The 72,089-nt window shown below is 32.4% G+C and overlaps 1 protein-coding gene across 1 annotated transcript; it reads right to left on the minus strand.

Moving 5' to 3' along the window:
- Positions 1 to 14,754: 14,754 nt before the first annotated feature.
- On the minus strand, positions 14,755 to 30,492 carry LOC127734115 (uncharacterized). The gene is made up of 4 exons (XM_052243772.1): positions 30,396 to 30,492; positions 23,538 to 23,800; positions 19,592 to 19,810; positions 14,755 to 16,879 (listed from the first exon to the last, which is right to left on the minus strand). The coding sequence occupies exons 2-4, from the start codon at positions 23,794 to 23,796 to the stop codon at positions 16,116 to 16,118; spliced, it is 1,242 nt and encodes a 413-aa protein (XP_052099732.1). The 5' UTR covers positions 23,797 to 23,800; positions 30,396 to 30,492; the 3' UTR covers positions 14,755 to 16,115.
- Positions 30,493 to 72,089: the final 41,597 nt, after the last annotated feature.

A 72,089-nucleotide genomic window follows, 5' to 3' on the forward strand; every position in this document is an offset into this window, starting at 1 on the left:
AATTAAAACGAAAATGCAGTATTCATCACAAACACAGGAAGATTTTGGTAATGTGACCTTCACAAACTTCATTTGATATCTATGGAGGTAATGCCTTTGTATTTATTTAAATTGTGTACATTTCCGTTGTTAGAGCGCATATAAATCCTACCTGGTTTGAACATGGATGATCGAACTGTTAACTTCCTCTTCTTATCATTGATTTGATTTGAATTGATTTTTGGTGTTTTAACGCCACTTTTAAGCACCGCTTTTGGGCTATTTCGTGGCGGCCAGTTTTTATTGGTGGAGTCTTATCATTGATGTATGATACCTAATTATAACAATTTTTATCAATACATATTTGCTGATACCTCCTTTTAAGGTGAAATGTATTTTTGGAAAGATATAAACAGATAATAAAAATTAATAAACTCATCATAAATACCACGATTAAAATGTTGTACGCAAGACGCGCGTTTCGTTTACAAAAGACTCATCAGTGACGCCCGAATCAAAACAGTTAAAAAGGCCAAATGAATTACGAACTTGAAGAGAATTGAGGATCCAAAATTCAGAAATGTTTTGCCAAATTTATTCCCTTCGGGTATAGATCAAATTGAAATTCGAATGTTTAAATTTTATGACTATTTTTTCGACCCAGAAGAAGATTGCAATGCCTGTATTAGTATAAGGTAGTGTGCAACATTCAGTAAGTAGAAGTATCATTAGCCCAAAATTTTGAATGAAAAATCGGCTTTGACTTAGTGTTTGAGAGGTCAGAAGTATTGAGTGTATATAACATAAAGATAACATCCCAACCTTGAAATAACTCTTCTATATTTCGTAATTGCATGAACACAAACACTAAAAATCTATACAAGACTAAAAGGACAATATTTGTAACCGACTTTACTGATTTTTAAACGACTATTCTGATATTTTCTGATTTTACTTGATATTACTCGACTATTGTGAAAAGGTGAACAATTGGATAATATCTTATTTGGGGACATTTTCTTAAAGAATTTTGCACAATATTTTTTTGGTATTTGCAATGTTTCGCTAGTATGCTTATATCTATATAATTCGATAAAAACGCCTGTATGTTTTATTGTTGATAATTATTTGTTTGTGTGCTAAATGTTTCATAATCTGATAATTGAATTTATCTTTCATTTAGAGAAATATTTGTCGTCTAATCAGGCTTTTTTCTTTTGTTATATAACTGTTTTATAATTTCGATATATGAGGAACTTATCAATCTATTTAACGTAGTAACCAATTTAAAAGTAGTCTTCTGTTGTATGAGTTTGTGTAAAGAGTCATAGACGTCAGATACATATCATTGTTTATTGTTCTGTCTATTTGTGGATACAGGCAACATAGGACCTTATTTTAGCAGTGAAAATAGAACTATAATTAGCGGTCTAGACTTGAACTTGACCTTTACTAAACCACTTGATCTCCATTTTTGAACCATTACCGACGTAAGTATGAACCATACCGTACTCAAGTCAAACATATTCGACCAAGTCTGAATCGTACTCGACAATAAACTGACATTCGCTGTAATGTTATCGTTTTTTACAAACATTTATATAAATCTATGTGGGATAATATTTTTTTTTTCGAATCAATTCCATTCATATACAATATCTGTCAATTCCTTCTGATACATTTATCTGTTGGTCCAAAATGTTCATAAGAAACTGTGTTATTCTATGCATTATGCGAATTACAATAGAGGATGATTTAAAAAAAAAAAAACACTTTCTAATATTTATGTAAGTAATTAACTTGTTTAATCTGTGCTGAAATGTTTCTTTTTGTCATCCTTTAAATTTTAGAAGTCAAGTTACCAATACAAATATATTATTTACAATAACCAATTTATTGTGTTTTTTCAATAATTCAAATCCACTTCACCTTTTTTTTAAAATCTTATCTTAAATTTGGAAAAGATTTAAAAACTGTCACTTAGGTGACCTTAAAATTTGCTGTCACATATTGTCATAGATATGGTCTTAATTATACCCCCGCTTTAAAAAAGTGGGGGTATAGTTTTACCTCTGTCTGTCCATCCGTCAGACTATCCATCCGTCCTTTCGTCCCATGAATATTTTTCGTCGCATCTTTCTCAGGAACTACAATACAGGGATTTTTGAAATTTGGTTTCAGGGTTTATATAAGTCAGCTATACCGTGTGATGCGTTTTCAGATTCATCACTCAACAACTTCCTGTTTACCGAACACTTGTATCATTTTACACATGATAGCTATGTTGAAAATTTTCGTCACATTTTCCCCAGGAACTAAAATACAAGGATTTCTGAAATTTGGTTTCAGGGTTTATATAAGTCAGCTATAACGTGTGATGCGTTTTCAGATTCATCGCTCATCAACTTCCTGTTTACCGAAATATTTGGGCGGGGTATCACCAGTGAGCAGTAGCTCGCAGTTTCAACTCTTCAACTGTTTCGGTGCTTATACATCCCTCGGATTCCAAATATTTGGCTTTGAGTGTTCCTGATGAAGGTAAATCCAGAAAAGCGCTTCGGACGCATGAAATTATCAAACGTGTTGTTTTCAATTTTTTTCACTTGTTATAAATTAGCTGATGACAAAACTTTGAATTTCTCGAAATGCTAAGGATTTTCTACCGAAGAAACAAATTACCATAGCTACATTTGGCAAATCCTTTCTGAATTATGAATCCTCATTGCTATTAAACTACGTACTTGTTTGGCCTTTTATACCTTTTTTTTTATTTGAGCGTCACTGATGGGTCTTTTATAGACAAAAAGCGCGTCTTGAGTACAAAATTTAAATCCTGGTATCTCTGGGGAGTTTATGAATATTGATGCTTTAAGTGTTTCTACTAACTTTAAGAACATCTTTGTTACATAAGTGACCTTTGAATAGGAGAAAATCAATAATATAGGATAATTTTGCATAAGAAAAAATATAAAGAAGAGGACACCTTGGAAATCTTATTTTTTTTTTCACCAACAACATTGTGTCATTAAACTTTATATATATGTATTTATTAAGGTTGATTGGATGCATTACAGAGCTTAAGATAGAAAATAACGTCATACATTTACAGAGCCCGGAAATTAATACACGATCCGGGTAAACTTATCAATCCTTTAAATAAACTTATTCTAAAAGATTACCAATTCAACACTGTAATTGGATCTTTGAATATTGTTTTTATTGGTATAAATATTGATTTTGTTATCAGTAAATTAAAATCTTGCTAATAGTTTTGTTATACAAATATGCACTTTAACGGTACTACAATCTGTCGATCGTTTGGCATTTTGGCATTGTACAAGGTCATGTTTTTATCTGACTGTTAATGACGTCTTTACACTAAATCCATTGAATGTTGGATGTGTACTGATTGATGTTTTAGTGTGAGATACATGATTTGTTTTATTAGTTGTTATTGGCTTTGAACTAGCTGTCAGTAACTGCGAGTGCTCTCAGATCTATTAGTGGCCTGTTTGTTGTTTGGGATGAGGGATGGATAAATACCCTCCCACGTCCAGTCTGTGTTTATTTTTGATGTTTTTCTGCTTTGTATCGATCTAATGAGTCTTTTTCAACTGATTTTTATGGTTTGTTCTTATCTTGTGCTGTTACACTACTGTCCCAGATTAGGGGGAATGTTAAGCGCTCACAAACTTGATTAACCCCGCCACATTCTGTATGTGCCTGTCCCAGTGGTTGTCGTTGGTTCATGTCTGTCATATTTGTTTTTCGTTAATCGTTTTGTTATAAATTAGGCCGTTAGTTTTCTCAATTGAATTGTTTCATATTTTTCATGTCGGGGCCTTTTATAGCCGACTAAACGGTATGGGTTTTTCTCATTGTTGAAAGCCGTACGGTTGCCTTTAATTGCCTATATCCACTTTATTTGAACTTTGGTGGATAGTTGTCTCATTGGCAATCATACATCATCTCCTTGTTTTTATATTTAAGGAAAGTAAAGGAAGAATTTTTATTCGAAAAAAAAAATTAGAAAAAAGAGAGGCGAAAGATACCAAAGGGACATTTAAATTCATAAGTCGAAAATAAAATGACAACGCCATGGAAAAAAAAAGAAAAGGTCCAAAAGACAGAGAACAGTATACAAAACATGGAAAACTAGAAAATGAGCAACACGATATACACAATAACCTGTTGTGATTTAAGGTGCTCTGAAAGGATAAGCAGATCCGGTTCCACATGTGGCTCCCGTCATGTTGCTCATGTTAACACAAATCCGATACGTCTAATTCGATAGGTCACATTCGTGGAAAGGAGGACGAGATCGTAGTTACGACAATCTGAACATATCCGTCGTCATCTGTGAAACAGTTATTCCATAACGGTCAATCAACTTGTGATGGCGTCCATAACATGTTTGAAGGGATGATTTCAATTTCACCAATTGGAACTCTTGGTTTAAACGCTTCCTTGTGAGCATCAACCCTATATTAAGGACATCATAATAGGAAATGCAAGCCCTGGCATATCGTATCAATTGGGCGATATATACATCACTGCCTAATAAGTATATTTTGTGAATTGGAAAAAAAATATACATATAGCTGCTTGTCAACTAAATTTTATAATTACATTTGAGCATTGACAAAGATAGACAATTGCTGCTTTTAATGGTTATTAAGGATTATGAAAATTAAAATATAATTACCTTTTAAAATTATTTTAGATTTTAACTGAAACATCCTATTTTAATATTATTTGATAAGTAGCTGATAATTTTATTTTGACCGATACGATGAGTCGGTGTCTCCTCTGGGTCGATGTAACTGCTGGTGGAGTTTTCCTCCTCCAGTAGTCAGCACTTCTATGTGTACATGAATTATTATTGATATGATCATAATTATAAATTAATTGTTTAAAAAACTTAAATTTTCGTAATACTAAGAATTTTCGACCCCATGAATTGATTACCTAATCTGTATTTGACTATAAAGGCAATCGTAGTATACCGCTGTTCAATACTATACCTTTCGAAGATTTGGGTCCTAAATGCTCTTCGACCTCTTACTTTATTTGGCCTTTTTAACTTTTTTGAATCGATTCAGTCCCCTTTTTCTCGAATGTGACACACCAAGATTGTAATTACACGAGCGACACAAGGGGTGTTACTTGTGTGGTTTTTCGTTTTTTGCCATGGCATTGTAAGTTGGTCATCGACCTTTGTAATTGATTTCAATTCTTTCTTACAATTCATCATACGGATTCAAAAATATCTATTATTCAAAGCTTTACATATGTGGCCTTATGTTTTGCTTTTGAAATGGGCAGAAAAATTTAAAAGGGGTCGAAAATTCTTAGCGTATTTTGTCGTGTTCTGTCGTAAATTATTTTAGGTGTTATTCTGTGGTTTATATGTTGAAATGGACTATTATATTATTTATTTATGTATTTCGCTGTCCTGAATGTTCTTGCATTTATTTGTACTTTATTCCTGTCACGTAATGTTGTCATTTTAGCGGTATTTTTAACATTGCTATATAAGCGGAAGGTTTGGCTAGCCATAAAACCAGGTTCAACCCACCATTTTTTCTTAAGTCAGGAATATGGCAATTGTTATCACATAGATATAAGAAGATGTGGTAAGGGTAATGAGACAACTCTCCATCCAAGTCACAATTAAATCATTATAGGTCAAAGTACGGCCTTCAACAAACGACAACCACTGAACATCAGGTTCCTGACTTAGGACAGGTGCAAACAAATGCAAACAAACATAGTCCGTTTTTATGTATGTTGGCGTTTGTTTTTGTAGCAGTTCAGTGTTTCTGTTCCGTTTTGTTTCCTCTTATAGTTGATGTGTTTCCCTCAGTTTTGGTTTGTGACCCGGATTTGTTTCAGTTAAATCGATTTATGACTATTGAACAGCGGTATACTACTATTGCCTTTATTTATTCCTAAACTGACAATATAATTCGTAATGCATACTGTGATACTAAAATCCTATTGAGAAAAGGTAGCTCTGATTAGATACTACAAAAACAGGTAATTTAAAATTCTCTCAATTAAAAGAAAAAATAGTTATTGGGATAAATTTTTTAAAACAAATATTTCATCCTCAAATTTTGTGCTTTATTTGATCAACTCTTATTTAACAATGAAAAACCAATTACGATTAAATGTTATTTCAATTTGGTGTTTTGACTTGCCTTTTCCAACTTTGATTTGAAGTCTGTTTTTTTTGGAATTCTTTGTTTTTTATATGTTTTGGTGCATTAGGTTTTATATATTTGGTTTATGAGCGCACTTGTTCGAGACATTATTGGTACTGAAAGTTCTTTCAAAATGACATTTCTAGACTTTGACCTGTAATTTCAAGACAAATGCTTTACTTTTATGACACATGCATCTTTTGCCAATAACTTGATTACTACTACAGGTTTTGATACTTGAATGATGAAACAACAACAAGACAGTGTACTGCGTGCAGTTATATTTATACAATGACTTTTGCCTATGAACTAAAAGTTTATATATTTCCATAGTACAAGTCCGTATCCTGGTTATTTTTTAATGTAAACTGCACTTGATAAGGAGACAAACGTACCCTGTACAGTATCTCCTTTTTTTTATTTATTCAACAACAATATTGCAAACGCTGTAACAATAACTCCTCTGAGACAGCTATCTCAGTGAGGGCCCCGTTTCATTTGTACCAGCAGTTCATGGATTCTGCAGGTTGATAAACTGCATACGGTTATCCGTTCACAAAAAAATCAATATGACATCAATAAATAAATAATGTCATTATTTTAATGTCTTTATATGATTTGGCGTTATTATCGGAATTTCATAGCTCATCCGATATTGGGATGGTTTATTACCTATTATCAATTGTCCATTGTGTTTCCGGTTAACGGTTGTTTTTAATCAACTTCGGAATATATTGTGCATTATCATTATCTACATTATTATTCAGGTAAGTCAGTTATAATTTGAAAGATTGATAGTCATACATTGTACTCTTGTGTTGTGTTTTTGTACAGAACATACATCGTGCCAGATTATATAAATATTGCAATGTACATGTGAATGTAAGTTAAATAAATGCACAAAATTAAATAATCAACTAATTAATACACAAAGTTGACATTACTAACAAATCATATAATTCAAATACACCTAAATATCTTTTCTAATATACTTTTCTTTCAGTGTTAAATTATTTGTTTTGTAGACTTAGCCGATTTCTAAACTCTGCTTTAACTACAGAAAATATAATAATTATCTTTGTTCTAAATTCAGACAGATAATGCATTTTTTGGCAATGGAAATATAATCACAGCTGTGAGTAAATAATTATTATTGTAGTATTGTCAATCATTTATTTTGTAACCCCAAATAAAATTCTTCAAAGTTAAAATGTGTTTTCCAAGTTTAATGTTTTCTAACAGATTAAATATTGCTTCCCAAAACTTGTCAAGAATGGCATGTAATAAAAAAAATGTTCATAATCTCCTGTAAAACAGTGATTACAGTCTTAGTTCGGACAAAATTGCCATTGTTTCAATAAAACTTTGATTTGGAAGAATAAAATGTAGGATTTTGCTTCTGAATATTTTCAATTTATTTTCTTTTAAATAGTTATGAACAAATTTTAATATATTTTGAGCTTTGTTCTCTATGTTTCGAAATTTAATATTCTCTTCCATTTGTTGGAGCCAATTAGTGTTTCTTTGCCTTGTTCTATTAATATTTTGTAAAGTTTACTTGTTTCTAATTTATTAATATTTAGTTTGAAGTTATAATTGTCATAAATATACAAAACATTTTCTGTTAGAAAATTAGTTGTTCTTGCACAGTTTTCAGCTAATATATCAACCCACTCTTTTGGTATAGCTTTTTTTAATATGAAGAAATCAGCAATCAAATTTGTCTTTTTATTTAGCTTTTGTCTAATAAAACTTTCTGTAGTATTTCCATTTTCATCAATGTTATCGTTTATGTAAATTATATTGCTATCTTTCCAGATACGGATAATATTGTTTTTTTTCTGAAATTGTATCAACTGATTCCCCCAAATTACTTGTTGACAGATTAGTCTGTAGTTATTTAGGTGTTTATTTTTTGAATCATTATTCTAATTTGTATTCCAAACTTTGATATTACAAGATAAAACGTTGGTAATTATTTTATATCTGGTAAAGAAATTACACTAAATACTCTTTATCTATGGTCGAGACAGATGCTAAAAATATTATATTAGGAATGATTAATGATTTGATAACTGTTGTCCTCCCTGTCATGGTTAAGTTTCTTTTCTTCCAATTAGGAATAATTTTTGCAGACGTTTCTCAAGGTTTTTCAGCATTTAATTTTTGACACTCTTTTTTAGTTGAACCAAAATATATACCTATGCTTTTAACAGGTATATTTGTCCATTTGATATTTACATATTTATTTTTTCAGTGTTTGTGTTCCCAAATCAAACACCCTCATTTTTAGATATGTTTGATTTTAACCCTGACAATGTTCCGAATGTTTCAATCATACTAAGAGCCTTCGAAATATCTTCTTTTGTTTTAAGAAAAAGATTGGTATCATCTGCTAATAGACTATTTTTAATGTGTGAGTTTTTCCATCAAGTTTAATTTCAAAGCCTTTGAGGCCATGGTCTTGTCTGATTCTACACGCTAAGATTTTAACGGCAATTACAAAAATTATTGCACTGTATGGACACCCTTGCCTAATCCCGCGAAAATGTTTTAAGGTTTTAAAATCCAAACATTGTTAAATACTGAGCTTTCATTATCAGTACATGTATATAGAACTTTTTTATCCATTTCAACATTGAATTTTTGAACCCAATATCCTGTTAAGCTAAAAACTTAAAGTCCCACTCCAAAGAATCAAAAGCTTTTGAAAAATCTAAGTATAGTTAAGCTTTCTCTATTTTAACTTTTTCTGCAAAATCAATGATATCATGAATTAGTCTAATATTATATCCTATATATCTATTTTTAACATACCCGATTTGAACCCCATGAATAATGTGTGGTAGTATTTTATTAATTCTTTGTACAAGTGACTGAGCAACTATCTTTGTATCTACATTTAATAATGTAATTGGCCTATAGTTATCTAGAGAGAGAGAGGGTCATTCTCTTACGTAGAAGGAAAATAACCAATGTTTTGTTAAATAGTTAAATCCCCTTTTTCAAATGAGAAATTGAATGTAATAGCAGCAAACTCTTTCAGATCTTCCCAGAACATCTGTACAGTATCTTATAAAAAAAAAGAAGATGTAGTATGATTGCCAATGAGACAATTCTCCACAAGAGACCAAATGACACAGAAATTAACAACTATAGGTCATCGTACGGCCTTCAACAATGAGCATAACCCATACCGCATAGTCAGCTATAAAAGGCCCCGAAATGACAAATGTCAAACAATTCAAACGAGAAAACTAACGGCCTAATTTATGTTCAAAATAATGAACGAAAAACAAATATTATACACAGCAACAAACGACAACCACTGAATTACAGGCTCCTGAGCCTGTTGCACACGTGTTCTATGGTGTGTTTTGTATATTGTCTTTTGGTCTTTTCTCGGTTTTTGCCGTGGCGTTGTCAGTTTGTTTCCGACTTTGAATGTCCCTTTGTTATCTTTCGTCATTCTTTTAATGTATTTTCATATAATTATAATCAGTCAAAAATAAGGAACCTAAGTGAAATGTATAGTAAACTTATTGTTTATTCAATGTCAGTTCTGACATACCTTAATTCAAACACGAAACAGAAGACAACCAGACTCATACATCGCTCTATTCCAATTTGATAAATGTACAGACAAAAAATGAAGGAAAATCACACTTCAATGATAGCTGTCTGAAAACAACAATAATACCCATACTTCTGGTGTCAACCCTAAAATGAAAAGTCCTAGCATAATTTCTTCCTCATTTTTTTCAAAATATATATCTTGTTCATTCCCCTACGTATCTACCTTCAATAAAACACAAGAGAGTTTACTAGTAATGTGTTTAGATGAGATTTTATTCTGTTCGCTAAATATGTGGAACAGATTTACATATCAACATTTAGTAAGGTGATACAGTAGCTGTTGTCGTGGTTTTCAAGCACACACGTCTGTACAAAATCTGCACTTTGTTGAATATCTAAATTCATGGGTAATCTTTACCCCATACAAACTCAGCAAACATTCGTATCCCACGAATAATAATGAATCCACAGTAATTGAAGATTTTATCAACCTTTCATTTATCTTGATCAGCAAACTAGTTCAAGATATTTTCCACATTTCGAATCACTTTTGTCAGTGAACGTTTTTGAAGATTTACTTAACCGTGTGAATCAATTTCCCCAGACTAATCAGGTAAGTATTTCAACACTTCCAGTCATCTTTATTAGTAGACTACTTTATGATTAATCAACCATTCAATTAATTTTGTTCAATTGATAAGCTTATGATTTACACAACCATTCGAATCATCTGATCCGTAGGACAAGTTCAGGATGTACATAACCCTAAAAGTTATTATATCTTAATCACTGAACTAATTCAGGATATACATGGAACGCACCTAAATGTTCAAATCATCTTGATAAGCGGATTGTTTTGAGACGTACTCAACCTCTTCAATCATTTTGATAAGTTAAGTTAAATATAACAGAAATCTTTCCAATCATCTTGATCTGTGGAATAATTCAATAAATAATCAACCCTTGCAATCATCTTGATTATAGGACTAGTTCACTAGTTCAGGAGTACTCAACATTCCAAGATTCAAGATTTTTTTCTCTACCCTTCGTAATATCTTTATTATCAAACAAGTTCGGGATTTATTCAATCATTCATGTCATGTTTACCAATGATCAAAGGATTTACTTGACCCTTCCAGTCATTTCTAGTGGCGCCCTTCCAATTATGTAAATCAGTGGACTATCAAGTTATTGGGATTTAACCCGCTTTTCAATTATATTGATAAGTGAACAAGTTTAGGTTGTACTGAACGATGTTAATTTTGTTTTTAGTGTGCTATTTCCCTCGTCAATGATGTTCACAACCTTTCTATCATGTCGACCAAGTTCATGCATGATGTACTTTTCATTCCACAATCTAAATCTAAATCTGATAACTAGTTCAGGATGCACTGAACCTTCTGAATTATTTTTCACTAGTACAGGATGCACTGAACCTTCTGAACTATCTTTCACTAGTTCATGATGCACTGAACCTTTTCTATCATCGTGCTAAGTAGATTATAACAGGACGACCTCAAACCTTCCAATCATCTTGATCAGTTGATAAGTTTCAGAATTAACTCAATAACAATAACACGCTATAAAGTTTCAACTTGAAAAGTTAGAAACACATCTATTATAATTAATATTAGTACCGAAGCACTGACCACTGAGCTGTTGATACCTCCGGGGAATGATATAGAAAAAGGATGATGTGGTATGATTTCAAATGAGACAACTCTTCACCAGAGACCAAGCGATAGTCCACCAGCCGTGGTATCGATCCAGAAATTGATAATAGTTTATTAATTTCGTGCGTTAAAAGAGCTTTTCTAGATTTACCTTTCTAAGGAACACTCAGACTCAAACGTTTGAAAGCCATGAATGATTAAATATGTAGAAACGTTTGCAGCTATATATGACGAACAGGGCAAATAAAAAAAATATCTAATTTAGCCAAGATTATATTTTCTTAGAGAGTTGGAATCTTAGTTTCTTAGTAATTTCTTACTTTATCAACTGGGAAATTTTGAAAAAAAACATGTATGCTATAAATCATGTCTGTAACGCAGCACTTACTACTTAGCTTATGATAACCTTGGGTACTAATAGTCTACCAGCAGTGATATCAACCCAGTGCTCTAAAAAAAGATAACACTTAATAAATTTTATGCATCCGAAGAGCTATTCTGGATTTTAACTCAGCAGGAAAGCACATATCCAAACATTCTGAAAGCCAGGGTTGCATCCATAAGTAGAAAGGTAACGAGTTATATGACCAAAGTGGACCTTAAATGAATAACCAAATTCGATTGAGGTCAAATTATCTGAAGGAGTTGGGACCTTAATTTCTTTGCATTTTATTAATCATCAACGGTTAGTTTTAGAATAATATCGTAGAAATTATTGCATTACTGAAGCATTGATAACTGGGTTGATGATGCCCTTGGGGGACTTACAGTCCACCACCAGTGGTATCTCTCCAGAAATAGTAAATGAAAATAACACCTCATGAACTCTGTCCGTCCAAAGCACTTTTCATGATGAACTGTCACGAACGCTCAAACCCAATCCAGACATATATCAGTACATATAAACGTAAGGAGCTATATGAAGCAAGAAGGAGAAAAAAGAATAACCAAATTGAAACTTAAAATCACCGTAATATGTAAGCTAGTTCATGACGTAATCTTCCTTCTAATTATTGCGAGCATTGGGTTAGCTGAGGATATTTTAAACCCTTCGAAATATCTTGATCAGTGTATTAATAAAGGCTGCATACAACCCTTCCAATCATTTTTATAAGTGGAAAACTCTACTATTCAACTCGCGCATCGTGATCATTGGACTAGTTGACTAGTTTAAGGTGTAATCAAACTTTCCAATCACCTTTATCAGTAAGCTAGTTCTTTAGTTCAGGATATACAGGTTTGTTTTCATCAATTTTATCAATAGATTAATTCAGTCAGTGGCTTAATGCAAGATGAACTGAACCCTCAATTTCATCTTGATCAATTAAGAAGTTCAGGGTGTACTAAATATTTGTAATCATCAGCATCAGTGTTCTCGGCCTGGGTGATCTCAACTGTTTCAAATTTATTAATAAGTAAACATGGTTAGTATGTTATCAATCCTCGTCATTTTGATCAGTAAACTTGCTCAGCATGTATCATCAACTGATCTAATCTTCTTTGTCATTGGACAGGTCAATGATATACTTCGCACTTCTAATCATCTTGAACTAGTATAGGATGTCTACAACACCTAATTTATGAAGTAGGGAATAATTTAACAATGTATTCAACTGTTTCTCACGTCTTGATACGTGGACAAATTCAAATAAGTTCTCATAACTACTCAATTTTCAAACAGTTACAGGTATTGCATAGAGATGTTTTCAACCCGAAATAGGTTTCCAGTTGTATTGATATTTTTTTGCATAAGGTTGATTTCTATCCGACGCAGCTCATATGATAAATCTTAAACATTAGACATTTGTTAATATAATATGATATTCTCCGATCGTTTACGAACTATAGGTTCTGAATAACGTAAATGAAACCCACCAAAGATCTTCTAACACCATCTAATTCCTTAAACAACAATAATAATTAAGATATGACAAAAGACAATCAAGAAATATGTTCTGTTATAAGAAATATAGTTTGAATGAAAACAAGACTATACAGCATGCGTTTAAATTTGACAAATGATTCGAATATATTAGTTAAATAAGATTAAAAAGTCTATGACATGTATGATAAGAGTGCAAATAATCGAAATATCTTATTAACAGTTAAAACATTGGTAGTTTAAATAGAATATAATAAAAAAATATCATGAGGGTTATTAACAGGGGCTATTAAATAGATATGGAATGTGAAATAACTGCATTTAGTATATTTCAGGTCAGTGGTTTGCAAAATAGATCTTTGATTATAAGCCGATCAGTATCAACTCAAGATGCATTTTTTCACAATTTTTAGCAAGCAAAATATTATTAGTAAAACAATAGATTAAAACCAGAAATTGATAATGTAAATTTTCCATTACCTAATATTCTCAAAAAAGTCTTGTTCTCAAGAAAAGAATATTATCTTCCCGCAAATGAAAAGAACAATTTTGAAATTTTGAATGTACATAATTAATACTGTCACATATCACTGAGGTAAACTAAGTACATTTCGACAATTCGCTTACAGATCATAAACTGTTAAGCCTATGTTTATACCGAGCAGTAGTTGCGTTTTAACTGTTCATAACAATTACACACTAAATTGTCTAAAAAGATACTGAGCAGCACTCTATTGACTGCCTGGAACTACTGTAAACAGAAAAAAATTCGCTACAGTTTTGTTTTCGATATGTTCACGGTAAGAGTAGAAACGCAAAAATAAAACTTCCGCGAACATTTCGAGAATTGATTCAAAGAATGAAGACCATCTATCAACGTATACCAAGAGGATTATGTATACAGGGCCAATTTATAACAATAGTTTTTCAGACGATAAATCTATATCACTAATTAAAAAGGAGGCGAAAGATACCAAAGGGACATTCAAACTCATAATTTGAAAAAACAAATGACAACGCCATGACTGAAAAAGATAAATAACAAACAAACCTGCCAAAAAATTCTTCAAATAATTTAACAGAGAATGTCTTTAAAAAAATGAGTTATCTCCCTTTGTACAGAAATATGGTTTAACATAGTAATCTTACATTAGATATGGTCCAGAGTTATGGTCCATAACTCTGGACTAAATCATCAAACCGGAACAAAATTCGAACTTGATCTATAACTTGTCATGATAAAACTATATACCAAATATCAAATCAATATCTTCAAGAACGAAGAAAAAAAGTGTGGAAAGCTGATTTACCGGACTGACAGATGGACAGACGGATAGACGGACAGACGGACGGAGTGCAAACCTAAAGTCCCCTTCGACTTCGTCGGTAGGGGACTAAAAAAGACAAACAGACAAACAACAGTACACAAAACACAACATAGAACACAAATTAAAATTTTATTTCTAAATGAAAGGCAGTGTTAGAAACCACAACCTTTAGCTCGTGACAGTCAAATTAATATGAAACCTATTTTAAGGAACTGGAAATTATTGATATCGTTATATAAACATCACTCGTGACAATTAGATAAATGACATCTTCAATCATTTTTTAAAATGATTATCACATTAGATCTGCAATAATTAATAAAATCAAAATATTTGATTAATAAGCCGTGATCGTCGCAGCTTCTAATTTGATCTTACTAGTTTGAAAGCATTCTTTTATGTTAATAGTGTATGTGTTTTTACATAAACATAAATTAAGCGGTTTACTTTTACTTAATATAAGTCAATTCACAAAAAACTTGAAATATACATGTACATCAATGAACGACGAAAAATGTTCACTTTGTTTAGATAAAAAGGTTTTTTGATTGATTTCCAGCACTTGCTTTACGATACATGTACAACGGTGCCGTTTTAAAATCATTTTCTTAAATTGTGTACAGGCCTCCTACAAACCGCGAATTCATAACGGTGCGAATTAAGATTCCGTTGGTAAATAGCGAAATAAAGACTGCGCGAAAATTTCCAGATTTACAGTATCTGAAAAGTATCTTTAACTATTAAAAAGACAACGGTTTAGGTTCAGACTTTTCAAATTGGTAAAATCAAAATGGCTGTTGAACACTCACATCAATCTACTGATGATCATTGGGTTTCATTTTTTTTCTACTTGGAGCGTTGCTAGTGAATGTGTTTCGAATGCACTTCATGTACATTTTTTTTTAATAATCATTTTCAAAATTTGAATTGAACAATGTTGAAATTAAATTTTAAAAGTCAGAACTGTTTAAAACGTTTTATATTTAGCCTGCTAATGATAAATTGTTTTCAAGTCTCAATGCAACTGATAACGACTCTACAGATTATACAAATTTTAGACACTTTTTATCTGGTTCATATGAAAGAATACACAAATTTAGATTGCTGTATCCTAAATGGAAAGGGAAAATAGTCACCAACAGAACAGATGCTATGTTAGTATGGTAACATAGGCTACCGTAGGAGTCTTTTATACATGTATGGCTCGCGTTTTCGCATATATGTATCGTTTTATATGTAAACACATAGCATATGCTTTGATTTAGTATAATAAAGACTTAGTCATAGACAGGCAGTATTATATATAATAAAGAACTCCAATTAAAAAGCGTTAAAACGCTTAACATGTGTACACGAAGAGCTCGTAAACTTCCGTTTACTTTTACATAATCTTTTGATAATGATACAATATCGATCAAGTCATTAAAAAGAAGAATAATAAAAGAAATAAAGACCCAAAAAATCATATGATCTACTCTAGATACATTTCAGAGGCATTACAAGCATCTGCCAAATATATCAAAAGGGTCATTGTGAAAAATAATTCATCTTTAAAATACATATAAACAATTTCGAAACTAGAAAAATAATCCTTTTCGAATTGTAAATGCCAATTTGAAATTGTATTGTTATCATCAGAGATGAACAGATGTGGATCCAAACTGGTTCTGTTGAAACTAATGCTGTCTTTTGAATGAATTGCAAATGACATATTTATTAAATGTGAATTGTATATTCCAAATACTGGCCACAATTGCAAACCATGTGACACATTAAGTTTACTTCCTACGTATATATTCTGATTTTCTGACATGAGCATGAGCCGTGAGCTTTGAAGTCCCATGGTGATTTGTCCTTGGGTCCATTCTGATGTTTGTTTTAAAATACTGACATCAATCTTTGACGAAATTTCATCAGAGACCTCTAGACAAATTCCAAATTTATCTTTACATCTAAAAGCTTTCACTGTTAACATTTGATAATCATAAACGTGTTTTACCATATATTCTACAGAGGTTGAAAGTCCAAATTCAAACAATAGCGTGCCATTGTCAGATATATTTGGATGGAATAGACTTAGTTTGAAAATAACATCAATGTAATCTGTATGTCCAGTTAAACATCGGTTCCCATAGGCCAATCTGTAATGACTTGACGAAAGAGTGGGAAAATGAATATTTCTCCGCTGTTGTAGCGTGTGTGTATCTGTACCTGTTTCGATTGTGTCTGTGGTATCTACAATAATGAAAATGGAACGATTCAAAGGTCAAACATATATAGACAATGCATTGCTGACACAAACGACGTAAGACATGGAAATGCGCAAACCCACACACAGGTAAACGTTTTAAAAATATCAAGCAAAACCATTTATAACAACAGTTGCGACATTTCCTGTCCACCATTTACATGATTTAAAATATGCTATTTGACTTACTGCCATTTTCGGGCTTTTTTGTTTTACATGTATATAGTGAGAAAATCATTTTTCAAACGTCTTTTGTGATTCATTGTTTGATGCTTCAGTTTTTGATATATTTTCAAATTTTTGATATGCTTTAATGTTTTGGTTTTAAAGTTAAAAAATTTCAAAACTTGATTGAACTGAACAAAATTCACTAAACAGAAAATAAAACAAGAAAACAATATTTGACTTGCAAATCTTAGCGCCGAGAATGAGCGGAATAATTACAATACTACATGTATTATAATTTTCAAACATATTATAAATATAGTCTAAACAAAGTATAATATGCTTTATTTTGATTTATTAAATTTACATTTTAATATAAAAATAAATGACATTACAACAAATGTAGTAGTTATACATATGTATATAACATACAAAAAACAATCTTACAGAAAAGATTTTTTTTTAAATGTTGTGAATAGGTGGAATGCCTTATATCTTGACTATCTATAAATTAACAATGACGGTTGGTTGAGAACAACCTTTACGACAAATGGGATGATGTCAGCTTCCTTATTTTAAACTTTTCATTTTTATATAGCAACATACCAGCAGAACCTGCATATGCAGTTTATATCTCCCAGTTAATACGATATTCTAGAGCTTATAAAAATAAAAAGATGATGTATAATTGCCAATGAGACGACTCTCCACCAGATACTAAATGACATAGAAGTAAACAACTATAGCTCACCGTATGACCTTCAAAAATGAGCAAAACCCATACCGCATAGTCAGCTATGAAGGCCCCGAGATAACAAATGTAAAACAATTCAAACGGGAAAACCAACGGTCTAATATATGTAGAAAACAATGAACGACATACAAATATGATATACAGCAACAAACGACAACCATTGAATTACAGGTTGCTGACTTGGGACAGGCACATACAGAACGTTTTAGCGGGCGCCCAAAACTCCCTAAAACCTGGGATAGTGGTGTAACAGTACAAAATATGAACAAACTATAAAAAAGCATGACATTGCGCAAGGTCAAAATACAGGTATCGACAGATTGTAGAACCGTGAATTACATATGTATATATTAGCTCCGTGTTGAGGTCTCACTGTGACTTTGAGAAGAAGAACAGCAATAAAAGCGCTGTTCCTTTGCTTTTTGTATGTTTTTTTGTTGTGCATTTACTGATTTTGTGTCATGGATGAATACCCCATATCCTTTGTTTTTTTATTATATAACACAAATATTATATTGTTTTAATTAACGGATAACTAAATCAATATTTATACCAATAAAAACAATATTTAATGATCTAATTACAGTTTTGAATTGGTTACATTTTAGAATAAGTTTATTTAAAGTATCCATTGGTTTACCCGTATTGTATCTAATTTCCGGGCTCGGTTAACAACACCTCCGTTAAAATTAGGATGTGCTATCCAGTTTGAAATAAGTTTTCTACAGGTACAGCTAAACTTACAAACCAAATATTTGTATCTATGGAAGAATTTAGTAAAGGTTTTAAGTATTTTGTGGTAACGAAATCTCTATCTTAATAATTTACCAGAAATACATAGATTACGTTCATTGAAATTCAAAACATCACTACAGACACGAGCATTGCGAACAAGTTGTGATATATAAACATCGTAAGATGCCAAAGGAACATTGCAATCCAAAAAAGGAATATTAACAATAGGCAAAGAAAAATCGTCCCTTTTGTCGTGAATTTTAGTGTAGAGTTTCCCGTGTAAAACTGAAATATTTAAATCTAGGAACAGAGAGTTATTACCGTTTATATTTGATTTATCTAAAGTAAGTTCCTTTGGGTAAATTTCGGCAGTATATTTAAAAAAATTCTTGATTATTTAACGAAAAAATGTCTTCAAGATAATGATACGTATTGTTGAATTTATCAATTAAATGCAATTTAGACGGGTCTTTACTGAGTCTAGTAATAAACTGGGATTCATAACAGTACAAAACCAGTCTGCAGTCAAAGGGGCGCAATTGGTGCCGTTAGGGATACTTACAACCTGTTAATACACTTTATTGCCGAAACGTTTATAAATGTTATCAAGGAAAAAATTAACCACTTCAATCATCTTGCATTTCCTAAAGTGATTTCTTCTTAGAGGATTACTGCTTACTAGAAAGATATAAAATTAAGAATTTTTACTTGTGAAGTTGAAGTGTTCTCTTCGAATATTTTACGAACGTCATCATTTGTTGTTTGATTGTTATAAAAATCTCTGCTTCACAACAGATATATTTGTGTTGTTGTAACGACGGGTGCCACGTGTGGAGCAGCATCTGCTTATTCCTCCGGAGTAGTTGCAATCACCCCTATTTTGGTGGGATTCGTGTTGCTGACCCCTTAATAATCTGTATATTGGTGTTTGTCTTTTGGTCGTGTTTTGATTATTAACATGGCGTTGTCAGTTTGTAATCGACATATGAGTTTGAGTATCCCTTTGATATCTCCCGCATCTCTTTAATCCCTGATAGTAGTTTACCTTTCAGGCAATTTAATTGCTGAGCCTCTCCCTTAAGTCTTTCAAATTCACCATGTAGTTGATCACATATATGTTTTGGTGTCTTCCTTTGTTGCTTTATGTTTTTCCCATATGAATAAACTGAAACTCGCTCATGCACCAATAACACGGAAATGTTTTCCAATTGTCTTGAAAGTCTAGAAATGTCTCCATGAAACGGTGAAGAGCAACGTGGAATTTCTAAAAAAAAAAATTCTATCTTCAGAATTAGATTACCAGAATGTCGATAATAATCCAAAAAAGTAATTTAAGACATATAGCAAATACTTGCGCCCTAAACGGTACTGGAGTCGTCTTGAACGTGGATTATGGCGTCAACTTTTGCTCTTTGTTGAAAACCTTTTATCTGAGTCTACTTTATCACTAAATCGCGGTTCATGTGCTTTGGTTTGCTAAATGCGTGTTGGATTTTGTTTCATGAATTGATGCACATTATTCCTTCATTCTCACATTTCACCATTAAGCTAAAACTTCAACATTTTAAATACATCGATAACCATTTTGATTAAAAGAAGGCTTGGGATACACAGATACAAAGTGACTATCAAAATTATAAATTCGAATAAAACGGGAAAAAAACAATTGCCAAAACAGTCCTCAAACAATTTAAAAAAAGCTAAAGATCTGCACATGAACCCAATAAAATACCGGAGTTGAACTCATGTGCTTTGAGAATCTGCTGTATTAACAAAGTGCAACCTTAAACATTTATACAGCATAAACAATATTCATCTATTTTTTCTGTTCTATACTCGGTTCAATCTATATTTTATCTAAAGCAGTTATTATAACTTGATTTTAATTTAAGAAAAGTTGATCCCAACTACTGTTATCATAACCGTCTCCCGTGTCTTTAAGATTAAATTGATAACGTTCTATGTAGTTCAGTCTTTGTGGCGAAATTATCAACTTCTAGTCTCATTAATTTACTTAAATTTGATAAACAGATCAAACTAACTGTTACACAATAAAAAAAAACAATGCCAAAAAATCAAGAAAGGATATATAAACTTCATATTTCGATGAAAGAACAACACACTACTAGAGGAAAAGAAGACGAATTTTCGGTTTAGAGACACATTTTTAAAAGGTTTTGTACATACAAATTTTTTCGTTGAGTTATCAAAATATTTAACGCTTGGTTTTGAAAGAAATGTTGTTGAGGATTAGGAAAACCTTGGAAAATATTGTTATATCACAATCTGTAATACTATCACAGAAGGAAATGATTTTGATTGTATGTACCCTTATAATTTGATGTTTTTAATCCACATGTTATTCATAAATCCATTACATTAAGTAGATTCACAATTATTCTAATTGGCTCTTTTGATTTCGTATTGGAAAAAAGCCCATCATTTCAATATGTTTTTGAAGCAATCAGATTAACGCAGGAATACAAAGTTCTTAGTAAGTACAATAAGGGGAACAGACCTCTTTTCAAATAGTTGATATCTATTTAAACACCAATCAAAACTGGGCTTCAGAGTTACTAATAAATACATACTAAGGTGTAGACGCTAACAAACTGAAAACATCTGTTTGAGTGCTTATAATCAAAGCCCCTCCCCTCCTACAATAGTATAAAACATTTAACTTCTCTACTCTTTACACTAACTTTTATCATTCTAAATTCAGAGACAGATCACAAGAATGATGAAAACTTTGAGTGAAGAAAACAGAACAGCCTGTACGGTTACACATATATCTTGTTTTAGGAAGGGACAAATCTTACTTTTTAAAAAACCACTTTGAATCGAGACATTGTTCACTGAAACTGACAACATTACAACACTGGATGTTTGATAGTCAATATATTTGTAACATTTGTTTAAACAGATGATCAACATTAGAAAAATTAAGGTGACCAACAAAAACTGACGGAATTACAGGAACTCCAAAGTAGCGGGACCGGGAGCGTCGACTGGGCAAGCGTCTTCCTCGATTCATTCATCACCCGTCATGCGGATTTACACTCATTCAAAGTTTCTTAATCGAGCATATGACACTATCGGATAAATTACAGATCAGACGACTATATTTTTATCTAAAGACCGCGAAAACATGTCGCTAGTGAGTTGAGAAACCGACACATCCTATATATCAACCAAATTCGTGATGGTGACCGTAGAACGTATGTAGTGTATTTTATTTGTTCTTTTCCATAACGATTTTGGACCAGTTTTCGTGTAAGGAGCAAACACCCCTATAATAAATAAAGGCCGCAAAGAGTGTACATGCACCGATCTAAAGAGTTAAACCCCTATTTTTATATTTTGTTCTTATGCTGTTCTGTAACACCACTGTCCTGGGTTAGGTGGAGGTTTTGGCGCCAACAAACATGCAAAACCCCGCCACATTCTGTTGTGCCTGTTTTGAGTCAGGAGTCTGTAATTCAGTGGTGTCGTTTGTTTCTGTATATAATATTTGTTTTTCGTTAATTGTTTTGTACATAAATCAGGCCGTTTTTTTACATTTTTCATTTCGGGGCCTTTCTCAGCTTATTATGCGGTAAAGATTGTAAGATCGATGACCTATAGCTCTTAAATTCTATGTCATTTGGTATCCTTTGGACAGTTGTCTCATTGGCAATTGTACCACACCTTCCTCTTTTTATATCAATCGTAATGTATGCAGAGAGATGTAAACGCTATACGATGGAGTAGAGAGTATGTTACTGCGGGGAAATTAGAGGTTTACAATTGGAAAATTGAAATCATCACGTTTGTCATAGATTCTAGTTAAAAGTAGTCAATCTGTGTCAATATTGAGGAAAAAAAAACGATATAACGCAGACCTTCTTCTTTCGGTAGTATCCTTAATTTCATGTTCACTGTGATATATGATATGTAAGCATTCGAGAAAATGTTATAAAATCAATATCCTCAGCATGTCTGAAAGAGAAATTTGAGAATTTTTGCATGATGTTACTTGTTGTCTTTGAAAAGGTTCTGTATCAATTCTAATTCAAATGGGTAGAAAACAAAAGTCGACCAGTTGTGGTCACAATTAGTATCCATACAAATACCGACTTTTTGCTAAAATATCAATCCACAAAACTCAACAATATATTGTCGATCAAAAGGTCCAACATTAGAATGACGGCATTCCGGAGTATTTTTTTATATAAATCAGTTTGGGTCTTCACAAAGTAAGATTTATTATTAGTTAAAAAAAAAAAGAAAACATTTCCAATTTTTTGTAGCTTTGTTTGCTGGATTAACATAATATTTGTCGCCAAGATATGATAAATCAAGCACAACATCGCGCTTCTCGAAAGGTTCAGACATCCATGTGCTCATTGTAATCGTATATTTGAATGCGCTTATGAAAACAAGACCGAACGGCTTCGTATGTTACTTACAATAATCACGTTAACCAATTATGTCTGTTAGGGTTGCTCATCCAATCTTGCCAATGTAACGAAACAGTTAACAACTATCATACAAGTGGGAGGTTTATTATTGAACCAGGTTTATCTCACCATTTTCTTAGGTAAATTCTTTACCAAAGCATGAATATGACAGTTGTTCTTATTCGTTCCGTCCGTTGGTAAAGCCTAACGTTGATTTTGTAAGGTTTCCCCCTTTATGAATTTACCTTGTAGTTCAGTATTTTTGTAAATGCTTTTTTTTTGGTATCTTTTTTTGATAAAGTGTCGAGTTTTTGTTCCTCTGGCTTTAACCATTTTCTGACATTGACCTCAACTGCAACCATTAGAAACTTAAAGTTTTTCTTCCGGTTAAAGACTGGGGAATTCGATATTTTGGTTCTTTGTCTTAATTTATCAATTGTTTACGATGCCAATGTCTCCAGTTATAAAATTACCAGCGGGACTATATTTTTATTGGACGATGCATAAGAGCGATCGGGAAGTTGAGATTTTCACATCATGTTTTCCATTTACCTGAATCTCCTGTCGAAATTCCATCGAAGTCGTCATTTGTAACAAATGTCATCGTAGTTATTGAAATAATGAGCATAATGAAAAGCGCTAATACAATAGCCAGTTTAAATCTGTTTTGATAAACCTCTTCATCCATCAGGACGGGCATACATTCCTGGTTTTCAATATGTATTATGTCATCAGAACTTTTATAAATATCATCGTCGCTTAAATCGACTGCTTCATTCTCGTCCATTAATGTATCTGTTAGATTGTCCATTATTCTATAATATATATAAAGGTGAGAACAAATAACCTTTACTGTAAAACGAATTTTGAAATCAATTTCAAAGATAAGTAGCTACAGATGGGTGCGGTCCTAACCTGTACAAAAGTTAACTTTGAGCAGACTTGTTGACTGCTTTTCAAGTTAACTTGGGAAATTTTAACCAGACAAGCAAGTTAACTTTGTCGTTGGTAGACCAAACCTACGGTCTGCTTTTTTATGACTGCTGCAGACCTATTGACAGGTCTGCTCCAGACCAGACCTGTAGACAAGTCTGCTTTTGACCAGTTCTGAGGACAGGTCTGCCCCAGACCAGACCTGAGGACAGGTCTGCCCCAGACCAGACCTGTGGACAGGTCTGCTCCAGACCAGACCTGTGGACAGGTCTGCTCCTGACCAGACCTGTGGACAAGTCTACTATTGACCAGACCTGGGAACAGGTCTGCTTGTGACAGATTACCGTGTTTAAGACTTTTGATTTTAATATGTAAACAATAATTGCATTGTTCTTTTTTCCCAGTATAGCAAATTTATTTACTCGTTAGACTCTATCGATATTATACACATTAAAAAAAAATCTTTTTTTCATTTCATATTCTTATATACATTAAACAATGGCGATAAAATTACACACTTGTGATCACATACAGCTATCATTACAGAAAAGAAAGTTTTTATTTAATTAGAAGTCGGATAGAAAGGTTATCCAACGCATCGGAACAATATTTTTATGTCATGGGATATCGACATCATTGTCGACGTTGCTTCGTTCTCCGTTTTTACAGTCTCTTCCTTAATTAAACTTTATGCATTACATGGATATTTCATCGTAATTCACCTTGTTTGCCTTGGATTTACGATTCTGTTTTCGACAAAATATTCTAACGAAAATTGTACAGTGTCCGGACACATAAGGTGTTGAATAATTATGAACGATCTAGTCAATTTCGTCAGATTTGTCTTTACCGATTTAAAATGATGATATGGGACTTCCAAAAAAAAAAAATACTCGTGCACATGAATGAAATAGTTGCACTTGAGGTTTAGCTACAAACAAAATCAATCAACCGACTTAATGTACTAACAGTATACTATTCCCAGAAGAGAACTTCTTATACTTTTCATCATAAAGTAAAAATGAAATCAGACAGGTCAGTGTTGGATGATGCTGTCAAATAGTTTTGTTATACACACCATCCTGAACTACTAACTTAAGTGATGGTCTAATATTATGAATACAGAGATGAAATGCTGACAATCTAAATTGATGCGGAAAAGATATTGCATTCATTGTTTTCAAATATTGCTTTCATTTGTATGATAATACAATACATCCGGACATAAAAAACTTCTGATTAAATATAATGCAGCCAAATAGATTTACATACTAAAGTGCAAATATGGTCAGTTTTAGTTGATACGGTCAAAAAATTTTGCTATACCAGTCAGCCTGAGGTATCAAAAGTACTGAAATTGTGTTACATATCAATATATTGAACAACTGGAGGACATGCTGGCACTCTAAATTTATGCAGACCAAATTTTGTATTCATTGTTTTCCAATATTGCTGTCATTTGTATTAAACATTAAATCCTGACATAAAAATATTACTGAATTATTATACGGCTATAAAGATTTACATGATAAAGTGCAAATATGGTCAGTTTTGATTGATACGGTCTAATAATTTTGCTATACAAGTCAGCCTGGGGTATCAAAACTACTGAAATTTAGTTACGTATCAATATATCATGTATATTGAACAAAAGGAGGACATGCTGGCACTCTAAATTTATGCGGACAAAAATTTGTAGTTGTTGTGTTCCAATATTGCTGTCATTTGTATTACTAGTATACATTAAATCCTGACATAAAAATAGTTGCTGATTTACAATGTGGCTATATAGATTTACAAAATAAAGTGCAAATATGGTCAGTTTTTGGTTGATGCGATCATATAATTTTGTTATAGGAGTCAGCCTGAGGTATCAAAACTACTGAAATTTTGTTGCGAGACAATATTTTGATTAAAAAGAGGACATGCTGGCAATCTAGATTTATACGGACAAAATTTTGCATTCATATTATGTTCCAATATTGCTGTCACTTGTATTATACAATACATCCTGACATAAATTATTACTGAATTATTATGCGGCTATATAGATTTACATGATAAAGTGCAAATATGGTAAGTTTTGGTTGATACGGTCAAATAATTTTGCTATACGAGTCAGCCTGGGGTATCAAAACTACTGAAATTTTGTTACGTATCAATATATTGAACAAAAGGAGGACATGCTGGCACTCTAAATTTATGGGGACAAAAATTTGTAGTTGTTGTGTTCCAATATTGCTGTCATTTGTATTATACATTAAATCCTGACATAAAAATAGTTGCTGATTTACAATGCGGCTATATCATGCTATAAAGATTTACAAAATAAAGTACAAATGTGGTCAGTTTTTGATTGATACGGTCAAATAATTTTGTTATAGGAGTCAGCCTGAGGTATCAAAACTACTGAAATTTTGTTGCGAGACAATATTTTGATTACAAAGAGGACATGCTGGCAATCTAGATTGATACTGACAAAATTTTGTATTCACATTATGTTCCAATATTGCTGTCATTTGTATAAAACATTCATTCTTGACATAAAATTATTACTGAATTATTATGCGGCTATATAGATTTACATAATAATGTGCTAATATGGTCAGTTTAAGTTAATGCGGTCAAATAATTTTGCTATACGAGTCAACCTGGGGTATCATAACTACTGAAATTTTGTTACGTATCAATATATTGAACAAAAGGAGGACATGCTGGCACTCTTAATTTATGCGGAGAAAAATTTGTAGTTGTTGTGTTCCAATATTGCTGTCATTTGTATTATACATTGAATCCTGACATAAAAATCGTTGCTGATCTACTATGCGGCAATATAGATTTACAAAATAAAGTGCAAATATGGTCAGTTATGGTTGATGCGGTCAAATAATTTTGTTATAGGAGTCAGCCTGAGGTATCAAAACTACTGAAATTTTGTTGCGAGACAATATTTTCATTAAAAAGAGGACATACTGGCAATCTAGTTTTATATAGACAATATTTTGTATTCATATTATGTTCCAATATTGCTGTCATTTGTATAAATGTATAAAACATTTATTCTTGACATAAAATTATTACTGAATTATTATGCGGCTATATAGATTTACATAATTATGTGCTAATATTGTCAGTTTAATTTGATGCGGTCAAATAATTTGGCTATACGAGTCAGACTGAGGTATCAAAACTACTGAAATTTTGTTGCGAGACAATATTTTGATGAAAAAGAGGACATGCTGGCAATCTAGATTTATACAGACAAAATTTTGTATTCACATTATGTTCCAATATTGCTGTCATTTGTATTATACAATACATCCTGACATAAAATATTACTGAACTATTATGCAGCTATATAGGTTTACATGATAAATTGCAAATATGGTAAGTTTTGGTTGAAACAGTCAAATAATTTTGCTATACCAGTCAGCCTGGGGTATCAAAACTACTGAAATTTTGTTACGTATCAATATATTGAACAAAAGGAGGACATGCTGGCACTCTAAATTTATGCGGTAAAAATTTTGTATTCATTGTTTTCCAATATTACTGTCATTTGTATTAAACATTAAATCCTGACATAAAAATATTACTGAATTATTATGCGGCTATAAAGATTTACATGATAAAGTGCAAATATGGTCAGTATAAGTTAATGCGGTCAAATAATTTTACTATACGAGTCAACCTGGGGTATCATAACTACTGAAATTTTGTTACGTATCAAGATATTGAACAAAAGGAGGACATGCTGGCACTCTAAATTTATGCGGAGAAAAATTTGTAGTTGTTGTGTTCCAATATTGCTGTCATTTGTATTATACATTGAATCCTGACATAAAAATCGTTGCTGATCTACTATGCGGCAATATAGATTTACAAAATAAAGTGCAAATATGGTCAGTTTTGGTTGATGCGGTCAAATAATTTTGTTATAGGAGTCAGCCTGAGGTATCAAAACTACTGAAATTTTGTTGCGAGACAATATTTTCATTAAAAAGAGGACATACTGGCAATCTAGATTTATATAGACAAAATTTTGTATTCACATTATGTTCCAATATTGCTGTCATTTGTATAAATGTATAAAACATTCATTCTTGACATAAAATTATTACTGAATTATTATGCGGCTATATAGATTTACATAATTATGTGCTAAAATTGTCAGTTTAAGTTGATGCGGTCAAATAATTTTGCTATACGAGTCAGACTGAAGTATCAAAACTACTGAAATTTTGTTACGTATCAATATATTGAACAAAAGGAGGACATGCTGGCACTCTAAATTTATTGTTAAAGTTAGATTGTGGTCCTAGGACTGGTCAGAGCAGTCCTAAATCCTGTCACAGGTTAACTTTGACCAGTCCAAATGACTGGTTATCTAGTTAACTTGCTGTACAGGTTAGGGCTGCTCCCATCTGTATAAAATTCGGTAGGCAACACATCAGCAATTTATATTTACTTGTAGTTATTTTATCGACAACTAAATTTTCATGAGGTTTTGATTTTCAAATATTTTGGCCTCGAGCATCACTGAAGAGACATAAATTATCGAAATGCGCATCTGGTGCAGTAAAATTGGTACCGTTTATGTTATTAATACCACAGTACTTCGGAACTGGCATGAAAATACGAATATTGTTTTGATTGAAATTTGCTGTTATTATATTTTGAAAATCATTTTTTCCTTAAGGAATATATATCTTCCTCATGCAAAGCTCTGATTCCTTGTCTGGATTTAGCTATACGTTATGCCCTGAGTTGTTGTGGATTTCTTTGTTTTTTGAGAACCTGACATTCAACGCAAATATGAGAGAAGTCATTACTCCAAAAATACACAGAACACATGAATGAGCAGAGTCTGAATCGCATGAATTCGTTAATTAGATATTGAAGAAATAAAATATTGATACGATCAGAGAATAGGCTATAGGGTTTAAAATAATAAGTTTGTTCGTACTACTCAACAATAAACTCATCATAGATACCAGGATTGAAATTTTATATTTACGCCAGACGTGCGTTTCGTCTACAAAAGACTCATCAGTGACGCTCGAATCAAAAAATGTTAAAAAGGTAAAATAAAGTACGAAGTTGAAGAGCATTGAGGACCAAAAATTCCTAAAAGTTTTGCCAAATACAGATAAGGTATTCTATTCCTGAGGTAGAAGAGCCTAAGTATTTCATAAATTCAAAGTTTTGTTAACAGTTAATTTATAATTATGAACATATCAATGATAACTCAAGTCAACACAGAAGTACTGACTACTGGGCTAGTGATACCCTCGGGGAATTAAAATTCCACCAGCAGTGGCATCGACCCAGTGGTTGTAAATAAACTCATCATAGAGACCAGGATTGAAATTTTATATTTACGCCAGACGAAAACATTGTTTCAACTTCAGATTCGTCGTTTACAGTTAACCACTACGTTTCTTTAATTGTTTGTGTATGTATATATGGTTTGTATGTTTTTAGCATTTGATAAAGTTTGTCTTCATGTTTTTACATGTCTTAACTACATTTCCCAACTCTTGTTACCATAGTTGAAGCATTAAGAGGTGACATCATCTATAAAGCGAATAGAATAGTTTAATAAATTAGCTTTACCTCTTTAATTTTTACTTCAAAGAACACTACTGGATTAAATCCGTCTCAGATGATAAAAAATAAAGTCGGCGAAATGAGGAGTAGAACTGTTTCTCATAGGAATGTCGATTGCTCTTTAACCATATCTACCAAATGTAGCAATTACTGTAAATTTAACAATCAAAATACTGATGATGTATTTGTTTAACGATCCAGCAATATGTAATTAATGTGGTATGGTTATTATTGATATCTCTGTTTCACTCTCTGTCCGTCTATATTGTATTCAGAAATATACTTTTTTATGTTAAATCTTTGATTTGTTTCTGTCATGATGATAAAAAGAATGAATCATTGTACCTTAAAAAATTACAACAACACTTTATAAATATCATGCATCCTTTTTCTGGATTAATCTCATTAGGAACGCTCAAAGCCGAATACTTGAAAGCCAATGATGTATGAGAACCGAAATAGTTGATGAGCTATATGATCAGAAAGGACCTTAACATAAATAGCCAAATCCATTTAATGTCAATTTTACCAGAGTAATTTCTTAATAATTTATAAATTTATAAACCGACAATTTAAAAAGGTTTGTTATAAATCATCATGCCAGTACCGAAATATTTATTATATAACTTACGAACAAGGAGCTGCTATTCTTCAAATAAATTATGTTATCGTACACAATCAATTCTATTTTTAAAACGTTTCGTTAGGTGATAAAATATCAAATGTGTGTATGTATTACATGTTGTGTAAACAATAAGAATATTTGGAGATAAACAAGGTTTAATCTATTAGAAGTATATAATTTAAACGAAATATTTCTGAAAATATAAAACTGGCTAAACTATATAAATTTCAGCGAAACCAAACCTGATAATTGATAAATCACAATGTTTAAGTAAACCACAGTAATTCTTTTTTGGAAGGAGGAAACTATACCTGTGACAATTTTCAGTATTAGGTAAACACTGCGGGATTCCTTTGAAGGTTACAATTGCGCAATTATTTGTTTACATTTCACCGGGAAGTTTTTGTTACTTTACTTTTTTTAGTGCATAGCAATTGCTATTTAAGGCTATTTCCGCCGCATAAGCATGTTGTGTTTTTTTCTCACTGAAATACATTCTTATAATGTCTAATTTATATACCTTTTTTTATTAGGATTCAAACAGACAGGGTACCCTTTGGTACCCTATGGAAAAAGCATTGTAAATAATTGCGCAATTGTTACCTATAGAATTTCTTTACTTTCACTTTCGATACTTGATTTTCAGAAAATCTTACTCTGAATCAAATATTCAATTAATTTTGATTGATTTTTAATCAATTTGGATGACTTCTGGAGAGAGTTGCAATACAAAAACAAAACACAGGGAAGTGGCAATGGGATGGGTTGTATTGAGTGTATGTGCACAAAAAACATTTGGTAATGGCATACAGGTTGTGTAATGGTCACAGGGGGGAAGGGAGGCTGCACATAGAGTGGCATATATGATAAGGCATTTAAAATTGACCAGATATGATATGTCAAGAGTGGATGAGAAAAATAATGCAATAGATTGTAGCCATATTTGTCACAATGTATTGTGTGTAAATGTAAACCACCTTGTGTTAGAACATCATGCTATTAACTTGGACCGACTGCACTGCAAAAACCAGAGACTATGTTCAAAAAGTCACAAACCATATTGTTCAATTTAAAAGTATTGATTTTATTTCTTTGCGAATATAAATTTTCTTCTGCTTTTCGTTCCTCCCATACGGATGGTCTTCGTGTTTTGCTTTGTATGTTTTCATGCCGCGGTGAGCTTTCATTAGCATATTCTTCTCATATTGAATTACTTTGGTCAGTTTCTCATACAATTTATATAACTTGCAACTTTTTCACTTCGAAATACTTTATAATTTACACTTTGTTTGTGTTTTTCTATTTTTAGAGCCTTGTATGCACCACTGCCTATTGGGATATCACAGTGTAAAGCAAAACAGAGTTCAAGTATAGACTCTCCCAGACCGTAATTGGCGCTGTGAGCTGCTGCAAGTGCTCGACCAGACATGTTTTTCTTGAAGGTAACATTTGATGGTAATGATCGTCATAAACTCCTATTAAATCTCTCGACGGAATTAGTGTTCTTGTTCAACCGTGTCTAGTCTCTTATTAATTGTTTTTCGTAGAAAGTCCAAGTTCTCATTTCAGCTAGTTATTTTGAAGGTATTTTGGTAAGAAAGGACGTCCTTTCAACCATGATCCCTGAAATCCGTTACAGGCAAAGGAATTCTTGTTGCACCCAGCACGAGTTCCCATGTAGCAGTTAGCTATTGCATCTGCTGTGAAATTTTGTATTTTACTTTAGAAAAATCTCCAGCATAAAATTCGCAGGCTAGTAGCAATTCCTTATTACATCTTTCAGTTAGATCAACTGCAAAATTATTTAAAAGCTTTTGTCTCTATAGTTTTGTTGTAGCTGGCATCAGTTTTAAAAGAGTTTTATCTGACTTTTCTCATTTGTGTACATGGGCGGAAAGATGTCTTGTATCTAAAAAAATGTTATAATGTACAATGTTTTCCTTTCTAGTTTCACAGTCATTGATAGTAAATAATGCCAATGTAAACACCCCGGTGTTCTTTCAACATAATGTAGACAAAATAGACCGTCTGACTTATGAATTGAACTACGGTGATAAATGAATCAAAGCCTTTCAAATTACCTTGTTTATATCTTTAATAAAAAATAAATTATTATATTTAAATATTAAACGAATCATAAATTTAAATTGTACAATATAATATTATATAAAGATGGTACAAATAAATAGATTGATTACAACATCACATTAACAAGGGGGGTTACTACTTTTAAAAACTACCCCGGTCGTTAAAGTATACATGCACAGTCACTATGGTTATGAGATCTTTAATCGAAGATAATGTCGACGGATGCAAAAGGCTTTATCAATCTGAACAATAAGGGTGCGTGATCTTTACTTTTAAATTTAGAAAGGTTGATCTCAGATGATTAGAATTCAAGGTCCATTATACGAACATTCAGGACGATAATGTGTTTTGCTTGATCAGTTGATTGAAAAACAAATTTCCGCAATTTCACAATTCAAACCGGGATTAGCATTTAATCATTTTGCCATTCGGAGCCTACTCGGTATTAGTTTTGCTTATTTTTGAAAGCTATATGGTGACCTTAACTAGAGCCTGGGTGTGGATGGGGGTTTACGGAATAGAGAATTGTGGGCAAAAAGTATAAATAATAGAGACAATGGACCAAGAAATAAAAAAAAATAGAATAATGAGGTGTTAAAATATAAAAAGAGTAGAATAATTTGCAAAAAGTATAAAGAAATAAACATGATAAAGAATAGAGAAAAATGGCATGAAACACTGATGAAAGAATAGAGAAAAATGGAATAGAATATCAAAGAATACAGAAATGAAGAAATACGCATCCAGACCATCATACTAGTTGCCTAAACCAACGTTATTTTGTCTCCGGTAGAATGTTATTGGTTTTCATACGTTTTCTTTTTATTTCTATGCCTATCAATTAAGACATGAGCTTTCATAATTTGCCAGCTTATTACATTATAAAAAAAGACTAAGCCGAACATCACTCTGGATTTTTCTCAAGTAGACCTCAGCTACCCACCCTACCACACCATTACCGAAAAGTTAATAAAAAAAATCTACGGCAATACTGTTGTCCGCACTAGGTGCAAAGGGAAATTGGGTACCTGAGGTCTTCTGGAGAAAAAATCCAGGGTGTAGGATAAAGCAAAACATTGTAATCCACATATCCAAGTGTGTGGCTGTTGTTTTCAGGGTATGAATGGTTCTTTTCCTCGTTGAAGACCCTCCAGCTACTTTCAAGATGAAAAACAGGAATAAAAGCCCTGTTCATTGATAATTTGTATTTTTTCTATGTATTGTGTGCGATTTTGTCCCATGCCCATCTCTTTATTTTCTATTTTAGGGCCTAAACACGGCTCAATGCAAGTTTAGCCCTTCAATATTAAAGGTCATATGTTACATTATTGTTTCGGATAAGAGTGAATTTGGTACCTATTAAAACGATTAAAAACCCGCTGCATTTGTTTGCACCTGTTCTAAGTCAGGAACCTGATGTTCAGTAGTTGTCGTTTGTTGATGTGGTTCATAAGTGTTCTCGTTTCTTGTTCATTATATAGATTATACCGTTGCATAGTTTTCCCGTTTGAATGGTTTTGCACTGGTCATTTTGGGGCCCTTTGTAGCTTGCTGTTCCGTGTTGAAGATCGTACTTTGACCTACAATGGTTTTTCTTTTACAAATTGTGACTTGGATGGAGAAATGTCTCATTGGCACTCATACCACATCTTCTTATATCTATATATGGTCTTTTTAAGTGAATTGGGTGATTGGGATTTCTAGCTTTAATCTCACCCATGTCGGCTTTTTATTTGTATTTACAGAAAAGAGAGCTAGTTTTGTATTCTTTAATATACTGTAACAGTTTTTTCTATGTCCGGTAGCATCGTATCATATATAGACATCGGCTGTTGTCTGCTCTTTGGTCGGGTTGTTGTCTCTTTGACATATTCCCCATTTCCATTGTCAATTTTATTATCGGTAGGCATGTAAAGTTGCCAAACCATACACGACCGGTCATTAGTCATCGTAGATCTATTCCAAGTCTTAATAAGTCTACACAAAGCAGCAAAGGAACTTTTACAACAAGGAATATTACACAACTGAAGCCATAGTCATAAAGATCGATTGACTGATTGGTGTTCCTTTAACGTCGCCGCAGAACATAAAATTATTACCTGATCTTCATTCTCAACATCTTCAATCTCTATTGTTCCCAAGGAAGCAACCATTTGATTCTCTGGGGTGGGACAGGGATTTGTACCCGAAGTCAATAATTTTTTTTTAACCCAGACTGAAAAACATGCCTTTATCCATGGCCACACACAAACACAATAATATTTTCAAGATTTATTAAAAAAAAAATTTTTTACACTTTTATATTTTTATGTTGTTTTGAAATATTTATTTCACTTGAATTTATACGAATTTACTAAATATACATGTTTATACCAAGCCAAGTCCGTTTATATCTTGTTTCTCGCCTGACTATACAAAAGGCCAATGCAAGTTTAGCCCTTCAATATTAAAGGTCATATGTTACATTATTGTTTCGGATAAGAGTGAATTTGGTACCTATTAAAATGTTTAAACCCGCTGCATTTGTTTGCACCTGTTCTAAGTCAGGAACCTGATGTTCAGTAGTTGTCGTTTGTTGATGTGGTTCATAAGTGTTCTCGTTTCTTGTTTATTATATAGATTATACCGTTGCATAGTTTTCCCGTTTAAATGGTTTTGCACTGGTCATTTTGGGGCCCTTTGTAGCTTGCTGTTCCGTGTTGAAGATCGTACTTTGACCTACAATGGTTTTTCTTTTACAAATTGTGACTTTGATGGAGAAATGTCTCATTGGCACTCATACCACATCGTCTTATATCTATATATGGTCTTTTTAAGTGAATTGGGAGATTGGGATTTCTAGCTTTAATCTCACCCATGTCAGCTTTTTATTTGCATTTACAGAAAAGAGAGCTAGTTTTGTATTCTTTAATATACTGTAATAGTTTAATTTTCCATGAAAAAAGGACTGTTTTTTCTATGTCCGTTAGCATCGTATCATATCTGGACATCGGCTGTTGTCTGCTCTTTGGTCGGGTTGTTGTCTCTTTGACATATTCCCCATTTCCATTGTCAATTTTATTATCGGTAGGCATGTAAAATTGCCAAACCATATACGACCGGTCATTAGTCATCGTAGATCTATTCCAAGTCTTAATAAGTCTACACAAAGCAGCAAAGGAACTTTTACAACAAGGAATATTACACAACTGAAGCCATAGTCATAAAGATCGATTGACTGATTGGTGTTCCTTTAACGTCGCCGCAGAACATAAAATTATTACCTGATCTTCATTCTCAACATCTTCAATCTCTATTGTTCCCAAGGAAGCAACCATTTGATTCTCTGGGGTGGGACAGGCATTTGTACCCGGAGTCAATAATTTTTTTAAACCCAGACTGAAAAACATGCCTTTATCCATGGCCACACACACACACAATAATATTTTCAAGATTTATTAAAAAAAAAAAAAAAAAATGTTTTTACACTTTTATATTTTTATGTTGTTTTGAAATATTTATTTCACTTGAATTTATACGAATTTACTAAATATACATTTTTATACCAAGCCAAGTCCGTTTATATCTTGTTTCTCGCCTGACTATACAAAAGGCCAGGAGAGCGTTGGCCATCATTTGTCGTCTTTGATAGATATGGTTGACTGATAAGCTGTCTATATAAAGTAATGGGACAATAGCATGAAGACATCACCAAATCAACATATACAATACACAAAAAGACACCTAGAGCTAACCATATGGCCTTCAACTACCAACCAACAGGCAGTAAGCTCTGGTTGGCCTTAAACACAAATCCAAGGGCACAGCAAAATGAGAAAATATCCAATTAAAACTGGGTGACCTGGGAGGAAAACATTGGAACTTTCCTAAGAAATACAAATTTCACCCCCCTCCCCCTCAACATTTTAATAAGGAGATGTGGTATGATTGCCAATGTGACAACTATCCCCAAAGTTCAAATGAAGTGGATGTAAGCAATTATATATAGGCAACCGTACCACCTTCAACAATCAGAAAAAAACCAGTAGGGTATAGTCGGCTATGAAAGGCTCTGACATGAAAAATATGAAACAGTTCAGTTGAAAAAAAACGGCCTAATTTATAACACAATAAAACGAAAAACAAATATGACAGACATCAACAAACGACAACCATTGAACTACAGGCTCCTAACTTGGGACAGGCACATACAGTATGTGGCGGGGTTAAACATGCAAGTGAGCGCTCAACCCTACCGTTAACCTGGGACGAGTTTTGTTACAGAACAACATAAGAACAAACTATAAAAATCAGTTGAAAATGGCTTAACATATCAGATCGATACAAAACAGAAAAAAACATCTAACAAAAGCACAGACTGGACGTGGCAGGGTATTTATACATCCTTAACAAACAAAAAAAGGACACAAAGTACAGATCTGAGAGTAATCGCAGTACTGACAGCTAGTTTAAAGCCAATAACAACTAATACAAAAATCATGTATCTAAGACTACAATATCAATCAGTACATATCCAACATCCAATGGATTTAGTGTAAAGACGTCATTAACAGTCAGAGAAAGACATGACCTTGTGCAATGCCAAATCATAGGTATCAACAGATTGTAGTACCTTGATGTGTATAACAATAATATGTAGTATAATTTTAAGTTTACTTACTGATAACAAAATTATTATTTATACCAATAAAAACAATATTCAAAGATCTATTTACAGTGTTCAATTGGTAACCTTTTAAAATAAGTTTATTTAAAGGATTGATAAGTTTACCCTGATCGTTTTTGATTTACATGCATACAATTTCTATTTATATTATTATTGATAAATACAATATTGCAGAAGTAGTGGAAATAGATCTACAAGTGAGGGAAGTTGTTTGTGACCTCAGGGAACTTTATTTGGATATGCCTGTTATGGTCTAATTGAGATTTACAAGACCTTCATTCAATTTCAGCACATTTTGTGAATGTATGTCCCATTTATAGGCATTATGTTTTTCGGTCTGTGCGTCCGTTTGTTCTTCCGTTCATCCGTCTGTTCCGTTTCAGGTTAATGTTTTTGGTCAAAGTAGTTTTTGATGAAGTTGAAGTCCAATCAACTTGAAACTCAGTACACATGTTCCATATGATATGATCTTTCTAATTTTAATGCCAAATTAAGATTTCTGACCGGAATTTACGGTCCACTGGACATAGAAAATGATAGTGCGAGTGGGGCATTCATGTACTATGGACACATTCTTGTTCAAATCCTTTATTAAAGAAGTTAGTAAATTTACTTAATTCTTAACAATTTTACCGAGTGGAGCGAGGCGAAAAAAAATAACGTCTTTCAAGCCAAATTATATATGTATGCTATACACACAAATTTATTGTTTAAACTTGGTAATCAATTAATCTAAAATACAGTCCTAGATAATCAAATAATCATGAAATATTTGGTCTAGTAATCAAATAATCACTAAAAAAAAACGGCCAAGTAATCACATAATCAAAAACCCCATGAGGAATCATTAAAGATGACATATTTTTGTATTAATATTGATTCACTTATAAGGTCTTTGCATCGGAAATAAACTAATTAATTCTAAAACCAGTTGTTGGCATAATACGGGTCATTTTCTTCACATTGACATAATTTACTAAACGTTTATTGAAACCTGTAATGTGAAGACGTGAATGAAAATGCGGAGTTTGTGAAACCAGGTTCAAGCAAGCAGCCACTCGCTAGCAGCCTCTTCGCTAGCAGCCAGTTTTCAGATGTTTATATAAACCCAAATGTTGCATAAGATTCAAACGTACTTCAAATGTTTTTATTAATATATAACCACTATATTATCAGTTTTTAATATATAATTAAGCAGTCAAAGACACTATTCAATGAATTTCAAAATTTCATTTCTTGTTCATTAATTATATAAATACAATAGAAATCGCTTTCAATACATCACACAGCGTGCTGCACACTTTACATTTCAAATAGTCAACACTTTTGAGTGTATATAGAATCGTAAATAATTATGAAATTATTTAAATGTTGGCAAAATTGCACTTTTCTGTGAAATAGCTTTCCATATTCTTGGCATCCTGTCAAATAGTTCATGAAAAGTAACTATTGTTTTGCATTAGAAGAAAAAAAAAAGCACTCGTGCTTTAACTTTTTTTTTTGCCACACAAAACTGTTTTGACAAAACATTCTACTTCTGAAACAGTGGATTTCTCTTACTTATGATTGGACGAAAGGTTTATTTTTTGTACTCAAAGTATGGTGGGTAAGGAAATTATTTATTAGCTTTAAAAAGTAATCCGTGCTATACCCAAACTGGGAATTTTGATAAAGTAGGCGCTAGGTCTCTAGCTTACGTTTGCACCTAGTGCGGAAAAAAGTATTGCCATAGATTTTTTGTTTGTCAACTTTTCGGTAAGGGGTGGGTAGGGTATCTGACCTCAACTTTGGACCTACTTTAGAAAAAAAACTAAGACGAATAACACCCTGAATTTTTTCTCTAGTAGACCTCAGCTACCCAACTTCTCTTTGCACCTAGTATTACCGTAGATTTTGTTTTATTAACTTTTCGGTAATGGTGTGGTAGGGTTGGTAGCTGAGGTCCACTTCAGAAAAAATCCAGAGTGATGTTCGGCTTAGTCTTTTATTATAATGTAATAAGCTGGCAAATTATGAAAGCTCACGTCTTAATTGATAGGCATAGAAATAAAAAGAAAACGTATGATAACCAATAACAATCTACCGGAGACAAAATAACGTTGGTTTAGGCAACTTGGATGATGTTCTGGATACGGGGTTCTTCATTTCTGTATTCTTTGATATTCTATGCCGATTTTCTCTATTCTTTAATCAGTGTTTCAGGCCATTTTTCTCTATTCTTTATTTCTTTATACTTTTTGCCAATTATTCTGTTCTCTTTATATTTTAACACCTCATTATTCTATATTTTTTTTTATTTCTTGGTCCATTGTCTCTATTATTCATATTTTTTGCCCACTATTCTCTATTCCGTAAACCCCCATCCACACCCAGGCTCTAGTTAAGGTCACCATATAGCTTTCAAAAATAAGCAAAACTAATACCGAGTAGGCTCCGAATGGCAAAATGATTGAATGCTAATTCCGGTTTGAATAGTGAAATTGCGGAAATTTGTTTTTCAATCAATTGATCAAGCAAAACACATTATCGTCCTGAATGTTCGTATAATGGACCTTGGTTATGAATTCCAAATATCTGAGATCAACCTTTCTAAATTTAAAAGTAAAGATCACGCACCCTTATTGTTCAGATTGATTACGTCTTTTGCATCCGTCAACATTATCTTCGATTTAAGATCTGATAGTGACTGTGCATGTATACTTTAACGACCGGGGTAGTTTTCTTATAAGTTTTAAAAAGTAGTAACCTCCCTTGTTAATGTGATGTTGTAATCAATCTATTTATTTGTACCATCTTTATATAATATTGTATTGTACAATTTAAATTTATGATTCGTTTAATATTTAAATATAATAATTTATTTTTTATTAAAGATATAAACAAGGTAATTTGAAAGGCTTTGATTCATTTATCACCGTAGTTCAATTCATAAGTCAGGCGGTCTATTTTGTCTACATTATGTTGAAAGAATACCGGGGTGTTTACAGTGGCATTATTTACTATCAATGACTGTGAAACAAGAAAGGAAAACATTGTACATTATAAAACGAGAAGTAATTAAAATTAAATACAAAATTCTTGTTTAGTGAAATCAAAAACGAAAAACGGAAAGACTTTAGATTTTCATTTTGGTTTTAGAGAAATCAAAAACAAAAAATGAAAACACTTTTGTTCTTCGTTTTGGTTTAAGAGAAATCAAAAACGAAAAATGAAAACACTTTTGTTTTTCGTTTTGGTTTTTGAGAAATCAAAAACGAAAAATGAAAACACTCTCGTTTTTTGTTTTTTTGTTTTTGATATTTCAAAATGAAAAACGAATGGACGCAAATATACACGGACCTAGGAGCCAAGATGTTACCCCCTAAGAAGATTTTTTTTTGTACACCAGTGTAAGCAATGAGTGCTTGACTCAGGCCGAAATGAATTGCAGTGTCAAGTTTTAATGCTTTTCTGCCAGGTTTCCCAGTTTCCAGTTCTTCATACAGGTTGTACCGCTTTGATTTGTAATCACACTTAGTGTGCATTTTAGTAGTTATTGCGTTCCAAAGCCTCTTTTAGCTTCATTCTCTAAATAGCAGAATACCTTCACACTGTGGATTTCTCAATTGATGTTCTTTTAATGCTGCATTCCACATTTCATCCATCTTGTATATGCATATTGCTCTATTGGAATTGTAATCTGGTCTAAAAAATATAACAAAAACATGCTCAAAAATAAGACTTAGTAGAGAACTTATTCCTATTTACTAATGTTGAAAATAGAGTTATCCGCCCCTTAGTTGATCAGATTTTTTTTTCTATGTGAATTTTGTTGGTATATAGACTTTAAAATGTTGTAATATGTATGTATATTCTTCTTTTTAATTCTATATTTGTTGTTCAATTCATGAAAATATCAGTTTATATAATTATACTGTCCTTTTTTTAATTGAAAAAAAATGTAAAGTGGCTCAAAATGTGCAATTTGTTTGTACTTCTCACTCTATAATTTCCATATTTATGTGTTTCTTTGTAAAATATGTCACTTAGACTGTTTGAAAGTCCATATTAATTATTAACTTACCTTTTGTCCTTTTTAGCCTTTTTTCTGATTGGTTTTGATGGAAGCACTTCATCTGTCATTGGGTGAAGTAATCCTGTAGCACGGCAAGCCCTTTCGGATTTCTCCTGTGGATTAACATACGGATCATTCACCACTAAGTTGTGTTTTAGTTTTTGTAAGTCTAATGTACCTAGATGTGTAAGAGTCACTCTTATTTTGTTTCACAGCCTTTCTTTTCCTGTTATAAGGAACATTTCCACCTTTAAATTTGTGTGTATTTCCCTTTTGGAATACCATATTTAGTAAAACAACAGAATGTTCACTTAAATTCTACACTGTCTTTATATAATATATATTGATTTTGAATAATGTTCTTATAATTTCTTTCTGCAATATAAGTTGAAATTAAATGCTCATTAATTTATAAAAGATATTGAAAGGAAACACATGAGCCCCTAAAATTCTACAGAATTTCCAAATAGACAACAAGATAATGTTTTGATATTTTTATAGTTTCTATGAGGTCAAACATATTTATTTCATATCATCTCTATTTATCTTATCATTGGTAATAAAATGATAGATGATAATGATTCAAAGTGCATTTTCAGTACACTTTTTTTATTTTGACAAAAGTTTTGAAAATATAGGAAAACAAGTCGGTTTTTCACTATTTTCAATAAATTTTGGCTATATTACACGCTAAATAGAATTCGAAACCAACTTACACATACACAAAGAAACATCACTTATATACACAAGGAAAAAACAACATTTGTATTTTTTTGTATGAGTTTTAGACTTGAAATTTTCATTTTAACTCCTGTTTCAGTGTGCATTGCTGACGAAATCTTCCACTGGAGGCAAACATGGGATGAAGCATAGAATCATTTCTTATTTGGTGTGTGAGATAGACATAGATAGTTATAAATGCAGACCAAAATAAAGTCTCATTTGAAAACTTTTATTTTTTCTATAGGTTACAAATGCACAATTATTTGTTTACATTTCAACGGAAAGTTTTTGAACCCAATTGAGATGGTAGTAAGAATAAAAATCCGTGAGGGTTTTGATTATATGATATGCTCTTAATTAAGTAATTGTATTAAAGATAAACCATTTATGTGCAAAAATAATCACAACTTGGAATGATTGATTTGAAATTCTCTGTGAAAATTTTTTTTTGGGGGGAATAGGTGACTGAAATTTTTGCTCTGTCATTAAGTGCGGATTTTGGAGGCGTCCATAACGACTGTTATTTAAAAGTGTGTAGTGTGTAGTGTTTGTTTGATTTTATACAACATTTTCTTCTTAATATGATTCGAAATTAATATCGGGTTTAATTATCATATTGCTTGTACTTCTAATTTAGATGAATTTTAACTTTAAAAAGATGTTTAAAAAATGAAAATAAGAAAGAAACTCATAATATTGTAATCAGAAATGAACAAGCTACTGAGTATCTATAGCATATTTCAATGAGCAATAAAATGTTCTATCAGTCATAAAGGCTAAGTAAAATAAAAAAAAAAAACAATGCATCGACCATTTATACATATTCATTAATATTTGAATAATATATTAGAAGCAATATTTAAAGGGGCACAAGCTGTCAAATTCATGTTAACCGATTTGACTCAAATTCTCATATTTGATTTATAACGATGAAATACATTTATCCAAAGTATAAAAAGTATAAAATAAACAATTTACAGGGCATGGGCTCGAGAATATGTAACTTCGTTTCGTGTGTATTTTAGTCTAGACGCCATCTAATTATTTATCGCGTTGACCTCTGAAAACCTCCAATGGTCATTTAAGCGATATAAACATAAATATAGATATCAATAGAAAGTGTACTCGTGCAATTGGATTTTTCTAGGTCTGTTCAATTTCATATTATGGATTAAATAAATATGTTAATCATCGTTTTTACCTGTATAAGAATGATGTTTTGTAGATCGAATCAGTCAATCAAATGATTAACCTTTGTTTCACTTTCAATGTTGACATTCTTTTCCGTTAAATAACTCAACACGCACAATGCATGCGTTATCAATCTCTAGCTTAGGGGTTAAATGGAAGTTCACATGAATACGGATTCAATGAAGTCGAAATATTCACTTGCAAGTGAATAATTCTACATCAAATGTTTCTTAGCTTATTTTGAAAAAATTGAACCATATTGGCCGCTTTAAGCGAATTGTTATTTCACTTTTTCACTTTCATTAATGATTGAACAAAAAAAAATCACATATTTTAATTTTTTATATATCTCGTAGCTAGTGCCCCTTTAAGTTCATTGGACTGTTAAATTTGCATGTATATTTTGTATCGTGTCACTCTTTCTTTCTCTACTGCTAGTTTGTATTTAAAATGAAATGTTGGATCTTTAAAACGTTGAATTATCAACCTTGTTTAATATTGAAAGATATAAGATATTATTAATGTAATGTGATGAAAAGAAATTTAAGATAATCATGCAATTTGAACCTTTAAAAAACAAACAAAACGAGCTGTTAATCAAGTCAATTATCAATTAGTGGTCAATGTACAATTATACACAACGTCAGCCATAGTAACATGCATACTCCAAACATATTGATACACCTGATATGACAACATAAACAAAGTTGTCAAAGTATAATTCAACGACATCTTTATAATTCACTTGTTGATTGATTCACAAAGGATATCAATTTGACATAAGTAAGATCTTTAGGTCTTTATCGGTCCAAACATTTACCTCAAAAGCAATATGTCATACATAATTAAGTAATATTGCTATCCAGTTATCATCCTTTAATGCTCTTTCATCCCGATACAAATATGTTGGCAATTACACAAGATCGTTCGATTCTTTATTACGACTGTCTATGTTATTAAGAAGCACTGTCGTTTTGCAAGTTGCTGGATTGTATTTTGTAATAAATCTATATCTGAAAAACAAGTATGTATTAATCGATTTAATTAGTTTGTTCTCCAACACCACTGCCTTTTGTTGGAGAGACGTGAGCGCTCTCAAACTAATTGAATCCCCTATTAATCATTATAAGCCTGTCACAAGCGAGACGCCTGTAACCCAGTAATGTCTGCAATGATTGTTTTGTTTTAATATTATTACATTAATACATCCGTTTGTTGTACCCTTTGAATTATAAAGCTTATTTTCTATTCTGTGTCCTTATATAGCTAGAGTCTGTGGGATTGAATAATTTTGTTGGAGGCTGCTTTACGTTCAAAGATGCATCCTTACTTCAAGTTTTATGTATGTCGTTTATTCATATTGGTGGACAAGCATTTTTAAGCATTCGTGGTTCAATATTATGAAAGCCATATGGAATATAACTGCCAGTTATTATCAAACGTCAAAAAACATTTGTTGTTCCTCATGTCAAACATTCTACAATTAATGCTAGGTAAACTGTATGAAAGTAGATTTTTGTAGAAAGCTGCTAAAACTTCTAAGATGCATCCTTGCACTAGAATATTTAGTTGATAACTTATTTTTTTACACCGGAGGTAATGCAAATTACACTAAATAAATTTCGTTCGTCTGAAGCAGTTTTCTGGAATTCTTCACCTTCACATCTAGTTAATTTTGTGATTTTATATAATATCTATTACATATATTCGCTTTATTCATAGTATAACTTCTCTTGCACAGATTAAAAAAAAATAGTTCTTTCATTGAAATATGGGAGTTAATTTATTACTTCCGGATCAAAATATCAAGTCAGGTTAAATATTATAGCCTACTCTACATTTATTTCAATGTATATGGTTTCTAAGTACTTATACTTTAAGTTAGTGCCAAACTAGCTACTTCCGGTAACATAAGGTCACTTCCGATGAATATTTTCCATGGACAAACAATACAAAAACATTATCGCTTTATCAGATGACAGTGTGCAGTTATGTGTCAAATGTCAACATTTAGAACGTCAAATATATCTTTGATATTGACCTCAAACTCAAGGTCATGTGTCATGAATCTTGCGTCAAAAGAACCTTGGTCCCTATAAATATAAGTAAAAGATTAAGGAGTTATGCTGCCAATCAGTTCATTTTAAATATTTCAGGAGAGAAAATCCCTATAAAAGTCACGAAAGCACTTCGACCAAGTTGCATTTTAGTTGTGACATGTCGTTACCAACAATTTTATTAAAATCTGTTGTCCATAACTCTTACGTTTTCTCAGGCATAACGACAAGTAAAAACAAAAATTTAGAATGTGACCGTGGCGTTTGACTTTAATCTAAAATTCCTTTTGAATAACCAAGGACCTCAAATCAAAAGACCCTAGGTCCATTTCATGAGTTACACTTATATTTTTGTCTAGGCAAATAAATAAATGTAAATTAATACATATATGGAGTATCCGGATAGTTTCTGTCATTTGAACAGAAGATCCTGAAGACTAGCAAATTAGATTTTTTTTAAACACCTCTCACATGAACTAGTTGCACGGTTACACAGGGTCAACCGCGAAAGAGTATTCACTGTTTAATATCATGTGCATTTGCCAAACAATCGTTTTGATATCTTGCGAAACAAAACAAAATTCAAAACATCAAAATGTGACTAAGAAAATAAATTATTCAGAACAAAATTAAACGATACTTTCCACAAAATAAAAAATGGAAAACCTTATAATCAGAAAAAAATAAGACAGAGTCTATCTACGCAAATGGTCACTATTCCGTTAATTTACAGTGGTATAAAATCAATTACAATCGCAGGTTATATAAAAGTAAAACAAAAATACTGAACTTCAACGCAAAGTCAAAAAGCGGAAATCATAAAAACTGAAAAAATCAAACGCTATCAATCAACCGAACAAGTGAAAAACAACTGCCATATTATAGCTGTTTAAATTACCACTTATAAAACAGTTGTTCATAATTCCTTTATATTGAAAAAAATGGGTGAGCAACCCAAACAGACATATAATATGATATTTTAAATGACTGCATACAACATAATGGCATTCGCAAACACTTGTGAGTAGTACGATTTGTCAAAATTAAACGCTCTTATGATACATAATGTCTATAAGCATAAGAGCCCCAGTTTTAGGTTGGGTTAGTGTTGCTCAGCCTTTAATCTTCTATGTTATATTTTATGTACTGTTGTTTGTCTTTTGGTCTTTTATTTTAAGCCATGGCGTTTTTAGTCAATTTTCGACTTATGATAGATATAGGAAGATGTGGTAAAAGTGCCAATGAGACAACTCTCCATCCAAGTTACAATATGAGTTTGAATGTCCCTTTGGTATCTTTCGCCTCTTTTTTTAGAAAACGGTAAAATTGGGAAAGGAAATGGGGAATATGTCAAAGAGACAACAACCTAAACAAAGAGCAGGAAACAGCCGAAGGCCACCAATGGGTCTTCAACGCAGCAATACAATCCCGCACCCAGAGGCGGTCTTCAGTTGGCCCCTAAATAAAAATGTGTACTAGTTCAGTGAAAATTGTGTATTTTATTGTGAAACATGAATTCACTCTTTTTGATCATGTTGATTTGTACACATTTATATTATTAGTTCACATTGGCAATCTATGTTGTAATAGAGAAAAACTGCAACCGTCATAACAATCGACACTAACGTGAGAAGCGAATATGGATTAATGTGTAGGTAAGGAAATAAAAGTTGTCTCTCTTTCGGGTAATACAGTCGTGAATTAAACTTTTGATTTATACATTACGAATATGATTAATGTAGTTAGATGTGATATAATTACCAATTCGACAACTATTCATAATAGAACACTGAACGAGAATGTAAACAACTTAAAACTACCACTTAATATTCAATGATGAGTTTAACCAATGTAGTATGAAAAGATATAAAAACGTTATTGAACGGTAAAATACCAAAATCGTATTTCAAATCACTATTTTCAATAAGATTACAAAATTCCGAGATGTCTTCATAATGGGAGTAACAAGTGAAGTTGGGCGAATACAAACAAAAAAGAGGGAGACAAAGGAACGTTATTGCAAAAAATGGAAAATAGGAAATCGTCTTTTTTGTCAGGAAATGTAAGTGTTTTTTTTTTTATGAAACAGAAATAAACAAACCAAGAAAAGTATATTTTCGTTCTGTTTCTTATATTCATTTTTAATTAGTTCCCTGCGAGATACTTATGGTGTGAAATTGAAAAAAATCTGAGAAGGTCAGCAACATGTTGTTAAATAAAGTGAAATTTAGATGGATCTATAATGAGTGTTTCAATATTCTCTGATGCATAAGCACAATTCCGCTATTCGAGATGCACAATTGTAGATTCGGCATTTTGGGTCCTCAATGCTCATCAACTTATTACTTTAATTGGCATTTTTTACAATTGGTGATTCAAGCGTCACTGATGAGTCTTCTTAAGACAAAACGCGCGTCTAGTGTACACAATGTTAAGTCTGGTATGTATGATGAGTTTGTGTACATGTTAAACTTTCCGGATAAGCGGATTTAATATTACAAATAAATAAAATCTTTTATGTATGTCAATTCTGTTATTTTTTCATGTTTAAGTTCAATTTGTATTTACAAACATTTTATGTGTATTTAACGATTCTAAAGCAGTAGAGGAAAAATGGTATTTAATTTTTTGTAAAAGTATTAAGTACCAATCTGCCTAAGAATCAGGCAGTGGTGAAAACATGACAACAAAAACCCACTCAATCTGACATTAATTTATGTTCAGATTGTATAATAGTGCACGAATATAACATTGGTTTCCTTTACCTGTTCTGGTAATTCAGGATATAAATTGGTTGAAATGCACTAGAAATTAACAATTAAAGGGAGATAACTCCGTCATTTCCTATCATTCTAACCAAAAGTTATCTAGAGATTTCTCGAGATAACAGAACAGCAGAAACAAAAGACCTACCATTTCTAACTCAGGATGAGGGTAACTTCAAAATAGGATAGATTGGTCGGTGGGTTTTTTTTCTGCCATGTTTTGAAATTTTTTCTAAATTGCCTGATTCTTACAAAGACTGGCACTTAAAATAATAAATTCTCTTTAAATGATCATGATATATTATACCGTTCTCACAGCACTTCAAAGTGTTTATTGCCGGTACACTATTTATATTGTGTAGTGACCAAAAGAGCAAATAATTTTCCAGGGGAGTGTAAATATATCTAAGTTTATATCAGGGTTAAAGAGGAATATATTCCCCAAATATAAGTTCAAACCATTTTTACGAATACCAAAAGTTTTATCATTAATGAAAATGAAAAATGTTTTGGTACTTATTTTATATTATTTGAAAATATAGCATATAATTTGCTATTAAGCTATTAAGCCAAGAGTTCCAAATGGTGAAGTTGAAATCATCCCTGCGTAAATTTTACGGACGCCATCACGAGTTGGTTGACCGTTATGGAATAACCGTTTCACAGCTGATATCGGATATGTTCCTTATGTCGTAACAACAATACCCTTCTCTTTTCACGAATGTGACTTACCGAATTAGACTATTTACCGGATTTGTAATAACATAAGCAACACGACGGGTGCCACATGTGGAGCAGGATCTGCTTTCCCTTCCGGAGCACCTGAGATCACCCCCAGTTTTTGGTGGGGTTCGTGTTGCTTAGTCTTTAGTTTTCTATGTTGTGTCATCTGTACTATTATTTGTCTGTTTGTCTTTTTATTTTTGGCCATGGCGTTGTCAGTTTGTTTTTCGGTCTATGAGTTTGACTGTCCCTCTGGTATCGTTCGTCCTTCTTTGATTTGCAATTGTTTCGACAGCTGTATTTTATTGCTCGGTTGAGAAGTCCTTCTCTTAATGATCTTCATGTACAACGTCTTCCGGTTGTTTTTTTTTTGTTTCTGTGTCTTGGCAGGAATTTATAGCTTAGCAGTCAGATAGCGGTCAGATCATAGCCTTAAGAAATTATTACTATTGAAATTATTTTCATAGATAACTCTCAGTCTGCTTGTTTCGATCCGTTTGTTAACAGTTCTTGCCTAAACAAAAATATTGGGTTTAATATAACACTTTGTATATATATCTAAAGTTTAGTATTAATGTTTTGACGGATTACTATACACAATGGCTTCTCGGAGAAAAAGGAGGTCATCAAGTCGATATTCTCCAGATTCAATTGCAAGCAACAGACAAGAAACTGACTGTTCGTCTTGGTTAGTTAAAAAATCAAAGAAGAACTTACAAATATTGGAATTAATATTACTTCAAAATAAGGTAAAACAGTGATACAACAATTTTACTTTGATAATCTCAAATCAGTTTCCGAACTTGAACAATAACAAAATGTGTCCAGTCATTCGCCTAACGAACTTCCACATCTTACTAAAGGAAATTTAACAGAAGTTGTAATGGGACTCAGGAATTCTATGAATTCTAACAACACTAACAGGCACAAATCTAATACTCCTTTATCAGCGGAGCTTAATGGGAAACTACAAGATACGCGAAGAAATAGGTTTCCTCAAGTGCACATAGCAGATGATCATGTGTTTACTTTATACAAATGGTGCAGTGTTTCTCCTAATGAAAAAGATTGCGGGATAAATTCAACCGGTAACACCTCTACAGCTACGATTAACGGAATGCCGTCTTCGTCTGTGCCTATATTATATCATTCACCAGCGCTTAAAAAGCAATTCATTAAAGGTAGGGACGTTAACTTAGCTGTATTATTGATGCAAGATTGCAAATCCGTTCAGGCAGCTAGTACTTTACTTACTAGCAGTGGTCTAGAAATTAATTTCCCAGGAACAAAAACGATTACCGGCTTCATATATCGCTGACAATTAGTATGCAATTTTGGCAAATATAAGCGCGTCATTAGTAGGGGTTTTCCTCAACGCAGTGAGGAATTAGATTATTACCTAACATTTTAAAAATTGAATCTAGTTATGGTGAAAACTTTTATGAATATCATAAGTTTTTTGCCGTCAAGGCCGCAACTGTACTTCGAGATTTTATAGTTGAATTTGACATTGGAGTAAAGGACAATGACATTCTTAGGCTTTTAGCTCCGCATGCAAGGCCATAAGTTTGTAGATTTTGTTACGCTATCGATCACGGAGCAAATATTTGCCCTCTTTCTTCTTAATCAGACGAACGTAACACTTATCCGAAGAATAGACCATCTTCTGATCGCGTTGATAGGAGGTGCAGAACACAAGTTTTGCATGATGGGGAAAGAGATCTACAATAACTTTAACACCATATGGGGGTTGCGCCACACGAGGTTGTTCTTTGACTCATATTAGCAGTTCTTGTTTCGCTTTTCATTCCGCCTTCAACTGCAACAAAGATATTCAGTTCTCTTTTAGAGGGTCGACAACAATCAACGAAGATAAAAAAATGACTAGTAACAATTCCCGTTATCGAAAATTCACCGATCAATGTTACTTGTTACGTGAATTATTGCAAACACTTCCGGATGTAAATTTTGGTAATTATCTTTGTAATGGGATAAACGAGGGGTTGACACCATGATTAAATGTATTGATATGAGGACACTTGAATGTAAGAATAACTTTTCAGCTCGCTCTCAGCCTTTCTTCGTGCGGCAGCTTATTGACAAGAATGTGAAAAGGGTTTCTTGTCAGGTCCGTATAAAATTTCATCGTTTAACTATTATCGAGTTAGCCCTTTGGGACTTGCTGTGGTGAAGTACTCCGGCGAAAAGCGGATTAAATTGCATCTATCAGCCCCACATGAAGATGATGGTAATTGTAGTATTTATGACTTGATCAGTAAAGAAGATTGTTCAATGACGTATATCAGAATAGACGATGCGATCAAAGTTATACGAAAGTTAGGTCGTTTTTCATTGTGTTCAAAATTTGATATATATAGGCTGATTTCAAACAATTAGGTGTTAGCAAGTACCAATGGCATTTATATTGAATTAAATGGTGTAAAGAATACTATTTCTTTAATAGACTAGCGTTTGGTTGTAGGAGCTCGCGAATTTATGTAGAGCTATTTGTTGGATTGCTATTAATATCTACATAATTGAATATATATTTCACGTTTTAGATAGTCGGTATTCCAATGGGTACTAATTGTGCACCCCTTCTGGCCGATTTGTTTTTGTACTCGTATGAAGCAGAATTCATTCAAAACCTTCTAAAAGACAAAAAGAAAAATTACCTTGCAAAGTTCTTTAATTTAACTTTCAGATATATTGATGATGGCCTATCACTGAATAACCCATATTTCAGTCAGTACTTGCATTTCATATATCTCAGTGAACTTGAATTTAAGGATACTACTGATACAAGAAGGACTGCTTTATAACTTGCTCTTTTCCTAAAAATTGACACATATGGACAACTTTACACTAAAATTTATGACAAACGGGCTGATTTCAACTTCCCAATTATCAATTTTCCATGTCTCTGCAGTAACATACCCTCTGCTCCGTTTTATGGTGTGTAAATATCTCAATTAATACGTTATGCTCATGCATGTTCACACTATACCGACTTCATATACAGGAGTGTGCTCCTTCCACAGAAACTGTTCAAACAGAGTTATGAGGAGGAATGATTAAAAATGACACTCCGTAAATTTTATGGACACCATCACGAATTGGTTGATCTATACGATGTGTCTGTGTCTAAACTAACTAATGACATTTTTACCACGTCTAAGATTGTGGTTTTACATCTATATCGTCTGTCTGCTAAGTACCGAATGTGACCGTTTCCCGAATATGACTGTTATACCGAGAGTGAATTAACATTGCTATACGACGTGTCTCGGTATATGTACATCTTACATTCATGTATTTATTTTTGATGTTTTTATTTTATGGTTTCGGTTGAATAATGTGTTATGTCGTATCGTTTGTTGTCCAAACAATTATAAAATTGCCTTTCAATACCTACTGAATGTGACTTTGCATTGCTGTGCGGCGTGTCGCGGTGTTTTGTGCATCCAACATTATTGGATTTATTTTGAAATTTATGTTATTGCTTGGTTGGATAATCTGTTACGTCTTATCGTTTGTAGTCAAAATAATTATAAAATTGCCTTTCCATACCATCATTGTCATAAAAATTGACGAATATTGTGAAAATAATTGTTTAAAGTTCGAGATTGCATGTTAGTTACGGAAGCGCGTCACTGTTTTTGATATCCTGTGGTGTTTTTCGTTGACGGAATATGTTCGTTGTTGTTCTGTGGTTTGCATGTTGTTGTCGACTATTTTAGTATTTGTTTGTGCGTTTCTCTATTATGAATGTCCTTGCGTGTGTTTGTGCTGTATGTCTGTCACGTAGTGTTTTAGCGATATTGTTTAACATTGTCATAAAGTTTTGGCATGCCATGAAACCAGGTTCAACCCACAAATTTTGTCTTAAAATGTTCTGTCAGGAATATGGCAGTTGTTATCAAATAGTTCGTTTGTATGTGTGTTAGCGTTTGTTTTTGTTGCACTTCGGTGTTCCGTTTGTTCCTTTGTATTCCTCTTATAGTTGATGTGTTTCCCTCGGTTTTGGTTTGTTACCAGGATTTGTTTTCTCTCAATCGATTTATGACTTTTGAACACCGGTATACTACTGTTGCCTTTATTTAGACGATTTATTTACTATAGATAAACACGATTCTTGCGCACAGAGAACAATGGCAATAATGACTACTCTTTTTAAAAGACTTAATATTCCACTGGCTAAACACAAGGTCGTTGGCCCTTGTAGTTATTGAATATTTAGGTATTATACTTGATACGGCAAAAATGGAGACACGCTTGCCTTTAGATAAAACAAGTCGCAGCAGTGAATTTATCAAGAAATTTTTAAACAGACAATCTTGTACCAAACGTGAACTTCTACAATCGCTAGGGCATTTTATTTTCGTCATGCGGGTTATAATTCCTGGTCGTTCATTTGTTTCATACCTAATATTTTTACCAACAACTTCAAGGACCTGAAAGATAAAATATATTTGACCGATGAATGTCTAACCGATTTGCGTTTTTGGTACTCGTTTTTGGTAATCTGGAATGGCAATATCATGTTTTATGATTCTGCTTATACTAGTGTTAGGGATTTCGAATTATATACAGATGCAGCTTCTACCATTGGTTATGGTGGTTATTTCAAGGGAAAATGGTTTTGCTCTCCTTGGCCGAAAGATTTATATTCTCCATATGAAAAGAAATATTCCATGGCCTTTCTAGAACTATATCCTATAGTCGTTGTAGCTATCTAACGGGGTCATTCATCGACTACTTAAAGAATCTTATCTCGATGTGACGATGAAGCTACCGTAAATATTGTTAATATAGATCGTTCCAGATGTTTATTGATAATGAAACTTTTGAGAACCCTTACGTTGTATGCCTGTAAAAATAAGTTTTGTTTTCGCGCCGAACAAGTTCTGGAGTTCAGAATAATATTAGTGACTCTCTGTATCGTTTACAGTTAGAGCGTTTCAAGATCCTTGCACCTTTAGCTGACAAAGTACCTCACAAGTACCCGCCATTCTCACGAGTTATGTGGCATTAAAGTCTACAGTGTCGGAATTATTGCGACATGTGTTACCAACTAGAACATCTCAGACTAATAAAGTTGGACATCGAGCTTATACTGCATTTCTTGCTAGCTACGGGGTTGTCTGGTTAGGTTAATTTTATATCCGATTTCTAAGGATATTTTGATTTATTTTGTCGCACATTGTTACAAAAACTTGAGACTTTTACATACAACCATAAAAATATTTATGTAGAATTCGGTTTTATTATATCCAAAGTAACTGTGAATATCCGTTTGATTATACAAATGAATCGACACTCCAAAGACTTAATACGATTATGCGTGCTGTCAAATGTATACAAGGAGAGCATAATCCAAAACCACGTCTTCCTACTATTTTTCCGATATGTGGGGGAATTTGCAATTCTCTTAAAGCAGGTGTTTTTCTACCTTTAATGATTGTATGCTAGAAATGGCGTGTACAGGAGCCGTGCTTGGATTTCTTAGATACAGTGAATTTCCAGTTTCAAAACAATTTGATTCTACTGTAAATGTAAGTGTAACGGATGATTAGATTCTCGATTCGTATGCTATTCTACACATTAAAACCCCTAAGACAGATCCTTTTCGTAAAGGTGTCAGTATACAGCTTCAGAAATCTAATCATACCATTTGTCCCTTCTCTGCTATCAAAAAGTATATCGCTATCAGGAAGGATAGAGAAGCATCTTTTGTTACTTTTCTTAATTACAAAAAAGTTCACCGATGTTCAAGTCTCACAAATCAAGGCACTTAAAAAAACTGAAATAATCGCATGAGCACCAAATGGAGCGAAACCAGGTGATTTGACAGACTAAGCGTATCCTACTATGCATGCATCATCCGCCATACGAATCCACACCAGTAAAAATGTCACAATAGGAAAAAGGACACAATCTGACATAAAGATTAACAATTCTTTTCACGAAATTTTTATCGACAAGTTGCATTTTGTCAATACGAGAAAAGAAAAGTTCGACAAACTGGACATATTCCTAATTCATACATAACCCTGGATTGACTTATCGAATGCATATGCGTATAATAAAGAGGCTTTTTAACCACATACTTTATTTAGCCTTTTAATTGATTTTTATTCGAGCGTCCCTGTTGAGTCTTATATATGTAGAAGAAAAGCGTTCCTGGAATACAGTGGTTTATATTTTTTTCATCTTACATTTTCTCTGGAGAGTGCATATCTGGCATATCAAAGTGCGGATTTTTTTTTTTCATTTTATACAATATGTAATAACAGTAGGTTTGGGTATTAATTGCAGAACAAATCCGCATCGCTTGAAGAAAATGAGAGGTATCGTATTGAAATGTTTGAGTTAAAGCAATTGGATTATATTGAAAAACTGAAGCTTCGGGAATACGATTTTTTCCATCTTTTTTTTTAAACTGACATGCCCATAAACGATTTATAATTTGTGTAGGGCTATAAGTGCTAAATAAAACGTTATGTTTCTTCCAATGATAAATTGAATAGATATTCAAAATGCCGAACATGATGGCACGAATCCAAACGATATTATTCTAAAAACATAAATAAAGATTAAATAATCGCCGGAACACTTTCAATGCCTAAAATATTGCAGAATACCAGATTTAGAATATATGGATTATTTCCTTTCTACATGGATAATTATGACGCTGTTTTCAAAACCGCGGAAGTCATTTTTTCATAGGCACCACTCCCGCAACAAGTTGTTGATTTATTTAATACAAGATACTAAAGTTTGTCCCTAGTTGTGGCATAACCAGGTGACACTAATTATTGAATTTCTCCTTACCAAGAGCAACATGACAAATGGGATCGATTTGTGCAGCAGGATCTATTGGCCCTTCCGGAATACCTGAGATCTACCTGATTTCTTGTGATGTTCGTGATGCTGAATTTGTTGATGTGGAATAACATGAAAACCTATGATATCGCTACTTTGAACCGGTTTCAACATTTTATAGTGAAACATATTATAGACTTAAAAACTTTGAATTTATCTAATATGTGCAAGAGTATCCTTGGCAGTTATTTAACTACAGGATATATATATTGACAAAAGAAAACTCATATTCCTACAAAAACTGTGTACCTTAGACATTTCAATTTACTAAATGGAATATGTAGACACATTATAATCTCTATACACACTCAAAGGATACACTATGTTTTCTTTCTGACATCACTGATATTTTAGACCAGTATGGAGCATTTCCTTCAAAACAATTTTGGAAGTCTATCGTTTATAGTGCAGTTGATTGGAACAGTTTTACAACTGGTTAAAACGAGTTAATTCTGAAAACAGATTCACATGTTCCAGGAATATACACAATTAAGTGATTATTGTGGAGATAACACTCGAGTTCCATTACGGATATGAAAAATTCCCTTTTAACTTTAAATGAGTAACTAAAATATCAAATACAACAACAAATAATCCATGCGATATGTGTAGAAGAAATTTAAAAAATGATCATGTACACGCTTGTTGGAATTCCCCCAGTACCAATGAAGCGTGAAGTATGGTGTGACATTATAGGTGACAATCTTTCAGTACAAATTTACTGTGAATTCTTCACACTCTATAGGTGATCTCTAAAACGAAAATTGTTTAGTTGTCACCTTTTTGAATACCGTAATTGATATAAAAAACAGAGAGACAAAATCATCTAACGATAAACAATAATGATAATGCAAGTGTTTTGCACAACAAAACGCATGAAAAACAGAGCGAGGAAAACATATTTAATTCGAAATAAACTACGAAAAATAGTCACATCACGAATAATATACCTGTTTGACTTAAAGAAATTACAGGCGATGTTAAAACTACAATTGAAAACCTTTTTACCAGTGTTATCAAGAAAATAACGGCTAGATATTTATTTAGAAAAGAAAAAATACTTCCATTTGTCCAGCACAAGAAACAATGACCATAGGATATCTTCAAAGCTTAACATCGAAGAGTGTTGTCAGATCCTTTTAAGCAAAGCATAAACACAGGACCCGTATTTGAATAAGACTGTAAGTTAATGAGACTTTTTCAGAATATTTACTAAATATTGCCACGATGTTTTAGTCTGTTTCCTTTACCAATGAATGGACTGTACCATTGCTTTATCAAGGGGTACCCGTTTTGTATCTGGAACTCTTCCTTAACCCTTTATCAAACTTTCTTGAAACTTACTCACAATCTTAACCATATAATGTAAATATGCATTTCCTACTGTATTGTCGATCACAATAATTTGTTGAGTTTCCCTTACAGAAATGTGGACTTTTAATTGCTTTCTAAGGAATGCCCATTTTGAATGCCGCAACTCGTCTTAAGCCCTCATCTTGGCAGCGGTATACTTTGTGGACTTTGCTGGCAGTTATATATTATGTAAATAAAGGCAACAGTAGTATACCGGTGTTCAAAAGTCATAAATCGATTGAGAGAAAACAAATCCGGGTTACAAACCAAAACCGAGAGAAACACATCAACCACAAGAGGAAAACAAAGGAACAACTGGAACACTGAAGTGCAATAAAAACAAACGCCAACATACATAGAAACGAACTATTTCATACCAACTACCATATTCCTGACTTTGTACAGGACATTTTAGGATTTTAGGAAAAAAAGGTGAGTTGAACCTGGTTTTATGGCCAGCTACACCTCCCGCTTATATGACAATATTAAAAAACATCGCTAAAATGACAACACTACGTGACAGATATAAAGCACAAACTTACGCAAGAACAATCATCACAGAAGAACGCACAAACAAACAATACAAAAGTCTACACAACATGCAAACCTCAGAACAACAACGAACATCCTCCATTAACGACAGACACCACAAGACATCACAAAAAGTGAAGCACTTACGTAACTAACATGCAATCTCGAACTTTTATACAATTATTTTGCAATACCAGTCCAAAAATTTGTCATGACAATGATGGTATTAAAAGGCTATTTTATAATGTTTTGGACTAGCAACGATAAGACATAACACATTATCCAACCGAAACAATAACAGAAACATAAAAAATTAATACATGATCAATGTTTGATGTACAAAATACCGAGACATGTCGTAAACCAATTCAAATTCACACTCGGTATAACAGTCATATTCGGGAATATGTAACGTTCGATACTTAGCAGACAGACGACAGAGATGTCAAACCACAACCTAAGACGTGGTAAAAATATCATTAGTTAGTTTAGACACAGACACATCGTATAGATCAACCAATTCGTGATGGTGTCCATAAAATTTACGGAGTGTCATTTTTAATCGTTCCTCCTCATAACTCTGTTGGAGCAGTTTCTGCGTAAGGAGCACACTCCTGTTTATGAAGTCAGTATAGTGTGAACATGCACGAGCATAACGGATTAATTGAGACATGTACACACCATAAAACGGAGCAGAGGGTATGTTACTGCAGAGACATGGAAAATTGATAATTGGGAAGTTGGAATCAGCCCGTTTGTCATATACTTTAGTGTGAAGTCGTCCGACTGTGTCAATATTGAGGAAAAGATCAAGGTATGAAGCAGCGTTCTTGTATCAGTAGCATCCTTAATTTCAAGTTCACTGGGATATATGAGATGCAAGTACTGACTGAAATATGGGTTATTCCGTGATAGGCCATCATCAATATATCTCCAATAGTAGTGTAAAGCGTAGAAAAATCAAAATCAAAGGTCTTAATGTTGCTGCAAAATTGCAGAGATTGTGATTTAAGATTTAGCAGTAGATCTTTAGAATTTTGAGATTCCACATCTGATTGACACCACTGGGTGAATATATATCACCACAATATTTTTGAAGGCCGTATTTTTCTGTAGAAAGAATAGTAGTCAACACTTTAGAAAGATGTTTAGTCGAACATCTTGATGATCCAGCTATGTATCGTTATTTATACGGAGTTTTGTGAAGTTTTGGTATCCAGTATAATGACGGTAGATTTTCTTTGTTTTGTTTAATGTTAATACCAAATGAAAGAAGGACAGATTTGTGATTTTGTAAAATTTCATCCTTTGTAAATGATGTTAAAGAATATGTAGGATTACCAAATGTTCTGTTTATTCCGAGCTCTTTTGTGAGACATTACAAATAATGCAGTAACTCAGTTTTACAGCACTGGGTAGATACATCTGCTGGTGGACTATCAGTCCCCGAGAGTATTATCAGCTCAGTAGTCAGTACTTCGATACTGACATGATTTATAACAAACCTTTTTAAAAATGTCCATTTATAAATTTTGAAGTTATAAAGAAACTAAGGTTTCAACTCCCTCAGGCAAAGTTGACCATAAATGGATTTGGCTATTGTTTTAGGTACTTTTTGGTCATATAGCTCTTCAACTGTTTCGGTCCTTATACATCCTCGGCTTTCAAATATTCGGCTTTGAGAGTTTCTGATGAAGGTAAATCCAGAAAAGCGCTTCGGACGCATGCAATTAATAACGTGTTGTTTTCATTCATTTTATTATGATTATGTTATTTCTATTTTTATTATATTGTTTTCCCAGAGAAAGTTACACCAAACCTAATGGAACTTTTACATAAATGTGCAAAATCTACCAGAAAATTCCTAAAGGGTGGCTGTAGAATATAAATATGGTAATTGTTTGTCTATTTCCGACCGACATTAAAAACCCTTGCCAAATTGTATCGTCCATTTGCTCTGCTATGGGATCTATAAAAAGCAGTCACGTCCAGTCAGAAATGGGAATCCGATGTCTCGTGTAGATAAAATGCTACAATCTCAGCACGTATAATCCTTTAGGGGTCCGTCAGTAAGACTAAATTTCTATCCCTGTGCAATACACCCTCAATTTTCAGTGGCATTCCAAATTTCCAGCCCTTCATCATGGTCGGTCCTTATTACAGGGCCTGCTATTTGCAGTCGTTATTTATTTTTTTCTCGACCTTAACATACAAGTAATATCGGCAACTCGACATAAGACATACAACAATCGATCAATCTACTAGGAATTACACAACCATTGGAAAACATCTGAATATGAAAATTACTTAACTATGTCTCGATTATTTTAGATGCAATGTTGGTATCCACTCAGTAAAGCTGCAATTGACCTTTGACAATTTTTCAAACTACAAACTACCATACGTGAACTCTAGGGGAAGCACATTAGTAAAATTTCTTTAAAAAAGTTAGCAAGTTCGGGGTGATACACCCATTTGCTTGTAATTGTAATTAAAGATCTTCTCCTTGCTTTGTCTTGCGCCTTAAGTTTTTCATCACATCCTCAAAAACCAAAGTTAAATGACAATGCAAACATGTAAGACTTTAAATCACAAAAATACTCAACTCCGATGAAAATTCAAAACGGAAAGTCCTTAATCAAATGGTAAAATCAAAAGCACAAACACATCAAACGAATGGACAGCAACTGTCATATTCCTGACTTGGTACAGGCATTTTCTTATGTAGAAAATGGCGGATTGAACCTGGTTTTATAGCGCTAAACCTCTCACTTGTACGACAGTCGCATCAACTTCCATTATATTGACAACGATGCGTGAACATGATGTCACAAATAGGGGTACAACAACAACACGAACCCCACCAATAACTGGGGTTGATTCCAGGTGCTAGGCGTATATGTCTAGGTGTGCGTAATAGAGATATACAATAACTGTTGGACTCGGATTCCGAGAACGAGTAGGACGGCTTTTCATACAGGTAAACAATCTAAAAATAATTTTGAAACTATTTAATATAACCAGTCTCAATTTGGGTCAGATCTTATGCAGTCTACCTACGAGTGGACTGTATTGCAGTCTTCCAGCTTTCAGATTTCAATCAGTTAGAACGTTTTATTGGTCATGGTGATAACTTGGAGTATCCAATTATTGTGCATTAAAATTAAAACCTGATATATGTAATTCCATTCTAGCAATCTAGCTTTCAACTGGTTGAATATGAATTAGAATATACTCTTTTAAATAAACCTAATTAAGTTAAGACTCCTTAGAGAAGACATCTTTGATTTCATAATTGCATACAAAACCGAACGCGGAAAACACGTTGTTCATTATTGATGAATATCAAGTGAATGCATGTCTTTGATTATTTTCAAATTATTGTTTTTTTTTTTCCTTTATCGCCTTACAGCGAAGTCATAACGCTGAAGCCATCTTTTTTTTTGGTTGGATTTTGAGAGGGAATTTTGCTCTCAACTTTGAGACCCAATTTAGCCATAAAATTTTCATTGAAGGCTAGACATTTTTGTATATATACAGATTCTTACCTTTTATGTGTTTGTTTGTGCAAAATATTTCCAACAGTTTCCTAAAGTAATGATAGAATAAGTTACAATTCAATCCGAGGCGGAAGATTATCTACTGCTTTTATTAAAACGTTTATCTGATTTCTTTTAGAAGAGTATAAACAAAATTTTGCACCAAACTTGTAAAATTTGACAGACCAGAATTTCCGAAACGTTTGTTTTGTATTATTCGGAAATTCAGGTCCGTCAAACTTTTCCGAGTTTGGTGCAAAAATGTATGTTTTACTCCTAAAGTAAAGCGTCCTAAGGAGAAATCAGCTAAACATTTTAATAAAACAGTAAATTCTCTGAAAGACAAACTGAAAATATGAGTTTGTGACGTCGCTGTAAGGCGTCAAAGCAAAAAAATATAATAGCCTTTCAAGATGTCATAAATATTTGGACTAAGTCGGAGTTAGATCTGAATCGCACACTTATTATTAATCTCTAATAAGATGTGTACGTATTGCTACGTTGCAAATAAATCTAGGAGAATATTATTTAATTATTAGTTGCAATTGGTTTTCAAATAGTTTTCAGTAACGGGTGCTCTGTGTCTTATTATTTTATTTTTGTTAGTTGTTTCTTTTCTGATTTCTAAAAACGAAAAACAAGTGGACGCAAATATACACTGACCGAGTTTTTTTATTTTGTATTTCTTATTGGAAAAAGGTCATATATTCAACTAATAAAATTGAAATGAAAAACAGAGACCATAAAAGTACATAATAATTTATTGTATTTCTATTTGAAAATATAAAATATTACATTTACACGTATATACAAGACTTACAATCTACATTTATATACTACCATAGAGGCAAATTTTTTGTTGGCTTTGATTTTACGTGTCAAATCTTTCATAACAATTTAATAGGATTATTTTCTTTGTTCAAGCTCTTTTTTATAGTAATTATTCTACTGTTCATAAAAACTTCGTTGAGTGAGTAGATGTTCCTTAAAAAAGTTTCTCTGTGGATTATTGGGTACAACGAGGCAAAAAACATAACAAAATGAAATGAACTCTTAGAATGATAAGACATCTTATATTAAGGTGTATTTTAAGTTCCTCAAAGTCCCAATTACTGTCCATTCCTACGGCCTCCACTTCATTGTCAAAATTTTCTTGTTCCTAAGGTTAGATATGTTATAAGGGACAAATAACGATCACTTATATTCATAAATACTTGTGTCCCCAATACCCGCTATTTCATTATCCCCTTTACAATAAAAATACATACAGAGAAAGATGCTATCAGAATGAATAAAGGGACACTTTCCCAAAAGGTAGGATCTTTGCTTTTATCCAGCAATTGGCAAGTTGATAAAGTAGTGTTATCTTTAGAAATAAATAGGTGCGGATCAACAGTAGTCCCGTCATAGCTTATATATTTCCTGGAAAAAATTGTTTGTGAAATGTTAATAAGGTGTGTATTGTAAAATCCAAACATTGGATAAAGTGTGTCCATAGATAAACTAGTTAACGTCCTTGATATAAAGATGTTTGTATGGTCTGAAATAAGAACAAAGTTTGATTGATGAAGTTCAAGTGTTATTTCTCCTTGTACATATTCGGACATCTGTGCATATGCAATCTGTTCGAGTTTAATCCATACGTCATCCTGTACATACAGACATAATCCGGGTTCCTCTTTACACCTTTTGCCTCGAACAATTATATTGAAACGACCGGGAATTAACGTGGTTAAACCAAACTCGAGAAGTATTTTACCGTCATCAGCTATTTCTGGGTATAATAATTTAAATCTTATGATGACATTTATAGTATCTGTTAATTCAGACGACATGCTTCTATTGCCAAAAACGCATTCATAAAGGTTGTTTGTACTGGAAGCAGAGAGGCAAACAAATCCCGGTGGCTCATTTCCATTATATTCCTTCTCGTCACATGTAAAGGTATCTATAAAGAAAGTTATAATATTCTCAGATAGGTTATAAATAGAAAATGAAAAGGTAAACACAAGATCATTATGCACGTATATCAGTTATTTACATTTATTTAAAGAGATGTAGATAGCCCACTTTCAAAACGTGGTCTTTCAAAACCCTCATGAGAGCTGGTTCTTGTTTACTTTATAAACCCAGTTTTTTTTCTGATGTGAACTTTAAATTACGTTAATTCATAACCTTAACGTTATATATATGTTTATGTGTAGGCAATAACTAAAAAGTCTATCTTTTCTGGTTTTACTTGTTGCAGAAAGCTTTCATACTTCTGTTGTTGTCTTCATTAACATAAATAAGAAAATCTTTGTTGCATTTTTTGCATATCTCGGGGGTCTATTTTTGTTTGAAAAATCAGTCTTAATTTTCGTTGAAACAATTTCAAACGGATCAGATATTCTTATATAGCATTTTAAATGAATCTACACAGTTTATTTTGTTTATGCATAGGGAAATGATTTCTAAAAAAAAAAATATAGTTTTATTTTTCTTATTTTGCACGTGCATGCTCGAAGTCATTAATCTCGTAAGTAGTGGTTGCGTGTGATATCTTATTTTTATCCTAATGTTAGTAATTGTCTGTAAGTTGCATATTATTGATTTGTTTTGTTATCTTGAATCACAACTTTTTCAAATTCTGGACGAATCAGAGCTTGCCATAATACAACATGTATTGCATTGTCTAAAATATAATTATTTGAATAACACTTGATAACATTTGAATATACTGATCATTTGCCTTGCAATAAGTTTTCGTTTTGTTTTGTCATTTTTATTTTTCAAAATGGAACGTATGAATAACAGTTTTAGGTACAAGCAATGGATACAATTTATGTAAAAAAGAGTAAATAATAAAGATATAAGATATTCATAACTTTGAGTTGGTTTATTAAATGCTGCATCTTACTATTGCAATATCACATTTATTTTTATGAGAACAGTTTGTAAAATATTACATTTCCCGAAAATGTGAACTGTTTATCCTCACTTATTTCTGAACAATATGAAATACATGTTTTTCAGTTTCTTTAAATGTGCATTTCAATACAAATGATTTACACGGTAGAATTATGTGAACATTCTAAAAATGAAAATATTTTAAAAACGAATTTCTGGGATTTTTGATTGCATAATATTTTTCTAATGGAATATAATTCCGCTAGAATTGTTTGTTATAGGACGCTAAAAAAATAAAACGTGCTATCTTCATAGCTTTGCACTTCTGTAAATACAGAGAGTGAAATGACCCATATGAAATCCTTTTACGTATAAACCTGTGCCACATTTACTATGCACTATTATTTGTGCTATGGTCAAAACATAGTATTTCGTGGGGTATTTTCAACATTCATTTATTTTTAAATCTAGAAATTGACGAAGAGGGTCGGTTGAAAACAAAACTTAACGACAAAAGAGATGGTTTTAGTTTCCCAATTGTGAACTTTCCATTTTTATGTAACAATATTCCTGCAGCACCTACATATATATCTCCCAGTTGATACGATATTCCAGGTTTGCATTTCCGATCCTATCATAATTTGCTTGATAGAGGGTTGCTGCTAATCAGGACTGAATTAAGCCGAGAGTTCGAAGTGGTGAAGTTGAAATCATCCCGTTCAAAATTATGCGGACATCATCACAATTTGGTTGCCCGTTATGGAATATTTGTTTCACAGATGAGCACATATAGGTTCCAATTATCTTAACAACAACCCAGTCTTTTTTTACCCGAATGTGACCGACCGAATAAGACCTATTACCGGATATGTTCTTAGTAATAGTAAAAGTTCAATGATAAGTTAATATTGATATCCGAAAAAAAGGGATGTGCAGATACCCGAGCCCGAAGGGCGAGGGGATTTGAACAGCCCTTTTTGTGAGGAGGTCTTTTAATGTCAATATTAACTTAATCATTGAACTTTTACTGACTTACAAACCATCAAAAACATAAGAAAAGTACACAAAAAACACTTGCAGAAACCTAATTCCCCTGAATTGGACGAGTCTAAAGATGTTCAACTTAATTGATAGTTAAACAGTACTCAGATTGATATTTACAACTAACAGTTACCATATTGCAATGGAAACGGACCGATTAAATGGCAGTACATCATTTAATTATTTATTTATTATAAATTTGTTACCATTAAAATAACACCAAACGACAGTTTTACAAACTTAGGGAGTAAATTCATATTTTTGAATCCGACTTTTCGAAATAACGATTTCTTATTAAACAAATGAGGCAATCAAAACCCTATACAGACCTCAATTATAACTGACCAATGAATATTCTGCACAAAAACGTCTTGTTATATATAGTTGATGTTTTAAATCTGTCAGTAATCATGAAATAGATTCGTAAAGACCAGATCTTAGAAAACAGGTAGTAAATTCTTCCGACAATTAACTTTTTAAACTGCTTGTTTCAGAATTTCTAACCGAGCAGACCTAGATGTATAAGGCCCTTCACAATATTTATCCGGTAAATGTTCATTTTGTTTTTGATTCTGTAATTTTCCAACACTACGTTACATGCGAATGCAAAATAATTTGTGTTGTCTGTTCAGTCTAATTAATTAATAGATCTTGCTTTTTTATTTTTTGGATAAAAACTATGCATGCAAACTTCATTGAATACAATCGTTTTGAAAAACCTAATTGTAACATATATAGCATCAACTAGGTTTAACTGGTCAGATCAAAACGTGTTGAGTTGAGATATTTTCGCAAGTTCAATGTATTATATGAAAACAAACTATTTTATTCTAGTCGTCCGTTATTCCCTTTGCTTGTCTAAATAAAGCAAAAAAACCGGAAAAACTTTTACCTTTCATAGTTTTATCCTTGCTTGACAAAAAATCATATGTTATAAATCGTATTAAAACATTAGATAAGAAGCATAGTAAAAAAGTATTTAAAACTTTTTTTATAAGCAGTCAGTAATGTAATAAATTGAAGAAAAACAAACCCCAAAAAACCATAAAAATTAAAATGGAAATTGTACATTATAGCATTTTACAAGATCTTGTCTTTGTGTGCTAAGTACATGGAACAATTTATGAAGTTGATTGATTTTTGTTTGCTTTGCGTCCAGTGGCAAATATTTCATGCATGTTCATCACTATAACAAATAGATTTAAATACAATGGGTAGGTCGTGCAATAGGAGGTCAACAGTGAGGTTGGACGTGAAACTTTAAAATGCCACTGGAAAATGAGGGTATATTGAATAAGGATAAAATTTAGACTTGCAACAGCTGGCCACATTCGGACCACTCAAATACTTGGTGCAAGAGTTTTTAATTTGCCGAGAGTGTTGATCCATGAAATCTTCTCTGAAGTCGATCATCGATATTTACGTGTAGTTTGAAGTATCATTTCACGCATCCAATTTAGGTTAGATACTTTTAGCTCGCTTTAGTAACTGTGAAACTGTTTTGTTTATTGTACTTGATTTTTTTGGGTATGATATTCTGTACTACCGCTCTCCTGATTGGTCTCGTGTGAGGATGGTCGCCTCGAGAGCGGAGGTCGTTTGTTCGAATCCCGGCCTGGCCAAACAAAGACGTTAAAATTGGTATTTGCTATTTCAACGCTAAACACCTGGCATCATAGAGTAAGAGCACAGACTTGGTCGGCTCAGAGTCGGAAATGTGTCCAGGTCGGGTGACTTTTCCTACTGCGAACTAATATCTTGTAAAATTACACGTTAAAAAAAACGACCCAGCGTGTCAGTCTTGAAAAAAGCGGGGTTAACACTCATATCATATTTACATGTTATCGTTCTGAATATTCAATTTATTTCCCGCTGGTCGTCATCCATTATCATCACTAATTTACCGTTAAATTATACAGTGAATGCTAAGATTTGCGCTTAAAAATGCAAATGTAAATACAATTGAAATATATAAAATTAGAAAACTGTTAGAGAAAATTATCAACGGAAGACAAATGATTATACATCACTAAATGAAGCTGAAAATTAATTGCTCCATTAATGTCCAGTGGCATATTCACGACGAGTGGATCAACCTGAAGCAAATGATTACAATTTTAGAGTGGCACTTTTTACAATAAGGTAGAGCGTTCGATTGAGGTAAAACGTATGCCGTAATAGAATACAATTGAACCATGGTCGAAGTCGTAAGTTAAACTATTAGCCCTCCTTCCCTTTTTTTTCCACGGTAGACGAATTTCAAAAACAAAACGTCATGAATTTACAATCAATAACGGCCACTATAAGTAAATGAGATATATGAACTTTTTTGTAAATAAATTCCTATTGCAGCCAACATCTCCTGGTTTGAGACAGGTTAGTATTTCCACTAAAATACCGTTTGATTATTGACCGGATATATTAAAGCAACCAAAAAAATTCTAAAATTGTAAATTATGGTATTTTGCTGGGTGTTTTTCCAATCCTATTTCGGACTCCCTGATTTTAAGAGGGCGTATCTAATTAGTCATGCCCGATTAACTGTTAGTAAATTAAACCTCAACTTAAAGACCTACACCGGGTAAATAAGTTCGAGGTACAATAAGTAGACAATAGAAATCCTTTGTGAAATGAGATCGTCCCAGGTCTCTTAGATAATTATTTTGCGTTGAATAACAATGAAAAATGCACGAGCAGGTTTGTAACATGAGTAAAACAACTGGTGCCACATGTAGAGCAGGATCTCCTTGCCTTTTCGGAGTATCTGAGATCACCTTCGGTTTGAATGTCCTTTGGTATATTTTGCCTCTCTTTTATATGCCTCAAACTTCTATGAATTAAACTTAAGATAAAATTCTGTAATACCCATCTTTACTTCCTACCTAAGAATTAAATTTGACTGCTTAAATACAGTTTTCACATGGTTAAATTTCCAAGTAGTGTATTTCAAAAATGACATATAGTTATCATATCTGGGAACCAAAAGGTAAACACAAATCAAAAATCGATGAACATTTAAGTATCTCCCTAAAAGAGACGTGGTTCATGCATCAGCTTTATCAAAGAAAAGTATAACAAAAATACTGAGATCCAAAATGAAAGTCCATAAAAACTGACAACATCAAACGCTATCGATTAAAAGTAGAACCTGTACCTCAATTTTTTTTTTCGAAGTATAAGAATCTTGAAAAGCACCTTTTATCACAACAATGCTGATTTATCAAAATTAAAGCCTAAAGGAAATCATTACATACACTCAAACGTTGCTTTTACAATACATTTCATACTCCCACATCTGTTTCAATTGTCAGCCTGTCATAGGTGCACGTTTTTGTACATGAAATGTCTAGAACTTGTATGAAACTACTCTTGATAACAAATTGAAAGAAGTCCAGAATACTATAAATGTAAAGTTTATTGTTAACATTTCCAACATTCAAGAATATACATGCATAAAAGATCTAATCATGCCACTGTTTTCAGTCCATATCTTGCTGTATGTCCATTTGTTTTTAAAAGGTCTAAATTTCTGCACAATTTTATTCTTTTAAAAATCTTGTCACAATCTTATCATCGCTATCCATGTATCTTTGATTAATATTAAATTCTGCTTATATAAGTTTTGCAACAGTTATGTTTATGTATGAAGTTAACAGTTTAATATAAATTCATTGAACATTTTACAGAACTTGATAGATATAATTTGTTTTTTGCATAACTTCAAAGAACGGTTATTGTTTTCTATACAAAAGACCTTAAGATAAATTCACAGCCTATATACTCTTTATTGACTAAATTAGCTTTTATGACCCAGGCTAAATGCCCCCTTTTAGGGCCTCAAATTTGATATTATATTATGCTATTTTTGTGAATATGAAATGACAAGTTTACTGTTAGGTGATAACGTATTATTGTAAGTTTCTATAGAGGTTTTTTATATCTCTACATTCCTCTGGCAATTATATTGTCAATAAAAAATAAACCTAGCGCTCTCTATTCTAGCAATATCTGATTAAAACTTTTAAATCAAAACGGCTGTGTGAATGTCTGGTCATCTTGTTTGTCAAGTGTATCAGGTATCTTGTGCTATGCAGCTAAGATTGACATACTTACTGGAGCTGTGATGAGATGATTTAAGCTGTAAATTTTCTCCTTGACAGCATTTATGTACGTTTCGGCAATAAAGTGTATCAACATGCTGTGGGTATTCGAATTAGCACCAATTGTGCCCCTTTAAAGGCAGACTTGATACTGTACTTTTATGAATAATGGTTTATGGCCAGACTCAATAAAGACCGGACTAAAATCAATCAAATTATTAAACACTTAAAGTTACCTTGATGATTTGTCCCCTTTAATAATTAAGAATTCTTCTCTAAGTATACTGCCGAAATTTACCCAAAGGAACTAGCTTTAAATGAATCAAATATAAAAAGCCATTACTGTCTTTTTCTAGAATTAGATATTTCAGTTTTACGCGATACATTCTACACAAATGTTTAAGACAAAAGAAACGATTTTTTCTGTCCCTTTTGTAGATTTCCTTTTCTTTTACGGCAATGTTTATTATGGCATCATCTTACGGTATTTATTTATACGTACATATCCCAACTCGTTACTGAAAACAATTTTATAATTTGCGTATTTAACACAGTAGATCTCCAAATGAATCAAAATTTGGCATGTTGTGAGAACAGTATATACATGAATATGAAATAAAATACCAATTTTATGAACATCTCAGGTCATTTAAAAAAGATATAGAAATTCTCAAAGCTGATTATTGGTATCTTAATTTATTCCAAAATAAAAATTCTCATTTTCACCCTTTTTAAGCACAAAATGTGACAGTATTAAATCTGCTTGAAATACAAATTTTGCAATTTGTAAGAACATTATAAAAGGGATATAGCTGCATGGTTTTTATGAAAATGCAAAACAATTAGAAATAGTTAAAGTTTTTTTTTTAAAGTCGACCCTACAAAATTATTCCCAACTGAAATGTCAATTTTTTTTTACATATTGATAACATTTATAACATTTTAGATAAAACAATCCAAATGAAAATAAAATACATACGTACTTGTAGGATCAGTATATAATTGAATTTGCTTTAAAGTTCTATAAAAATCTCATTTAATTTGAAGAAGTAATAGTCATTTTCAAAGATGACTGTCTGATTAATTTTAACACCAAGTTTATTTTCAAATTATAATGGAGTTATATTCATTTCAATTTGATATAACAGATATATGCAACATTTTTTTTCTTTAGTTTATACCTTGATACGGCCAGAAATCACCTTTAAATTGTAGCGAACAGAAGACACAAATCAATAATAAAATTTAACAAGATTTATTATACACAAGTTTACAAGAAGTCTAACACAAATAGAAATGTCAATTTAACTGTCAAAATATATGTCCGGTCTTTTGTCTTTTCTTTATATGGAATTCTTCTCGGCAATCCAAACATAAATTTTACGCCCAATAGGTCACAATCTAGTATGACGTTGTTCGTAAATAAAAGTGTAAATCAAATCGAGAGACCTTCTGAGAATATTAATGTCTATTGATGTCTATGTCTGGAAGTTTAACTTCAGTGTCTATATATATAGTTGTAACGGAAACTCCCAGAACACTGTAGAAAGGAAACTCCTAGAAAAACTGTAGAACGGAAATTTCTAGAACAATATTGACGTTTAAATTACACATCTTTAATTATGATCATTCTGGAATCGTTATGTAAGTAAAATAGAAAGTTCTAATCATTCCCTGATTGTTCCAGTGATTTCTTAACTGCACAGTTACAATATTATTTTGTAAACAACTATAAGGCCACATACAACAAATTAGGCCAACTAAATAAACATGATAGTTACAATATCATAACACCCTTTTTACAATTTGTTATTTCAATTTCATCTGCATAAATCCTGGTACCAATATAAGTCCCAAATAAAACTTAGGCACAGCCTTTGTTTCACTCCCTTACATCTATTCATCCCACAGAGGGAAAACAAAGATACAGGTTGCAGTCTTGTAAATGACTGCTCCTTAAGGTAACATGCAAAACAACTGATCTTTGAAATTTTTTTTTAAACTAAAATGGTACAAAGAAACATTTCATCATGTACAAATCATGTATGTATTTATGTGAAATTGTTATTTAATGGGAAAAAGTGCCCCTTGTCACAAAGAATAAAACGTTAAGAAAACCTGAAGTCAAAACTAATTTTTTTCTACTTTCTGTTTCCTGTTTTTACTAGGCCGCACCACTTTCAGTAAACATGATATCCTTTCCACTTACCTGGTTTGATATCCCCAAAAAGATGCAATATCTTTTTTAAATCGAAACAATATCGAATTCAATTCAGCATAAAATTATTTTATTTCACTCCATGTTTTGACATGCACTGGAAAAAACTAGAGTTATACAAGACTGGAACCTACAGGATGTGGTGCTTTATTTTGATACATCAAAACGCCTTTGTTGTGCGTTAATTAATGTAGTTTCTTTTAACAAATATTTACTAGTATATGGTTATAATAAGTCTCTTGTATTTCAGGGTTCTTTGGTTGTTTTTTAAGAGGGATGCATATACATGTAGGACAGAGTATTATTGTAAAATAAGGTTATGAAACAAAATAGTATTTTCAATCAAAGTTATCTTCTTTTGTTTTATTCCTAGATATAATAATTCTTTTTTTGACTTTTTTTAAGTGGTCATTTACATAATTTACATAAATATATTCTATAACTTTATAACTGACAAGGGAAAAAGATTTAAAGATTCCCCATTGTTGGTCAGCATGATCAGTAATTAATTTAAAGTCTGTTTTAATTTGTTTCATCCGTAATTCTAAAATTAAAATCAGAGTGAAATTTAGCTTTTACATCCCATATTTATGATGTTATTCATTCAAATAAATTTTATCAGAGCGATAAGTTAACAATGATTAAAGTATCATGTATCATGATTTGTTATATGCATGTATTAGGCTTTTATTTTTCTAAATTAAACTGTTTCGTATCGGAAAATTTTGTAGCCGTTATTCTCCTTGTTGAAGGCCATACGGTTGCCTATAATTACTTACATCTACCTCATTTGAACTTTTGTGAATAGTTGTCTCATAAAGCAATCGTACCATTTATATACTTTTTTCCATTGCACAGGGGGAGCTTTTAGTCACAAGGTATCGGTCAATTCAAAAGATATCAAAACGTATAAGATACGCAACACAGATAAATGTAACCTACCAAATAAGACTTGTCGCTGGGTTTGTACTTATACGAGCAACACGACGAAAACCAGAGTGAGATCTGCTAACCCTTACGGAGATCATTCGCGGTTTTGCTTATTCTTAGGTTTTCTATGTTGTGCTTTGTGAACTGCAGTGGTTTGTTTCTTTCTTTTTTGCCATGGCTTTT

The sequence above is a fragment of the Mytilus californianus genome, unplaced genomic scaffold (genome assembly GCF_021869535.1).
Source record: "Mytilus californianus isolate M0D057914Y unplaced genomic scaffold, xbMytCali1.0.p SCAF_3, whole genome shotgun sequence".
Classification (NCBI taxonomy): domain Eukaryota; kingdom Metazoa; phylum Mollusca; class Bivalvia; order Mytilida; family Mytilidae; genus Mytilus; species Mytilus californianus.

Excerpts from the sequence above, each read along its gene's own strand:
- LOC127734115 (XM_052243772.1), bottom strand. The coding sequence starts at position 23,796 with ATGGACAATCTAACAGATACATTAATGGACGAGAATGAAGCAGTCGAT. Across the intron at positions 19,811-23,537 it reads AATTTCGACAGGAGATTCAG|AAATTCCACGTTGCTCTTCA; the intron begins GTAAATGGAAAA and ends TTTTTTTTTTAG. Across the intron at positions 16,880-19,591 it reads GCAATTAAATTGCCTGAAAG|ATACCACAGACACAATCGAA; the intron begins GTAAACTACTAT and ends TCATTATTGTAG.